This window comes from Salmo salar, chromosome ssa20 (assembly GCF_905237065.1).
Source record: "Salmo salar chromosome ssa20, Ssal_v3.1, whole genome shotgun sequence".
NCBI classification, from domain to species: Eukaryota; Metazoa; Chordata; class Actinopteri; order Salmoniformes; family Salmonidae; genus Salmo; species Salmo salar.
The window spans coordinates 51,209,089-51,270,036 of NC_059461.1; the positions used below are offsets into that span (position 1 = coordinate 51,209,089).

The following is a 60,948-nucleotide window of genomic DNA, read 5'->3' on the forward strand; positions in this document are numbered from 1 at the left end:
TCTATACTAAGATTAGAGAAATGTATCCTTTTGAGTATAGAAAACATTCCTCTCTGGGTTACTTTGAAGGGATGGTAAAGCTTTCCCCTGTTGGTGAAACGATTACATACAGAGAAATCCTCTGAAGATTCAGAAACATGTCACCCTTTCAAAACAGATTTAACTTTAGGGTATTCAGTGGTCTTATTCAACATTTCCATTTGGGAATGTAATTGTTTTAAAAGACAGAATTTCTTGAAGCCTTGAGTAACTTACGAAGCTAGGCGTGACATCTGTCCATTAACTTTCAGGAATTGAAATTGTCACTGCATGAACCAACGCCTAAATATAGTAATTTTTTTGTTTTGTTTTGTTTTCACCCTCTTGGCATTTGCCTCCACGTTAGATAATAATGATGGCCGTCTTCCCTGAAGCCCAGATGCCCAGTGTACAGCTTTCAGTGGCTATTCTTTAACCATTCACCCCCCTTAGTTTTTAATTTCAATATAGAATTGGTAATTAAAAGCCTCTCAGTTTTTTGACTAAAATGTTTATTGCATGAAACTGGTGACTGCTTCAGTAATTTTCTAAAACAGATCTGTCTATCTAACGCGCAATGACATATTAGCAGAGATTCTCTTCACGAAGAGCTTACGCCTCTAGCCATGTATGTCTCCCCTCAACAAGTTGTACCTTTTGATTGATGTTTGGATTTGGATAAACATTGACTGATTTTCGGTAATGAGAGGAGGATGCTGCAGAGGTGCCTGACTGAATCTATGAACAGAACATTATTCAACTGCCAGGACACTGTTTTGATTGGCAGATAGATTGCCTCTCTCGCTTCCAAATGTGATGCTTCTCCCACAAGAATATATGATAATCAAAAACAAACATTAAGCTGGTCACTGACGTGTGATGTGTAAATCCCTCCCTTTGGCATTGGTAAAAAGGTCTGGAAGGTAATGTAGCATGTTATCAGAACTACTGTAACTTCAATGACCTGACTCCCGGTAGGCATAATTTGGCTTGGTGACATGCCACTATCTATCTCCTCATTCCAGGTAAGGTTCATGATGTAGCTCGACAGAATCTCCACACTAGATCACTAGATTCACGATGATGACTGAATGGATTTGGCCTAGTTAGTATCGCAGGTTTAGAAGTCACCTCGTTTCTTTGTTCGTGTGGGCGATGCTCTGCTGAGCAAATACCAGGAACAACACACATTGAAGTTACACTCCCCTACACATTTATTAGGATGGTGAAGCTAAAACTTTTAATTTGTCTCTATACTCCAGCATTTCGAATTTGAGATCAAATGTTTCATATGAGGCGACAGTACAGAATGTCACTTTTTTTAGTTATTTGAGGGTGTTTTCATGCGTATCTGTTTTACGCTTTAGAAATGAAAGCACTTTATGTATCTAGTCCCCCCATTTGAAGACGTCATAAATATTTTGACAAATTCACTTAGATGTGTATTAAAGTAGTCTAAAGTTTAGTATGTGTTCCCATATTCCTACGTATGGGAGCATATGTCAAACTTTATTCTGGCGTCAACACATCCAAGTTCCCATTCTTTGTTGTTGCAGTTGCACCGAGTGTGGCTGTCTCAAATACTATGCCACAACTTTTTTGTTCAAGCAACTGACTTGTTTTGTTCATTTTGTGGATTATCTTAAAAGCCTTTTGAGTAGGATTTTTACTAGATTCTTCTGACAGGACCCCTATACCAAACCTCATTCTATTCACATGTAACACTGCTGCTGCTTCTAGTCTTGACATCCAACTGAAGTACAGTATTTTCTAATTGCTCTGCCAATGTGTAGATACTTGAGACAGAGTCTGTATGAGAGTGTTTCAGCCACAGCTTTAGACCTTTTCTCTTGCCATCTTCTGTATCTCCCTTTCTGTCTAAGATGAATGGGATTCGGGTCAAATTCATTAAAACCTGAATCGATATCTGTCCTAAAGCTCTGTGCCAAGGGCACTGTATCCCTAAAGTAGGAGTGAGCGTCACAAAGCAAATCAGGAGAGACTTCCCCTTTGGCAAACAGTAGTATTCCATATATACTATTTGTTCGTTTTCATTAGTACATATTCCTCATTGAGTCAAAGACATTGTTACAACCACCAATATGAATAAGCTACTACTATTAGTACTACTGTAGTACTATAGATAATGTGTACCAGTGCTACTCCTTATGTGCTATTACTGCACATATTATCATAACAATAGTATATGACAACAAATACCATCTCTCTTCTCTCTACTGTATGTTCTGAATTACTCGACTCCAAGGGGATTGACCTCACTGCCCTCTATCACAGTCACAGCATTCATAATGGTACTGTGTGGGGACGTGTGGTGGCTCAGCAGTCATACAATTAAAGACATACATTGGCAGGCGAACCGTAATAGTTATGAACATGCCTCAACCGCCCCACACTCCCTTAGCTGACAGATGATTAACCTTTAACTGCAGTGGGCTAAATCAGGGTCACACAGAGATTTTCTTGGAAGTCTTAAATCTACTTTAAAACAAAAGAATACACCTCACACAGATGGTAATGGTCTTTAAAAAAGAAGAAGACACCTGTACCATATGAGATGTTGATTTTGCATCCCAATATTACACTTTATATACATCACAGAAAACCGTTTGACATAGAGACACCAGATTTTTGGCTGCTTTTTGGAAAGAATGTATATCCATCGTGAAAAATATGAATATCGTTCCACCCATGAGGCCACTAGGTCATTTGACTGCAGGAAAGGGATACGCCTTCTCACGCATGTCTGGACTGGGACAAGTGCTTGAGGAGGTTCCCATGCTGACCGTGACCACCATCCTACTGTACCCAGCCCACTTGTGTCATCATAGCCAACATCACCATGAGCTCCCCAACCAGAGCAGGATCCAACGTGACTTGAGAAGGAGGAATATGAGGGGACACTTGGGAAGGCCTGATATCTTTATGTTGCATTGAACAGTGTTTAGCTCCAGCTAGTGCCATATTGTTGCATGGCTGGAGATCAAAGATGAAAAGAGTGTGTTGTACATTACATTGTCTTTAGTAGTTGCTCATGTGGAAACAACAGAGTTATTATGTACTGAAAAGGCATCAGTTGGAGCTTACAAACTCCTTTGGGTATGATTTTGATCAAGAAAATATACAAGGAGGGACGCATATAGTTAAATAGAGTCTTTGTAGTTGAATAGAAAATTAACTGAGATTCTGTATACAATTGTCGCTGTCTTGTAGGCAATTCTAACATTGCCAAGCTGATAATGTTATCAATTTCTCTGTCCAGAGATGCGCAGCTATTGACGATCTTCCTACGTCCTGCTGTATCCACCCACATCCCAATTTCCCATTCCTTGCTGCTGGGGGGGATCAGAGTGCAGCGCCTCTCGAGCAAGGGTTATTTTCATTTTGGCTCGCAGGCCAGCTGAAGTCACAAAACCACCCGTGGCGGTGTACTTTTGTGTACGTTTCTGAGAAAAGCATCATGCTCACTGTAATTCGCCAGTCAGCGTGCGTCCTAGTGACAATGTTTTGTGTTTTGTTCGTGTTGCATTAGCAGCTCACGACAATGCTTACAGTAATGTAGCTATAGAATGCGACCGGGAGAGTGCATGGAGTCTTGTTCAATGGAATGAGAACATAATGGGGGCTGATGCTGACTAATGTATTGTGGATGTGCTGAGTAGATTGTGACGTCCACTTGCACATCTGTAGGATTAGTTGCAAACATCACAACAAGTACACTCAGCAGAGCCAAACCCACTCATGTTGAATTAATAGCCTCTCCAAAAAAGCTGGAGACCGGTTAGTTTACGGGATATCCCAGTCATTGTACTGATGAACTTCACGTCACTCCTGACAACAACTCTGTGTGGATGGCTTTCTCTTCAAACCTCAATATGTCCCACCAAGTTATGGGACTCTTCTTACTTCCCAGTCATGCCTTCTCCTTCAGTCCTTGCAGTGAATGCACAATCTTTAACAATTTTAAACTGTGATTCTCAGTAGCCCTCTCTTTGATTCTGCACCTTAACCCTCTACTTCAGTAGTCTACTTCAAGGCATTCCTAGTCGATCACCAAACATTTCTGTAGAAAAGCCAATGATAAGGGCATAAAGGCTTGTGCAGTTGACTGTATGTGCAGTTGATTCAGAAGCCCTGCGCACCGGGTAAGCAAAGTGTTCCCATTTTGAACCATTTCATTCGTCCAAAAAAATAAAACATACTCTGCCTACACAGCAGACCTTAGAACCTACTGCTCTGACCAATCAGATAGCTCAAATCACGACCTTGGCCACACCAAAGTTTGATACTAGCCTATGTGAGGTTTCGTAACTTTTAAAACCATGACCAGACAGAGACTGATAAAGAATACAGCGAAAAAATGCTGTTTTTATGAGTGAGTTCATGTCTAACTAAGTTTTTATTCAATACTGTCACTGTTTTTATTCAACACTATTACAAAATGCACTTCTGCCTACATCCACTTGTGCTGCAGCTGCAATGAATGAGTAGCCAAGTGTATCGATAGCCTTTGCTTTTAAAAATTATTATTATCAGCTCGTAGTGTCTATTTTAATATCGAGGAATATTTCACTTTCTCTGGTCAAAGAAACATGACTTTTCTCTAGTGCCCCGTTGTCTTGAAAGCAGCATGACCATCAGATGCAGGTACCATCAGTCCAGTAACATAAAAAAGCACGTGCTAATTATTTCAATTTATGCTCAGCTGTGCCTCGCAAATGCTACACCAAATGATCCATTTAATTATCAAAGCTTGAGTTTTGAAATATAATATGGTCTGAGAAGAACAATATTGGTAGGCCAGGCATATAGCCAATATGCTGTGATAATGTATTAGACCTACTGCACAAACCTCATTCCTACAGAACTGTTTTCATTAGCTTAATGTTACATTTTTGAAGTCACTTTTAAAACAAATTCTGAGCGGTAGATCTCGGCTCGCTTTTTGACTGAGAAAGTGATCTTGACTCAGAAAAGGTTGATGACCACTGCTCTACTTTGTTCACTCAACATTAGGTATTCTCTCGTTCACTTTGCCAAGTTCATTTATCACATTGAGACCCATTAATGCTACAGTGCACATGTGCTGTGGCACGTTTGTCCCTTTCACATAGGTAAAGCCATTGTTGGAGAATTCTGTTGCTAGGTCAGTTAGGGCATGTTTCTCCTCTCCTGGCAGTATTATATGCAATAGTGTTGGTAAAGCCAGGCAAATTCCTGATTTTGCTCTATTAATGGCCAAAGAACTTCAAATAGAGCTTATTACGGATTCTGCTTATGGGAGGGATTTTCATATGGGGTAATGGAGCCAAATAGTCTTCTGAAACTTGCCCTAGGTCTTGAAAACGAAGATAATACATTGTAATTTTGCATTTCTCCTCAAAAAACAACAAACAAAATTAAAAAGTAGTGTACTATGAAACACATTACATATCTGGCATTCTCAATTTCATATTGTGTCATTAATCCATCAGGTTCGAATTCATAATGAAATGGGAAAATATTAATTTACTTTGCATGTTACTTCAAATTGACGTAAGACTTTTAAGGTCACCTTTTTTTTTGGGATACCTCTAAGCCATTTTAAAAATGAAAACATCTCAAAGTAGCGAACAAGGTGAAAGAGCTCAAATGTAATGCTTACAGCAGCATAGGACTAGCTGCTCTTCTTATTCCAAAATAAGACACTATTTGGTTGTTAACAGATGATGCCTCTGGATGACAAGAAAAAGTAACCTCCCCATTTCTCTCTACACTTCCAAGACGATAACCGGGCTATGCAGAGTGTGTGGTTTTGAAAGGCAGTTATGTCACAGCTCTAAATTAAAGTACACCCACTGGCAAAGTGGCATTTTTTGTCAAGAGAAATATAACAAAACACAATGTATGTTTCAGCTGGCATTATACACAGACATCAAACAGAACAAAACTTTTCAGTGCCCCTAACTTCTGGACAAGCACTTTTTGGAGCAGGGTTGAAGCAAGGTCAGGTTTCCAGTAGTACAGTGAGGGAAAAAAGTATTTGATCCCCTGCTGATTTTGTACGTTTGCCCACTGACAAAGAAATGATCTATAATTTTAATGGTAGGTTTATTTGAAGAGTGAGAGACAAAATTACAACAATAAAATCCAGAAAAACGCATGTCAACAATGTTATAAATTGATTTGTATTTTAATGAAGGAAATAAGTATTTGACCCCCTCTCAATCAGAAAGATTTCTGGCTCCCAGGTGTCTTTTATACAGATAATGAGCTGAGATTAGGAGCACATTCTTAAAGGGAGTGCTCCTAATCTCACCTTGTTACCTGTATAAAAGACACCTGTCCACAGAAGCAATCAATCAATCAGATTCCAAACTTTCCACCATGGCCAAGACCAAAGAGCTCTCCAAGGATGTCAGGGACATGATTGCAGACCTACACAAGGCTGGAATGGGCTACAAGACCATCGCCAAGCAGCTCGGTGAGAAGGTTACAACAGATTATTCGCAAATGGAAGAAACACAAAATAACTGTCAATCTCCCTCGGCCTGGGGCTCCATGCAAGATTTCACCTCGTGGAGTTGCAATGATCATGAGAATGGTGAAGAATCAGCCCAGAACTATACGGGAGGATCTTGTCAATGATCTCAAGGCAGCTGGGACCATAGTCACAAAGAAAACAATTGGTAACACACTACGCTGTGAAGGACTGAAATCCTGCAGCCCCTGCAAGGTCCCCCTGCTCATGAAAGCACATAAACATGCCCGTCTGAAGTTTGCCAATGAACATCTGAATGATTCAGAGGACAACTGGGTAAAAGTGTTGTGGTCAGATGAGACCAAAAAAGCTCTTTGGCATCAACTCAACTCGCCGTGTTTGGAGGAGGAGGAATGCTGCCTATGACCCCAAGAACACCATCCCCACCGTCAAACATGGAGGTGGAAACATTATGCTTTGGGGGTGTTTTTCTGCTAAGGGGACAGGACAACTTCACCGCATCAAAGGGACGATGGACGGGGCCATGTACCGTCAAATCTTGGGTGAGAACCTCCTTCCCTCAGCCAGGGCATTGAAAATGGGTCGTGGATGGGTATTCCAGCATGACAATGACCCAAAATACATGGCCAAGGCAACAAAAGAGTGGCTCAAGAAGAAGCACATTAAGGTCCTGGAGTGGCCTAGCCAGTATCCAGACCTTAATCCCATAGAAAATCTGTGGAGGGAGCTGAAGGTTCGAGTTGCCAAACGTCAGCCTCGAAACCTTAATGACTTGGAGAAGATCTGCAAAGAGGAGTGGGACAAAATCCCTCCTGAGATGTGTGCAAACCTGGTGGCCAACTACAAGAAACGTCTGACCTCTGATTGCCAACAAGGGTTTTGCCACCAAGTACTAAGTCATGTTTTGCAGAGGGGTCAAATACTTATTTCCCTCTTTAAAATGCAAATACATTTATAAACATTTTTGACATGCGTTTTTCTGGATTTTTTTGTTGTTATTCTGTCTCTCACTGTTCAAATAAACCTACCATTAAAATTATAGACTGATCATTTCTTTGTCAGTAGGCAAATGTACAAAATCAGCAGGGGATCAAATACATTTTTCCCTCACTGTACACATCCTTTTAACCTCAGATTGGTGATGTTTGTATAAAAGTTTACATTCATCATTGACATAAGATCAATCGTTTTTTAAACGGATCAATATCTTTGGTGTTGTACCGTTGGTTTTGTCACGCGCTGGGTTTCGCAAGACTTAGAACACTGGCACGGATAATTCCCTTCTATAAAAGTTGCTGGCCACACACCAACACATGGATTTGAAAGTCAAACTATTACTTAAATAGCAGCTAACCATTGTCACTGTTGATATCCTATGGCGAGTTGTGATTCGTTGAAGTGAATTAACAGATCTTTTTTTTTTTACCCTTTTCCTTGATGGCAGCCTCCAGAAATCAACATCCACCATTCCAAAATTCTCATCTAACCAACCATGTATAAGTTATTCCAAGTTTCCGTGATGGAGACACACAATGCGTGCTTGCCCTCTGCTGGTGAGAAAATCTGAATGTAAGGTTTGTTATAAGAACTGCACGGAAAAATGAATGTGTACATACGTGTGTGTGTGTGTGTGTGTGTGTGTGTGTGTGTGTGTGTGTGTGTGTGTGTGTGTGTGTGTGTGTGTGTGTGTGTGTGTGTGTGTGTGTGTGTGTGTGTGTGTGTGTGTGTGTGTGTGTGTGTGTGAAAGAGAGAATCTGGTAGACTTCGGGTTGGCAGGTAATAATTTTAGCTTATTGCTTATCAGTGGATGGTCCATGAGATGTGTTGACCTCATCCCACCAATTGGGCTCATCCTGATGGATTCTGAGTATGCTAAAAGTGAGAGAGGGAGTTCTATTGATTCTTAGAAAGGTCCTATTCTGTTTTCACCTGTTTCTGATAGCAGCGTTTGTGATGCGCTGCAAACCTCCACAGCTGTAGATTATGTCAACCCCTGCATCCATTAGTTATGTAATGCAATGAGATGATGGGGCATTTTGGGTAGGTCAAATGAGGTCACTTGTAAATGCATGCCTCATCTTTATTTATGTAGTAGGTTATTCTCACTGAGAGAGAATATGGTTTTCAAAACCGCTCGACCACTAGCAGTGGTTAAAACAAGTATTTTGGCTCTCTGTGGCCTTGCACAAATCAGATGTCCTGAATGCATCTCATTGCATGAGAGTCATCTTATTACTGGTTGGTGAAGTTTGACCTTTTGAGTGCCAGGGTCTTTGTCAATTCCTGTCCCTTCATGGCCTCAGTACTTGTCACACAGCCACTATCTTTGCAAAAGGTTGATGTCAGCGCGACCCAGGCCCCAGAAATTACTGCAGTCCCTACCGGCACCCATCCCCCCCCTCCATGGGTGCCTGCCAGTGGGCAAAGATCAGGGTGATGGAGGGTGCTGGATCTCCATTAGGAACAACGACGTGCGAGCACGGGCTGGGGCGGCCCCAGCAGTAACAGATGGAGCCAAGCGGCTGCTCAGGGGACTGGAGCTACATGATGATGCTCTGCTCCACTGAGACCCCCAGGCTCATGGCAGCCCGGCCTTCCGTCCGTCCGGGGTGGTCTGTACAGTAGCCCGACTGCCACGACTGGGGGCACAGCGCTGACCCTGGATGCTACTAGAGCTTGTCATCTTCTGCTCTCGCTTTCTGCTGCCCCATCCCCATCCTCTCCACCTCTCCCCCCGCTGGGAACAAAGTACATTAACTATACAGGAAGACTAGGACTCTGGCTCACAGACCAACCAACTAAATGACTACTGGCAGGAATAGAGGGAAGCCATTCCATTTTCTTTTCTGTGTAGATTTGTGAAGAGATATGTAATGGAATTTAGCTTGATTTATTGCATTTTAAAGTGAGCAGTGTTACTTCGCTTTGGTAAATGTTAAATGAAGGGATCTGGATGAATCAGTCTCATTCTCAGATTCATTTATTTTCATGCTCGTGTTCTGTGACTCTGGAGTGAGCGTTATGAACACTGACCCTAATTTCCCACCTGCATAGCCTCGTTTGACAATTCTCCATTCACAGTAACAGCACATGAAAGCACTGTTTCAGCATATACCGTAGCCTCTAACTCATCTAAGACAGACTATTAAAAATACAAAATGGCAGAAGAACAAACTCCTTCCTCAGGTATGAAACAGCACAATGTGACTTAATTTCCTCCTCTTTGTCCCCTCCATTCTCTCTGCCCTTCAATCTAACCAACAATGCATGTGAGGTTATAGTTTCACACTCTCCCTCAACCATCATAGACCCTGCTTGTCAAACATTTGACCCTAAACCACCCTGCTTCATCTTCATCAAACAATATCATGTACTGTAATAGGGTGTCTATTGTCTGACCACCCTGGACTGTTTCATTGTATAGGACCTGACCTGGGATCAGAGCTTTGTGCATGTTTTTATGACGTGAATGTTAGTGACAGAGTTTGTAGCTGTACCGTAGCCAGTGTAGACAGAGGAGGGAGGGGAGGGAGCATCAGCTCGTCTGTGAAAGATATTGCGTGCAGCTCAGCATTAGAGGCTCTTTTTATCTGTTTGTGTGGGTATACTGTATGAGTGCGTGACTCTGTTTGTGTATGTCTCACTGTGTGTGTGTGTGTGGCCTTTTGCACTACAGTGAAATCCCTGCACCTTGGGCATATTGTTCGGGATAAATAAAGCATATCCCAGGGCAGAGAGAGGGATATCCCCCCATCTTGGAGCCTCCTGGTGGGCATGTGGAGAGCATAACGTGATAGTTCCTCATCATCAGGAAGGCTAAATGAGTCTGAGTATGAACCAGTTTTAATGTGCAGATGGGTAGTATTCTAAATTGCGGTGTGTTTATTTGTGTGTGTGTGTGTGTGTGTGTGTTTGTTTGCAATAGGTTGTCCATGGAATGTCTGATTTCCTGTGTACTGGTGCCCACTGAGCGAGCACACAGATCCGTAGCATGGATGTTTAGGGATAGCATTCAGCCAGCCTTGCTTAATGATTCATGCTATTTTGGATGGTTCGATGTCCAACCAGAGATGCATTTTAACATGTTAGCCTGGCCAAGTGTCTTCTGGAGCTGTCATGTCTATCCTTACCCCCATTGCTGACATATTTGGGAGGTCAGCTTACTTGTGGGTGCATGAGCACGGTGGGAAATGAGTAAGTCTAAGGACACACTAAATTGGATGCACTATCAGGTATGAAGGTAAGACCCAGATGGAGACATGTCGAATTAACAAAGCTTTAGTAATCCAACAGGGGCAGGCAATAGACAGGTCAAGGCAGGCTGGGGTCAGTAAACCAGAGGTTGGTTAATGGTACCGGACAGCAGGCAGGCTCAGGGTAAGGGTAGGCAGAGGTCAATAATCCAGAGGTGGGGCAAAGGTACAGGTCGGCAGGCAGGCTCAGGGTCAGGCAGAGTGGTCAGGCAGGCGGGATCAGAATAGGCATGGGTCAAAACCAGGAGGGTGAGAAAGAGAGAGAATGGGAAAAGCAGGAGCTGAGAACAAAAACGCTGGTTGACTTGACAAACAAGACGAACTGGCAACAGACAAACAGAGAACACTGGTTTAAATACACAGGGGATATTGAGGAAGATGGGCGAAACATGGAGGAGGGTGGAGACAATCAGAAAGACAGGTGAAACAGATCAGGGTGTGACATGCACAAGAGGTTAAAAAACAATTCACCAGACTGTCATGGGTCTAGACACCCAGTGGTCAATGACTCAGGTCAGAAGTACCAATTTGGTCTCTCTGCTCCTGTCCTGCATTAACTTATAGTACACCCTTTACTTTCGACAGTCTCTATGGTGCACTAGGTGCATTTCTAAAGAATAAAAGCATAAATAAGGGACTACCTGCTGAGCACTTTAAAGGTAGTAACATCCCTGCAGTCAAACCTCTGGTCCATTGGACTCAGGCTCAAAAATGTTTTAAGATGACAAGATAGCTTTTCTTACTGTTGTCTAAAACAAGTTAAGTCAATGGAAAGTGCCAACTGTGCAGTGTTTTGAAATTATTACTGTGCAGTCAAAATTAGGTATTTCCAGTGTTTTGTATCATATTGCTGATGAGACTAACACTGTAAAAGTGTGGAAAAATATGATCACTTATTTTCTGGTTGAAAATACAATCAGCAGGTTTTGCATGGATGGAGTTTTGGCTTACCTGGTGACATCACCAGGCAGTATAAGTTCATAGACCAATAACAAAGGAGGAGGGTATATAATATGCTCACTTACATATTTACTTTATTGTATATTTCTTCTTATTTCTATTATTTTTTTTAGTAGCAATACGTTGTTATTGATTATTGGATTGTTGGGTTTTGAGTTTGCAACAAAGGCTTTACACTGTACTTGTGCACTTGACATTAAAACTTGAAACAATGCGTTCCAACCCTCTCTACCAATGCTAGTTTTCAGGTAACAGACAGAATCCCTACAATTAAGCCCTACAATTAGGCCACTGTCTTACACCACTCGCAGACAGTCCCAGCAAAATCATTGCTCGAGAAAGGATCTTTTGCTTAAAAGCGATTGTTTATTTATTTATTTATTTAATTTATGGAAACGCATCATAGTAAATGTCACGCCCTGACCTGAGAGAGACGTTTTTCTCTGTTTAGTTAGGTCAGGGTGTGATATGGGGTGGGCATTCTATGTATTGTATTTCTTTGTTTTGGCCGAGTATGGTTCCTAATCAGAGGCAGCTGTCTATCGTTGTCTCTGATTAGGAATCATACTTAGGCAGGCCTTTTCCCACCTGTGTTTGTGGGTAGTTGTTTTCTGTTTTGTTGTCTGTTACTTGACAGAACTGTTGGCCGTTTGTTTGTTATTTTTGCTTTAGTGTTCTGAGTTAAAATAAATATTCATTATGAGCACTCAACACGCCGCACCTTGGTCTACTCCCTACGACGGCCGTTACAGTAAAGTACTGAATTGTTACCTAGAAGTGATTTGATATTGAAATAAAAATGGCTGCATTGGGTCTTTAAGCATAGTGAATTTGTCTTAAAAAAAAATCCTAACAGGCCATCACTTTGAAAGGAGTTCACATTGATTTGCTGCAGGATATCTGGCGAGTTGTCACAGTCATGCTAGTTTAATGACATTTGAGTGCAGATTAACCCAGTGATGTGGAAGCATTACCTTAAAGCTAATACAAATTATTCCCAATTGTCTTAGAAGGTCCCTATGGTTCTGCTTTGAAGAATATACATTTCTCACAATGAGTTTAACTTGATCTGAGAGCACAACAGCAACATACAGGCAATATAGTCCCTCAAGAGGACTACAGTGCTTTCAGAAAGTATTCAGACCCCTTGACTTTTTCCACATTTTGTTACATTACAGCCTTGTTCTAAAATTGATTAAAAAAAACAATTCCTCATCAATCTGCACACAATACACCATAATGGAGGTGACCAAGAACCCACTGGTCACTCAGACAGAGCTCCAGAGTTCCTTTATGAAGATGGGAGAGTCTTCCAGAAGGACAACCATCTCTGCAGCACTCCACCAATCAGGCCTTTATAGCGTGGCCAGACGGAAGCCACTCCTCAGTAAAAGGCACATGACAGCTTGCTTGGAGTTTGCCAAAAGACACCTAAAGGACTCTCAGACCATGAGAAACAAGATTCTCTGGTCTGACGAAACCAAGATTGAACTCTTTGGCCTGAATGCCAAGCGTCACGGCTGGAGGAAACCTGGCACCATCTCTACGGTGAAGCATGGTAGTGGCAGCATCATGATGGGATGTTTTTCAGCAGCAGGGCCTGGGAGACTAATCAGAATCGAGGGAAAGATGAACGGAGCAAAGTACATAGAGATCCTTGATGAAAACCTGCTCCAGAGCACTCAGGACCTCAGACTGGGGTGAAGGTTCACCTTCCAACAGTACAATGACCCTAAGCACACAGCCAATGACAACGAAGTAGTGGCTTCGGGACAAGTCTCTGAATGTCCATGAGTGACCGGACTTGAACCCGATCGAACATCTCTGGAGAGACCTGAAAATAGCTGTGCAGCGACGCTCCCCATCCAACCTGAGTCAGCAACTCCACGAGGTGAGATCTTGCATGGAGCCCCAGGCCGAGGGAGATTGACAGTTCTTTTGTGTTTCTTCCATTTGCGAATAATCGCACCAACTGTTGTAACCTTCTCACCAAGCTGCTTGGCGATGGTCTTGTAGCCCATTCCAGCCTTGTGTAGGTCTACAATCTTGTCCCTGACATCCTTGGAGAGCTCTTTGGTCTTGGCCATGGTGGAGAGTTTGGAATCTGATTGATTGATTGCTTCTGTGGACAGGTGTCTTTTATACAGGTAACAAGGTGAGATTAGGAGCACTCCCTTTAAGAATGTGCTCCTAATCTCAGCTCGTTACCTGTATAAAAGACACCTGGGAGCCAGAAATCTTTCTGATTGAGAGGGGGTCAAATACTTGTTTCCCTCATTAAAATGCAAATCAATTTATAAAATTTTTGACATGCGTTTTTCTGGATTATTTTGTTGTTATTCTGTCTCTCACTCTCACTGATAATTTCTTTGACAGTGGGCAAACGTACAAAATCAGCAGGGGATCAAATACTTTTTTCCCTCACTGTAATTCCCCTCAATTTCATGTGTTCAAAACGTGAGCTTGTGTAATGTAGAAACAGTGTCCACATCAAGGAAAGTAGCCTATATACAAATTAAATATGGAAAAAATTATTACATATTTTAATTTAGTATGATAGTAAATTAAGCAAACTAGCAAACTTTTACAATAAATCACATATTTCACTAGTTTAACCATTTAGAAAGTTTAAAAATACTCTTATGCACAATTTAACCAGGTGCTCTAGAAAGAGTTGGTTAGCCTACATTACGGGAACATGTTCTGCTGTTCTCAATTGTTGCTCATATGTTAAGCAGGTATTTGTTACATGAGAGATAAAAGGAAGGCTATTATTGCCACCAGAACAGGCATTGTGAAAAACACAAAACTCGTCGTTAATGAATTGCGTGGTATCTGTTGGCAGTTTGATGTGTGTGAGTGATGTAGTGGTGTCCCATTCCCTAGGCCTTATGGATCTCTCCCTACCACTAGTTGTGCCGTTTTCAGTGCCACTCCCCCACCAAGGGACACACGTAAACACGGGGGAGGGTATTGGAATTGAGTCAAAGTGCTTAGCAGGTAGTCCCTTATGAATGCACCTAGTGCACCCATAGAGACTGTCGAAAGTAAAGGGTGTACTATAAGTTAATGCAGGACAGGAGCAGAGAGACCAAACTGGTACTTCTGACCTGAGTCATTGACCACTGGGTGTCTAGACCCATGACAATCTGGTGAATTTGTTTCCAGCCTGTCCTGCGCATCCAATTAAAAGTGTCCTTAGACTGACATGTTCATTCCCAATGATGCTCATACACCCTCAAGTAACCTGACTTCACAAAAATGTCAGCAATGGGGGTAAGGATGGACATGACCTGAACACACTTGGCCAGGCTAACATGTTAAAATGGATCTCTGGTTGGACATCGACAAATGGCGTGACTCATTGCCTGCAAGGCTGGTCGAATGCCATCTTTAAACATGCATGCCACGGATCTGTGTGCTTGCTCAGTGTGCACCAGTACACAGAAAATCAGACCTTCCGTGGACAACCTAACCCCCCCCCCCCGCCCGCCCCAAACACACAACGCCCTCCGTCCACACATTAAAACTGATTCATACTCAGTTCCTCGTCATCAGGCGAGTAATCACTTTGTGATTTCTACATGCCCACCAGGAAGCTCCTAGATGGGAGGATATCCCTCTCTCTGCCCTGGGATATGATTTATTTATCCATAACAACATACTGGAGGGAGGGACGCACATGCCCAAGGTGCAGCGATTCCTCAGTAGCGTACAAGAGGCCACACACACACACACACACACACACACACACACACACACACACACACACACACACACACACAAATACTGAGAATCACACACAGAAAAGGGCACTCTGCTAATGGTGAGCTGCACGCAACATCTCTCACAGATGAGCTGCTGCGCAGGTACAGCTGCCTCACCTAAAGCCTACTCTCGTAGGAAGACGCTGTAGACCGCCAAGTGCTAAAAGTCAGTATTCTATTTATGCTACAGTAGTTTATGTGTCGGGGGGCTAGGGTCAGTCTGTTATATCTGGAGTATTTCTCCTGTCTTGTCCGGTGTCCTGTGTGAATTTAAGTATGCTCTCTCTAATTCTCTCTTTCTTCCTTTCTCTCTCAGAGGACCTAAGCCCTAGGACCATGCCTCAGGACTACCTGGCATGATGACTATTGTTGTCCCCAGTCCACCTGGCCGTGCTGCTGCTCCAGTTTCAACTGTTTTGCCTGCGGATATGGAACCCTGTTCACTGTGATTACTATTATTTGACCATGCTGGTCATTTATGAACATTTGAACATCTTGGCCATGTTCTGTTATAATCTCCACCCGGCACAGCCAGAAGAGGACTGGCCACCCCTCATAGCCTGGTTCCTCTCTAACAACACAGAAATACCTTATTTACATAAGTATTCAGACCCTTTGCTATGAGACTCGAAATTGAGCTAAGGTGCATCCTGTTTCCATTGATCATCCTTGAGATGTTTCTACATGTCACGATCGTCGTAATGAGCGGACCAAGGCGCAGCGTGAGTTGAGTTCGACATACTTTTCTTCACAGTGAAACTACAAAAACAATAAACATAACCCGACCGTGAAAGCCGTAGTGCAACAAAACACTAACACAAACAATATCCCACAAACGCAGGTGGGAAAAAGGGCTACCTAAATATGATCCCCAATTAGAGGTAACAATTACCAGCTGCCTCTAATTGGGAACCATACAAACCACCAAACATAGAAATACAAACTCTAGAAACCCCCCTAGTCATGCTCTGACCTATACACCATAGAGAACCCAGAGGGCTCAGCCGTTTTATTTATATATATATATATATATATAGTATTGTAATTTGCACTGTATTATGTATTAGACCTAGATATTGTGTGCGTGTACTGATATGTAGGCTATGTGTGACTTTTAAATGTATGTACTTCAGTCCTTGACAAACGATGTTCTGTACTATGTATTATGTCATGTTTCATGTGGACCCCAGGAAAAGTAGCTGCTGCTTTTGCATCAGCTGATGGGGATCATAATAAATACCAATACCAAACTCTGTCACTACCATTCACATCATACCAACATGCACAAAGCACTGATCCCAGGTCAGGTCCTATACAATGAAACAGTCCAGGGTGGTACCAGGGTGGTCAGACAATAGACACCCTATTACATGACTGAGTGGTTGATGAAGATGAAGCAGGGTGGTTTAGGGTCAAACGTTTGACAAGCAGGGTCTATGATGGTTGAGGGAGAGTGTGAAACTATAACTTCACATGCATTGTTGGTTAGATTGAAGGGCAGAGAGAATGGAGGGGACAAAGAGGAGGAAATTAAGTCACATTGTGCTGTTTCATACCTGAGGAAGGAGTTTGTTCTTCTGCCATTTTGTCTTTTTAATAGTCTGTCTTAGATGAGTTAGAGGCTACAGTATATGCTGAAACAGTGCTTTCATGTGCTGTTACTATGAATGGAGAATTGTCAAACGAGGCTATGCAAAATCAAATCAAATCACATTGTATTTGTCACATGCGCCGAGTGCAACCTTACCGTGAAATGCTTACTTACAAACCCTTAACCAACAATGAAGTTTTAAGAAAAACATTTCCTAAATAAACTAAAGCAAAAAATAAAAGAGCAGCAGTAAAATAACAATAACGAGTCTATATACAGGGGGTACCGGTACCGAGTCAATGTGCAGGTGTACAGGTTAGTCGAGGTCATTGAGGTAATATGTACAGTAACAGTCAAACGTTTGGACACACCTACTCATTCAAGGGTTTTTCTTTATTTTTACTATTTTCTACATTGTACAATAATATTGAAGACATCAAAACTATGAAATAACACATATGGAATTATGTAGTAACCAAAAAAGTGTTAAACAAATCAACTTTTATTTTATATTTGAGATTCTTCAAAGTAGCCACCCTTTGCCTTGATGACAGCTTTGCACACTCATGGCATTCTCTCAACCAGCTTCATGAGGTAGTCACCTAGAATGCATTTCAATTAACAGGTGTGCCTTGTTTAAAATTAATTTGTGGAATTTCTTAATGCGTTTGAACCAATCAGTTGTGTTGTGACAAGGTAGGGTTGGTATACAGAAGATAGCCCTATTTGGCAAGAATAGCTCAAATAAGCAAAGAGAAATGACAGTCCATCATTACTTTAAGACATGAAGAGGTGTCAAGAACTTTGAAAGTTTCTTCAAGTGCAGTCGGAAAAACCATCAAGTGCTGTGATGAAACTGTCTCTCATTACGACCCCCACAGGAAAGGAAGACCCAGAATTACCTCTGTTGCAAGTTCATTAGAGTTAACTGCACCTCAGATTGCAGCCCAAATAAATGCTTCACAGAGTTCAAGTAACAGACACATCTCATTCTCAACATCAACTGTTCATGAGAGACTGCATGAATCAGGTCTTCATGGTCGAATTGCTGCAAAGAAACCACTACTAAAGGACCAATAAGAAGAAGAGACCTGCTTGGGCCAAGAAACACAAGCAATGGACATTAGACTGGTGGAAATCTGCAATTTGGTCTGATGAGTCCAAATTTGAGATTTCTGTTCCAACCGCTGTGTCTTTGTGAAATGCAGAGCAGGTGAATGCATAATCTCAGCATGTGTGGTTCCCACCGTGAAGCATGTAGGAGGAGGTGTGATGTTGTGGGGGTGCTGGTGACCTTTGCTGGTGACACTATCAGTGATTTCTTTATAATTCAAGGCACACTTAACCAGCATGGCTACTAAAGCATTCTGCAGCGATACGCCATCTCATCTGGTTTGCGCTTAGTGGGACTATCATTTGTTTTTCAACAGGACAATGACCAAAAACACACCTCCAGGCTGTGTAAGGTCTATTTGACCAAGGAGAGTGATGGAGTGCTGCAACAGATGACCTGGCCTCCACAATCACCCTATCTAAAGCCATGATGGTTTGGGATGAGTTGAACCGCAGAGTGAAGGAAAAGAAGCCAAGAAGTGCTCAGCATATGTGGGAACTCCTTCAAGACTGTTGGAAAAGCATTCCTCATGAAGCTGGTTGAGAGAATGCCAATCTGTCATCAAGGCAAAGGGTGGCTACTTTGAAGAATCTAAAATCTAAAATATACACTGCTCAAAAAAATAAAGGGAACACTTAAACAACACAATGTAACTCCAAGTCAATCACACTTCTGTGAAATCAAACTGTCCACTTAGGAAGCAACACTGATTGACAAAACATTTCACATGCTGTTGTGCAAATGGAATAGACAACAGGTGGAAATTATAGGCAATTAGCAAGACACCCCCAATAAAGGAGTGGTTCTGCAGGTGGGGACCACAGACCACTTCTCAGTTCCTATGCTTCCTGGCTGATGTTTTGGTCACTTTTGAATGCTGGCGGTGCTTTCACTCTAGTGGTAGCATGAGACGGAGTCTACAACCCACACAAGTGGCTCAGGTAGTGCAGCTCATCCAGGATGGCACATCAATGCGAGCTGTGGCAAGAAGGTTTGCTGTGTCTGTCAGCGTAGTATCCAGAGCATGGAGGCGCTACCAGGAGACAGGCCAGTACATCAGGAGACGTGGAGGAGGCCGTAGGAGGGCAACAACCCAGCAGCAGGACGGCTACCTCCGCCTTTGTGCAAGGAGGAGCAGGAGAAGCACTGCCAGAGCCATGCAAAATGACCTCCAGCAGGCCACAAATGTGCATGTGTCTGCTCAAATGGTCAGAAACAGATTCCATGAGGGTGGTAAGGGCCCGACGTCCACAGGTGGGGGTTGTGCTTACAGCCCAACACCGTGCAAGACGTTTGGCATTTGCCAGAGAACACCAAGATTGGCAAATTCGCCACTGGCGCCCTGTGCTCTTCACAGATGAAAGCAGGTTCACACTGAGCACGTGACAGACGTGACAGAGTCTGGAGACACCGTGGAGAACGTTCTGCTGCCTGCAACATCCTCCAGCATGACCGGTTTGGCAGTGGGTCAGTCATGGTGTGGGGTGGCATTTCTTTGGGGGGCCGCACAGCCCTCCATGTGCTCGCCAGAGGTAGCCTGACTGCCATTAGGTACCGAGATGAGATCCTCAGACCCCTTGTGAGACCATATGCTGGTGCGGTTGGCCCTGGGTTCCTCCTAATGCAAGACAATGCTAGACCTCATGTGGCTGGAGTGTGTCAGCAGTTCCTGCAAGAGGAAGGCATTGATGCTATGGACTGGCCCGCCCGTTCCCCAGACCTGAATCCAATTGAGCACATCTGGGACATCATGTCTCGCTCCATCCACCAACGCCACGTTGCACCACAGACTGTCCAGGAGTTGGCGGATGCTTTAGTCCAGGTCTGGGAGGAGATCCCTCAGGAGACCATCCGCCACCTCATCAGGAGCATGCCCAGGCGTTGTAGGGAGGTCATACAGGCACGTGGAGGCCACACACACTACTGAGCCTCATTTTGACTTGTTTTAAGGACATTACATCAAAGTTGGATCAGCCTGTAGTGTGGTTTTCCACTTTAATTTTGAGTGTGACTCCAAATCCAGACCTCCATGGGTTGATAAATTGGATTTCCATTGATTATTTTTGTGTGATTTTGTTCTCAGCACATTCAACTATGTAAAGAAAAAAGTATTTAATAAGATTATTTCTTTCATTCAGATCTAGGATGTGTTGTTTAAGTGTTCCCTTTATTTTTTTGAGCAGTATATTTTGATTTGTTTACTACATGATGGGTTACTAGATGATTCCATATGTGTTATTTCATAGTTTTGATGTCTTCACTATTATTCTACAATGTATAAAAAAGTAAAAATAAAGAAAAACCCTTGAATGAGTAGGTATGTCTGTCAGGTGTGTGCGTACTGGTAGCGAAGTCAGGAGCAGGAGAGCAGAGATTTGTGAACAGGCACACACTTTATTGAGGCAAAAGTGCAAAACGCGCAAAACAGTCACAAGAATTATGTTTAACAATAAACATCTTCGTGAAATACCACGGAAAAAACAAACCAGTCTGGCGCGTCAACAACAAACACATAACACAAACAATCCTACACAAAGCCATGATGGGGAACAGAGGAATAAATACATGTAGATTGATTGGGGAATGAAAACCAGGTGTGCAGGGAACAAGACAAAACAAATGGATACAGGAAAAATGGCTAGAAAGCCGGTGACGTCGACCGCTGAACGCCGCCCGAACAAGGAGAGGAGCCGACTTCGGCGGAAGTCGTGACAGTGTCCACATTTTTGACTGGTATTGTACGTGTGGGTAGGGGTAAAGTGACTATGCATAGATCATAAACAGCGAGTAGGAGCAGCATAAAAAAAGGGGGGGTCAATGCAAATTGTCCTAGTAGCCATTTGATTAGCTGTTCAGCAGTCTTATGGCTCGGGTGTAGAAGCTGTTAAGAAGCTTTTTGGACCGAGATTTGGCGCTCCCGTACCGCTTGCCATGTGGTAGCAGAGAGAACAGTCTTTGACTAGGATGGCTGGAGTCTTTGGCAATTTTTAGGCCTTCCTCTGACACCACCTGGTATAGAGGTCCTGGATGGCAGGAAGCTTGGCCACAGTGATGTACTGGGGCCGTACGCACTACCCTCTGAGGCCGAGCAGATGCCATATCCATTGCACTGTATTATGTATTACGTATTACAGGTGGGAAATTAGGGTCAGTGTTCATAACGCTCACTCCAGTGTCACAGAACATGAGCATGAAAATAAATGAATCTGAAAATGAGACTGATTCATCCAGATCCATTCATGTAACATTTACCAAAGCGAGGTAACACTGCTCACTTTAAAATGCAATAAATCAAGCTAAATTCCATAGCATATCTCTTCACAAATCTACACAGGAAATAAAACATGTTGTGGCTTCCCTCTATCCCTGCCAGTAGTCATTTAGTTGGTAGGTCTGTGAGGGGGATGGGTGCCGGTGGGTACTGCAGCAATTTCTGGGGCCTGGATCTCGCTGACATCCATCTTTTGCAGAGACAGTGGCTGTGTGACAGGACGACATGATGGAGTCAAAGAGGCATAAAGTACTGAGGCCGTGAAGGGTCAGCGATTGACAAAGACCCTGGCTCTCAAAAGGTAAGACTTCACCAACCGGTAATAAGATGACTCTCTCATGCAATTAGATGCAGTCAGGACATCTGATTGATTTGTGCAAGGCCGCAGAGCCAAAAACCCACGACAGCAACGTTTAAGACTTGTTTTAACCACATCTATTCTTGAACACTGTATTTTATCTCAGTTAGAATAACCTCCTACATACATAAAGATTAGGCATGCGTGACCTCAGTTGACCTCCCCAAAACGCCCATCATATCTCATTGCAGTACATAACTAATTGATGCGGGGGTGGATGTAATCTACCACTGTGGGAGTTTGCAGTGCATCACAAACACTCTTATCAGGCACAGAAGGTGATAACAGAACAGGACCTTTCTAAGAACCACTAGAACTCTCTCTCTACTCAGAATCCATTTTTCCATTGACCTCGTTCACTTCTTTGTCTGTGTTCTCCTGTGGCTGCCTACTGCATTCGCTATGATGTAATTACTTACATGTTAGTATACTCAAATCAGGATGAGCCCGATTGGTGGGATGAGGTGAACACATCTCAGGGACCAATCCACCTCCTCACTGATAATGTGAGGACAAGCCATCCAACTGACGTACCTGTCAGCTAAAATGATTAGTAGTCAACCCAAAGTCTAACAGATTCTTTCGCACACACTTTTCCATACAGTTCTCATCACAAACCTTCACCAGCAGAGGGCAAGCATGCATCGTGTGTCTTTATCAAAGCCAATTTCACTCATTTCATGTAATGCATTCTTCATTACTAACACTAGAGGGTGCAATGGCCAAATTTAAATCCCAAGTATGTGTATTGACTAAAGCATAACCATGCAGTACTGTAATAATACTCATACACACACACATGCTTCAACATACAAGGCACTTTACTCCTAAACTGATCCTGTTCTCCAACCTTTCTCTCTCTGTTTGTGGCTCTGACGCTCGTCGGATGTGGCAGGGCCTGAAAACCATTGCAGACTACAAAGGGAAGCACAGCCGAGAGCTTCCCAGTGACACAAGCCTACCGGATGAGCTAAACTACTTCTATGCTCGCTTCGAGGCAAATAACACTGAAACATGCATGAGGGTGATCACGCTCTCCGCAGCTGATGTGAGGAAGACCTTTAGACAGGTCAACATTCACAAGGCTGCAGGGCCAGACGGATAACCAGGACGTGTACTGCGAGCATGCGCTGAGTGTCTTCACTGACATTTTCAACCTCTCCCTGTCCGAGTCTGTAATACCAACATGTTTTAAGAAGACCACCATAGTGCCTGTGCCAAAGAACACTAAGGTAACCTGCCTAAATGACTACCGACCCGTAGCACTCACGTCTGTAACCATGAAGTGCTTTGAAAGGCTGGTCATGGCTCACATCAACGCCATCATCCCAGAAACGCTAGACCCACTCCAATTTGCATACGGCCCCAACAGATCCACAGATGATGCAGTCTCTATTGCACTCCACACTGCCCTTTCCCACCTGGACAAAAGGAACACCTATGTGAGGATGCTATTCATTGACTACAGCTCAGCTTTCAACACCATAGTTCCCTCAAAGCTCATCAATAAGCTAAGGACCCTGGGACTAAACACCTCCCTCTGCCCCCAGGTGGTAAGGGTAGGTAACAACACATCCGCCACGCTGATCCTCAACACAGGGGCCCCTCAGGGGTGTGTGCTCAGCCCCCTCCTGTACTCCCTGTTCACTCATTACTGCACGGCCAGGCACGACTCCAGCACCATCATTAAATTTGCCGATGACACAACAGTGGTAGGCCTGATCACCGACAACAACGGGACAGCCTATAGGGAGGAGGTCAGAGACCTGGCCGTGTGGTGACAGGACAACAACCTATCCCTCAACGTGATCAACACAAAGGAGATGATTGTGGACTACAGGAAAAAGAGGACCGAGCACGCCCCCATTCTCATCGACGGGGCTGCAGGGGTTGAGAGCTTCAAGTTCCTTGGTGTCCACATCACCAACAAACTAACATGGTCCAAGCACACCATGACAGTCATGAAGCGGGCACGACAAAACCTATTCCCCCTCAGGAGACTGAAAAGATTTGGCATGGGTCCTCAGATCCTCAAAAGGTTCTACAGCTGCACCATCGAGAACATCCTGACTGGTTGCATCACTGCCTGGTATGGCAACTGCTCGGCCTCCGACCGCAAGGCACTACAGAGGGTAGTGCGAACGGCCCAGTACATCACTGGGGCCAAGCTTCCTGCCATCCAGGACTTCTATACCAGGCGATGTCAGAGGAAGGCCTAAAAATTGTCAAAGACTAAAAATTGTCAACGACTCCAGCCACCCCCCTCTCCTCCCCTCTCCACACCACTGACACTCTCTGTTGTCATCTATGCACTATTCATAGTCACTGTAATTAACTCTACCTACATGTACATACTACCTCAACTAACCGGTGCCCCCACACATTGACTCTGTACCGGCACCCCCCTGTATATATTATTATGTTTTACTGCTGCTCTTTAATTACTTGTTACTTTTATCTTTTATTCTTATCCATATTTTTTTTAAACTGCACTGTTGGTTAGGGGCTCGGAAGTAAGCATTTCACTGTAAGGTCTACACCTGTTGTATTCGGAGCATTTGACTAATACAATTTGATTTGATTTGTGTGTCTCTGTGTGTGTGTGTGTGTCTCTCTCTCTCTCTCTCTGTGTCTCTTGGCAGGGTTGGAACAAAGGAAGACATTTCAAATAGACTTTTGTGAGGTGAATGATTCCATGTCTGCACACGTGCCTGCTTGAAAGCATGTGCGTACATGCATGCGTCACTCGGGTAGGGATGATTGGGTTGTTATGCCGGCATCTTACTAAAATGAAAACTTCCATCCCATCTGTTTTGGTCCTGAGCTATAATTCACCCAGACAACTTTATGCTAATCAGTGCCATTGTAAACAGTCTGTCACATTAACTGATCCTCTGGGTCAGACAATCTATCCTCTCACACTGAAAAAAGTATTCAAACTGATGATCCCCAGACATTCATCATATAATAGTGAAAACTATTGCGGTTCTTGAGGATCGATTACATCTTCAATGCTTATTTAGATGGAGAGATCAGTGAGCTGGCCAAAATGAAGGAAGGAATGAAAGGAACGATGTGATGACGCCATTGGGCAGCCCACTGAAGTGCTGCATACACAGTGACCTCATGTGACCAAAGATCATGACCTCCCCAACTATTCCCTCCCCTGAGGTGCTAACCCTCCGTCAGTGAAACGCCTCCACAGCTCTTCCATAATAGTACAATTACCCCTCTTCATTATATAAACTGGCACAAGTCATATAAGCTTTTCTATGTGTGTAGTTTTTGGCACGCAGTGAACTACATTTCTAAAGAGTTAATGATCTCAACATTATGTGTCAATACTGTTTCTGTAGCATCTTAAACATACTTTTTTGCCTCTAGTCAAATGAAATCTCTCCAAGATTTCGGGTTCTGTGAAATGACAGGGATTCAACACATGATAAATCCTGCCCACCTGCTCCTCTCATAGGGTATCTGAGACATCCATCATGATGGGAATAGAACCTGACCTCCCTGTGTCTAGGGTTTGCTCTCACCACCATAGCCAGTCACAACTAAGCTGACAAGTGTATTCAGATAGGCAATCAGGGTGGCTTTAGCCTCATGGTAAAGTGCACAAAGGACATTCTATAGGCCAGTAAGCTGTGACAGGTCCACATAGCAACTCTGGACCACTAACAATTGGAAGAGAGAAGAGGCTCTCCCATTTACTTTTCCCAAATTCTCTGATTGTCAACAGGCTCCTTGGGGATTTATGGATGTGACAGACAGACCGAGATCTGTAGCAGCTCTGTCATGCATTGACCAAAGGAGATAAAGTATTTGTATTGAAATCAATGACATGGAATTTTCTATGGTGACACAACGCACAAGACACAGGGCAAATGCCTAAAAGCACACAGACCTCCGTTTCAAGGCCCGGAATGGAACCTTAGCTATTTCACTGAACAGTTTTCAGTGGTACCAAATTTTTATGCAAAACATTTTTTTTGTGGACTCCAGGTATGAGAGAGAGATCATTTTCACGCACAAGAGTTAACTATAGATAACAGTTAGGGACAACAAATCAATAGAGGCACAACAAGGGGAACTCAAATAAACATTTGCTGAAGATGGATGACGGAAAAGAAAGGAAAAACAGATCACACAAGATAAATCGGTCAGCTCTTGAGTGGAAGTACGATAGCTCTAGGGGTGGGGGCACAGGGTGCCTTCAATCATTTTTCAACTCGAACTAGCTAGCTAACATTAGCTAACTAGCCAACTAATTTCAACTGGCACAATGATATTGACAGCTAACTAACCCAGATTTGCAAGTTAGGTAGCTAGCTAGCCGGTTAGGTTAATTCCATCCCAGAAAAGTGGTAGTATGTTTGCTTTTGATCAGATGTGACCATCCTGATTAAAGTGTACTCTAGAGTAATGGAGGACACATTGATCAGGTAGGTAACATCTGATCTGGTCAAAGGCAAAACATACTACCACTTTTCTGTCCTGGAATTCACCTAACCATCAGAGATGTAATCAGTGCTGTGTGTGTTTGTATGCATGTGTCTATGTTGTAAGGAGGTGCCCCCTTCCACAGTTCCTTGTAAATTAGGTGTGAATCATATGTACTGATGTGTGCGACTGGTGGATTCTGCTGGGTGAGAATGTGATATAGGGAAATGAAAATTGAAATGTAAGACAAGTTGCTGACAAGGAAACCATTAAGTTGAAACTGTAGGAGGCAACTCCACACGATTCCAGGCATGACTGTTGCGTCTTACCTAACGAACCCCATAGTGGGTGTGTAACAAAAAGGCCTGGAAGTTCAAGAGATTGCAGGTTACCCCAGGAAATCCATTGCGGGTAGGTAACTGTAGACAACAAGGTAGCTTTATTCACGTCAGGGGAATTTAACGAACAAGATTGCTGCGTTCACATCAGGGGAACATAGCAGGGGTGAAACTTAGGTGCATACGATATTATATATGGCTCTGTTCACGCCAGGGGAGCAGAGCAGGAGTTAACAACTTTGCTGAAACTCCACATGGTTTCATGTGTTGCGCTTGCATTTAGTAGAGTCTATGAATCACATAAAAAGGCATAGTAATGGCGTCAAACGGAAGAATCAACGACACGGATGGTTCCTGATGTTGTGAGATTCTCTTTGGTGTTTACAGAACTGGTGCTGTGAGATTGGGATATCAGGATTCAAGGTTGCTATGAGATTAGGATATTAGGACCTGCTTAGTCAAAGCAAGTGTAACAGTACTGCAAAGAATGCAATATATGAAGAAAAAAAATGAATGGCTGCAGTATTTCCATTATAATGAGTAAATGATGCTTGGAACTCTAAGGCATAAATATATGAAAGTGTGTATTCTTATTTTAAAATGTATATAGTTCTGTCCTTGTGCCGTACCTGTCTATTAATGTTATGTTTTGTGTGCTGCTTTAGCTAATGAGAATCCTAATGAAATACTAAATCATGACCAGTATCTGTGAAGTGAGGGGCCTGGAGCTGATCTACGCTGCCATGCCCATCAGGCACCTGACAAACACCTTTAGTAATATCAGAATCCAATTTATTCAACAAATACATTTGAGTGGAGTCCTCTGACTGAAAGACAGGTTGATGCTGTTGCCTGAATTGGGAGAGACATTGCACTCAGCTATAACATTATACAAGACATCTATTACTTTTTCATTGTCTTTTGTTCTTTTTTAATCAAATGGTACTATCAATAGGGGGCAGGACCCTGTGTATTCTTTCAACATGTCAGAGAACTCCTGTCTTAAATGGGAAACCATACAGGAAGGAATGTCAAGTGACATGTTTGGCAAGGTAGCCTCGGCATGCACCGGACAAAGTGCTGATAGTTCCAGTATCTGTATCGGCTGTGAATGACAATAGAAGATGAAAGACAAGTGTAATATTTGCACATTGTTATAGTAACAAGCATTTCGCTACACCCGCAATAACATCTGCTAAACACACGTATGTGACCAATAAAATTGGATTTGATTTGATAAGGATGGTTTATTCTACATGGAACTGTTACACTTAAAACGTATCCATTTTTTTTAGAATATCTACATACAGTAAGTTCAGCAATTGTACTCTTCTCATATTACTCTAGAGACTACTGACCTCCTGGAGAAAGCCTTGAATTGATCAGAGTGCCATCCTCCTGCATCTCAAATCTGCCTGTAGCTACTGAACTCTGCGAGCTGGACCCATGGGTTGAGGCAAACTCTACCCTTCCTGCCACCTGACTGCACCTGTCCATAACCTGTAATACACTAGAGGCTTGAAGACAGAACCCCACCCAGAGTGCTGTGCATGTCATTAGCTATGTTTCCATTAACTTGTCCAATGACTTTTTGTCGACATTTAGAAAGTTCTACACAACCGAATTAGCTGACCATCTTGAGATGGCGAGTCAGTCAGGAGGGGAGAAGTCCAACTACGAAATGTTGTGCTCTCCACGGCAAAGCTAGCTTAACTTACCTCGCTGTACTCACTACTGCCCTTTTTTTGTTGTGATTGAATGGCAAAAACACGCCCAAGAAATACACACATCAAACCACACCCCCAAGACAACCCTTGTTTGGCTTCAGTCATGGCCGCTAGCGTTAATGAGCAAGCTAAAAAAAAAATATGCCAAATCAGGAAGTTCAGGCCCCCCCCCCCCCTTTAAATGGGGTGCTTTAGCTACCTAGCATTTGAACGGAAAACCGAAGTAGGCATTAGAAAAGCCTTCCACACTTTGGTGAGGTTCTTGGAAGTCAAAAGTCACAGAAGGAAACTTCTGATAAACAATACAACATCCCTTACAAGTTTGAGAAAGTTCTCACTTGCATGGAGTGAGAAAATGTAGCTTTTAAAACTATAAACTATTTCCTAGTTACCAAACATTTCTGACATGCAACAGATAGGAAGATAGAGGTGAAGCAAGAGCGTTTACTCTGCTCAAAAAAACTGTTCACGAAAAATAAGTCCACAAAGTAAGGAATTTTTGTATTTGAGCAAATAGAAGTTCCGTAATGGTAAGGTTGTTAAGAATGCACTGATATAAGTAGACTTGTGGCATTTCCATTTTTCTTTAATTAATAACTGTAAACTGACAAAAAAATCTAAAAAATAAAACTCCCTCTTCTTCAGTCCTTCACAAATCCATATCTCCCTTCTCAGGCTCCGAGTTCGTGCTCCACGTAGCTACTCTGCCGAGAAGTCTTCCAATCCCGGAACCAGTCTTCCGCAACCACAATGATGTCCATCTTTCTGGACTTCCTCTCCACCTTGGCAATGCAATTAATCACAATAGCTATAAAGGCGACACCATGGACTCTTCAGGAGGACCATTCGAACCCTCAACCCTTTTAACAGCTGCTGCATATGAAATGCTCTCGACAGCCCTGACTTTGATCGCCTCTTTCTCTTTCACCCTCGTCGGGCATTAAAAAGATGTGACTTCATGGTTAAAAAAAACTAGTTCATATGGAGGTGTGCCAGTTGTTCACAGGCATATCTACCCTCTTATTGGCTAGAATGTTCCCACCTGATCTCGCCTCCCATCCATCTTTGAGGACGTGTATTTCCATTGTTAGACCGGTCACTCTAATATCTTGTCAATATCATTATAACTGTCACCTGTCCTTTCTGTACCAGTGTGCTATATCAAAACAAGGAGGGGGAACCGTGTCGCGATAACTTGACCCCTAGACCTTTTTTTCAATTTAGAGAAAGTATAAATATGCACTACCCCAGAAAAAAGCTAAAGCACTTTTAAAGGATAATATTAACCCTTGTGTGGTGTTCATGTTTTAGTTATTCACCTAATGTTCACGGGTCTGATGGACCCACAACATTATTGGTTTTTTAAAACAATACAGCCATAACAATTTACGTAAAAATACTTAATACTTAGATATTGACTTATATCAATTACAAGCAATATAGACAGCATACATGGTTAATATTTGCCATTTACCTCTGCTAGATCACATTTATCAATAAAAGCACAGGTTTTTTTATATAAAATGTGATTTTTGAAAACAAAAATCAATAATAATCAAGACATAGGTGGAATAAATCATTTTTTATCTTGAAAAAATATAAATGAAACAAGGTTCTCATCACTATTGATGTTTATTGCTTTGAACTTAAAAAATTGACAAATTTTACATACAGTATTTTATGGAAATGATAAATGAGCCCAATTGAACACAAATTACACACCGCATGAGGGACAGAGTTTTACTGTGTGTGTTGGGTCCACACATCGCAGCGCTTGTTCTTGTTGCTACCGGCTGCAATCTAGAATGATGAAAATACTTAGTTCAGGAATTTTACTAATGTCTCACTCACTCACTCACATATATAGTTACAGCAGGCCAAGGTGTCAGTCACGCAAACATGCAACAAAGTCAAAGTGATTCAGTTCAAACAAAAATGTCCTTTAAATCCAAGCTTCTCAAAAATAATTCAATTCAGATCTTAGAGTTCGTTCCCAAAAAAAGGTAAGTCCACAAAAAAATAACATTTTAATCCAATGGGAATACACGCATAACCTTTCATTCTGCTTAATTTCCTATCACATTTAATGTGGAGACATTACATAATAGAACATCTTCGGTGAGAGCAAATGGAGTTGGTGTTGAAATGTATAATGGGGAACATGGACACCTGCCTGCTGGGCTGTGTCAGCATCTTGTCAATATAATAGATCATCTTTGCATGCATTTAGAATGGCTTCCACCTACTGACCAACCCACTTCCTATTTCACTTCTTCTTCTGTGAGGTTTTATGGTGAACTACACACAAAAAGGTGTATTGCCGCCACCAACTGGACACTTTATAGTGTTTGTAATGCATGTGTATGGTATACTTGTCTTGTTGATTATGCTGGAAACACGGCCTTTGCTTTGGATATAATACAACTTTGGAAAGTGGTACCATTTTCCATTTGTATTTGAATACTCTATAATATAACAATACATGAAAAGCTGATTTCATGGCATTCGTTTTATTCTCAGGATATATACACATTTGGTAGCAACATTGTAATATAGCACAATTTTGCTATCATTTCCAAACACAAATATAAAGAGTTAGACAACTGCATAGAAATGCAGAAATATATCTCCGTTATAATGCCTCATTCTCCTCTTTTAAACTTTAACATCATTTATAACTCTGGCAAAAGATGAGTTTCGATTAGATAGAACTATCAAATATTTCAGTATTTCAATATTTCATGACTTTAAAATAAGAAAGAGGGGTGAAACATTTTCATCTTGTTCAGACACATCTGAATCATCCACCAAATATTCCCTTTAGTTCCAAAATACAGGTCACTCATACATCATGAATAAAGTTGGATTGTCAGAGTTAAAGTCTGGAAAATAAAATAAAACCCAATGCATAGACAGAAGATAAAATACAATGAAACATAACAGGGGCTGCATCACACCAATGTGAAATAAAACAAAAGCACATTTTGATTTTAATAAAAGGATGCACAAACTGAGTGATTTTTCTACCCTAATACTGTATGCAAACTGGTGAAATGAATGGTGCTGAGAAATTCTGAGCACACACAGGGCAGTGAGGACACGCTCCAGGGCAGTGAGGACACGCAGTAAAAACTCACATTCTGAGGTTCCATTTTACCCACGAGTCCCTGAATTGAAGTACTTCTGTCAGTTCAGTTTAAGTAGTGGAATAATGAGATGGAGAAGGAAGCCATTCTGGCTCTGGCTCTGTTCTGGGTTGAGGAGGTGCCACTGTCCACAGGGACAGCAGATGGTCTTGAGTCTGCTCCGGGCTCTTCCCTCCCATTGGTCCCTGGTTACTTCTCGTCTGGTCCAAAGCAAAAGCTCTATAATGTCAGAAAGCCCTGCACTGCAGCTAGCTAACTATATACCGGACTGTATCGTACACACCCATACACGCACACAAAGAAAGGATGGTCGACTCCATGACTTTTCTAGTGATGGGTTGCACTATAAAGACTTGTTTTAACAAGCTTTGTTATTCAGTGGTTAGCTGTGTGTAAACAGTGTTTTGGGAATTTGAAGCATGCTTACTTACAGTCAGTATCTTTGTGTTGTTATGATATAGGACACAGTACAGCTGCATGTTGTACTATAGAATTTAGTATATATCGCCATGCACTACAGCCTAGACCAGTGTCCGGTCTTCGAGTACCCCCCGACAGTACATATTTTTGTTGTGGCCCCGGACAAGTACACCTGATTTTACTTCTCAACTAATCATCAAGCCCCTGGCAAGTTGAATCAGGTGTTTTTGTACGGGGCTTCAACAAAAAAGTAAGCAGTTGGGGGTAGCAATCAGCCCAAACATGCCACGGTATTGGGTGGTTTAAGTAAGTTTATCTGGCAATAGAGAGTCCATTCTGTCCATCCCCATTACTATTCACTCCGATTCACTTCACTGTAGAAGCTCAATGGGACGGTATAGTGAACTGGAATCATGTCATTATACCAATATAAGTGATTGTGTTAAAAAAAGCATCAGGAAGCATTTCCATTTCAGCTACCAAAGTGTCTCTTCAATGACATCAGTAAGGCAAGTGTTTTTCAAGGTGAGGAGTGTGGGTCTGTGTTCTGTTCAAGTACTGAACTCTTCCGGAAGCACTGCATTGATTTGAGATGTATTTGTGCAGCAAGGTTGGCAATTGGGGCAAAACAAATGTGTTATACTAGTGTATGAGTGAAACTCACAGAGGTGACCATGTAATGCTAAGCTACACAGCACAGCAGGATCTCAAAGCTACATCTAACGCCCTACCGGTTCAATACTCTGACATCAATTGTAAATGGAAACCCAATATTTAGCTTTAATTGGTGCAGTGACAAACCATACTCAACTTTTCAATTGAAATTGACATGTTGGCTGCAATGGGAGTGGGGGGTAGTTTCTGTGAAAGCACATTACATTCCAAAGATAAAATGTTATTAATTACAGCGTCGTACATGAACGTGGGGAAATATAATGATCCTAAATGTATAGCAATGATATAAATTAGCTTTGACTCTTATCCGTCTCTTTTGTTATTGTAGCTAACATTTATAACCACAAGATGAAAGGTGTGTATCAAACAGGTGTCTGAAGCAAGAGTTCGACAGATATTATCATGATATCATGTCTTCTCAGGTTTGAGCTTGTTAGTAGAAAAGAGGATGTTGAGGATGAAGTGAATATTCAGGCCTGCGCCAAGTACAGTGCAGTGATATAATGGACTCAATAAACAGCCTCTCTTTTTCACTGTGTCGGGGTGAATGTCATATCCTTCAGCGTTGGAATGTGGTCCAGGTGACAATGCCATTTTGACCAGGATAAAATCCTCCACAATGAGGAGGGTCTTTGTGCTTGTTGACAAATGTTAACACCAGCGAACCATAAAGTGTGAATTCAGAACAAAATGGTCAACAATAGAGTATAGTTAGGAAAATGTGTGGCCAATTAATAATCAAACAGGGTGAACTCTACAAATAATACACGTGAGAGGGTCTGTACAAAACAACAGAATTGTCATCAAAGAAATGGTGGAGGTTTCCTATGTTTTTGATATCAAAATGTCCGCACATGAATACGTCTGCTCTTCCTCACCCTTCTGAGCCTAAAGATGGAAAGGACGGCGATATGATCAGGCACTGCTTAGATTTTTGGGGCAAAGCTCAATGACACTGGTGGTCTTGACAGGCTTGGTCCTACTCCTTCTTGGTCCACCTCCATTTTCTTCCTGTCGCTGCATGCGTTCCCCTCTCCCTTGGTGACGTGTGTGTCAGCCTGGACCGTGGTCCAGTACTGGTTGTACGGTTGCAGTGGTGGTGGTGGTCAGATGGTGGTGTATATGTAGACGAAGATGACCACCAGCAGGTTGAGCACGGTCCCGATGATCCCCAGCACGGCCAGGATGCGCTCCTCTTGGTCGTCCACAGGGTCTGCGGCGTGGGCGTGGCAGACATACCGGCCGTGGGGGACCATGTTTACCATCAGTGAGCCCCACCCCCACAGGTGCCTACAGAGGGGAGGAGAGAGATGAGTGGGATACTGTCGTTTACCATTGTAAGTGTTTATGCTGTACTTTATGTAGAGGTCTCCAATTCAGACATTAGAAGACAGACAGACAGACAGACAGACAGACAGACAGACAGACAGACAGACAGACAGACAGACAGACAGACAGACAGACAGACAGACAGACAGACAGACAGACAGACAGACAGACAGACAGACAGACAGACAGAGACACAGTTGTTGATTACGTTTCGTTTTAGACAAGCTGACATTTCACATGATTCAAGGAATGAAAAAGTTAATGAAGAACAAAATCAAGCTTGACTTTTTTCTTATGATTACCCATATTTGGTTAACCCTTGCTATGGTTCCAGCATGACAGTGAGATGTTGGGCTGGGCAGCTCAGGGTACCTGCTCCTGTCCCTTTCCATGCAACAGCCCCATGTTTTAATTCAAGATGATGCTCATGTCAAACTGAATGTTTTATCATCCAATTCCAGCCTCATCATGGGCACTTTGTCAATGAGGGGCCATTCAAGTGGACTGAAGTAGAGAGGACAGATTGTAGTAGGTGTCTGTGGAATGCTCTAACTGATACAGCTTACAAGAAGTGAGCCCAGGTCAGTTTGTGACAAAACAGAAACAAACTCTCTCCTGTACTGCGCTTGTTGGCTTCTCGCTGCACAACACAGGGCCGAACAGAATAAACAATATAGGAGCCAACCAAAGTTGTGGCAGCATAGGGGGCCCCGGTGAGGCCTGGGAGACAGTGATGTCTCCCTCCCTCTGCTCTGATGTGACTTAGCCATTCAGCGGTGAAACACGATTATTCCAACCCAATTAGGGGGAAATACATGTGGCACCTCCTTGCTCCAGGCCCCAGCCAGGGAGTCACTCACACATGGCCCCGGTGAGTCCTCTCCACGCTGGCCTCTCAGAGGGTGAGGAAAAAAAGACTGTTCCCCTGCCAAATGACTAGGGGGGAGGAGAGAGAGAGAGAGAGAGAGAGAGAGAGAGAGAGAGAGAGAGAGAGAGAAATAAAGAAAAAGTAGAGGGGGAAGAAGTATGAAGAAAATAGATATTAAAACAGAAATAGAAGGAGAGATGTGGCGGTCGTAAGCAGTGTTCTTAATAGATACCACACTACCTCTTGACGCAACGGAAACAAACAGGCTATAATGGTTTTAAAGTGTCTCCAGTGGAACATTAACATTGAAAGATGCTTTTCCTGTCTACATCCAGGTATTGATTCTCAGTTCTGCACCCCACTTTGACTTATACAGCTTTATTGGATCTCATCATAACTGAATTTACGTGCAACTGATAGCCTCCTGGCTCTCTGTTGTTCACTCCATAGCCATAAAAAGGGCTTCTCCCAAAGCCCCATGTGTAACAGTGAGTCGCTGGATGCTGACAGTGGACAGGGATCTGATGGGATGGGTGGGGATGAGTCACGGTATGTGCTCCCTAGCCCAGCTCCAGTGTCACTGAGAAAACCCATAACAATGTGATGCCTATTTTTCTATAATCAAGGCATTACCAACCCTTGTTATCTTTACAAGCATCAACCAGCATTGAAAATAATTTTGTGTAGATGGTATTAAAATGCTTTCTTTAGATATATCGCTCCTCATACAAGTTGCAGGCATATACTGTAGGTTCCTCATTTACCCACCACAGCATATGGATTACACTAACCTATTCTTTAAGATCCACATTGGACTGGGGTAGATGATAGGAAATTGATGCTCTATTGGCAAATCCCTCAATGGCCAGACACTGTGATTGACATGGCAGCCAGCCAATCGGAGGCATATTCACAACCATCATCAGTAAAAGAGAACATATAACCCGCTTATTTTGAGTCCTTAGCAATGTTCTATCTTAGCCAGTCTGCACACAATACAGGCCTGTTCAGAAAGCATGTATTAGTGATGGTTCATAGGCTCGCTGAGGTTACAAGACTTCACCCTGCAACATTAATATCATAAGGGATCTGAGCGAGACACCATCGATGATTAATGCACTTAAATTTGCTCTTTAAAGAGCACTAGCACGGCGGAGTTAGAGACAGAGAGAACACTACTGAAGCTACTTTCATAGCAGAGCCTGGATGGACCTCCATCTGCAGTCCTCATTAGAGTCAACTGAAAACTATTACAGTATAGTAACACAGCGTTCAAATGAGACCAAAATATCAGCTCAGTTCAGACATTTTCTCTGCAAGAGTCTAATGGAAGCTTCTTGATGTTTTATTGTTCTGAAACCTCTATAAAGACAACCCCCAAAATCTCCAAGCTCAGACGCTTCAATTTTTTAAAATGTTTTTCTGAAGACACAGAGGACATGGTCTACTAATGGACTGCACATCTGAGCACTTTACATCTCAAGTGAAATGGGAAAGGTTTTGATAAACAGTCAAATGTAATTGTGTATACATCTACAGTACTAAGTACCTTGCCCTGCTCCCTCTCCCATTTTAGCAGTGGCAGGTAGAGTTCTATTGGATTGCCCTCTGTACACTGAGCTCGATAAGGAGCTATCTTTAAGTTCATAAACAACTGCTGCTGGCTTCCAGTCAAACCTTTTAAGCACTAAAGAGAGATCAGAGCTAGTTATTGATGAAGTGTTGGCGACATCGGACCGTTCACCTTGAGGAATCATGCGAGCATGCACACCTACACGGCAGGTCCAGAGAACTCCGGGTCACCGCTGCTCAGAGAGGAGTTCGATAATGGAATGTTCCCAGTTTTACTCAACACTAATTGCCAGGTAAATCAATCATGCTAATTACTGTCAAAGAGTAGAGATCCATTCTTATATAGTTTGTTACGACTATTGTAGTGTTACTGGCAAACAGCAGGAGAGAAGTGGTACTGTACACATGATCTAGAAAATATAGTAAAACCTTCCATTACAAGGCTTTGTGCAGCTTCAAGTTTTTCCTGGCTGTGGGTTGGGCTGGGCCTGGCTGTCTCTCCTTGTGCCACAACATTATGTATTCAGCCAGAGGTGGAAATATGAAGAAATAATGAAGGTGAAACAGTAAAAGAAAGATATACACTACATGGTCAAAAGTAGGTGGACACCCCTTCAAATTAGTGGATTTGGCTATTTCAGCCACACCCGTTGCTGACGTGTGTATAAAATTGAGTACCCAGCCGCGCAATCTCTATAGACAAACATTGTCAGTAGAATGGCCCGTACTGAAGAGCCCAGTGACTTTCACTGTGGCACCATCATAGGATGCCTTTCCAACAAGTCAGTTTGTCAAATTTCTGCCCTACTAGAGCTGCCCAGTCAACTGTAAGTGCTGTTACTGTGAAGTGGAAATGTCTAGGAGCAACAACGGCTCAGCCACGAAGTGGTAGGCCACACAAGCTCACAGAACGGGACCACCGAGTGCTGAAGAGCATAGCAACAGTCACTACCAAGTTCCAAACTGTCCCTGAAAGCAACATCAGCACAAGAACTGTTCGTCTGGAGCTTCATGAAATTAGTTTCCATGGCCGAGCAGCTGTGTCTCAATTTAAGTGGTAAGTGCAATTCATAATACTAGTACACTGAATAAATAAAACAATTTCTCATTGGAACGTAACTGATGGACAGTACAGCAGGAGGTAACATACAATTAACCCATAAAAAATAAATACAGTACATATATCTTTGTATCTATAAAATACACATACAAGCCTAAGATCACCATGCACAATGCCAAGTGTCGGCAGGAGTGGTGTAAAGCTCGCCGCCATTGGACTCTGGAACAGTGGAAACGCATTTTCTACAGTGATGATTCACGCTTCACCATATGGCAGTCTGGCGGACAAATCTGGTTTGGGCGGATACCAGGGGAATGCTACCTGTCCGAATGCTGTAAAGTTTGGTGGAGGAGGACTAATGCTCCGGGGCTGTTTTTTATGGTTTGGGCTAGGGCTCTTAGTTCCAGTGAAGGGAAATATTAACGCTACAGCATACAATGACATTATAGATGATTCTGTGCTTCCAACTTTGTGGCAACAGTTTGGGGTAGGCACTTTCCTGTTTCAGCATGACAATGCCCCTGACAACAAAGCGAGGTCCATACAGAAATGGTTTGTCGAGATCGGTGTGGAATAATTTGACTGGCCTGTACAGAGCCCTGACCTCAACCCCATCGAACACCTTTGGGATGAATTGGAACGCCGACTGCAAGCCAGGTCTAATCACCCAACATCAATGCCTGACCTCACTAATGCTCTTGTGGCTGAATCGAAGCAAGTCCCCGCAGAAATGTTCCAACATCTAGTGGAAAGCCTTCGTAGAAGTGTGGAGGCTGTTACAGTAGCAAAGGAGGGACCAACTCCATATTAATGCCCATGATTTTGGAATGAGATGTTCGATGAGCATGTGTCCACATACTCTTGGTCATGTAGTGTATATATAGGAGATGTCTTCAAACTGTGGTGCATTTTGGTCCTGCATTAACGTGGTCTATGCCTTCTAACACCCATAGAGGCTGGAACTAGTTTAAAGTGTATGCCCCATAACAGGATTAAAATATCTCTCTCTCTCTCCAATGGAGGGATGCACACACAGCTCAACCACATGTGCGGTGCCAAATCTTCAGTCATCAGAATTGGGGAGAAACAAACCAGAAGCACAACGTACTGATCAGAGTTGTGTTGTGGCATGGAGGTTTGGTTGGTAAGCATGAGCGTGAGTAATGAGATGCCTTTCTGTTGTTCTTTCGATTGGTGTATCACTTATTGGCAGCTGTGTAAGGTGAGTCTCATTTGAAATGGATGAAACCGCCTCCTACCATCATATCTACCATTACAGCCTGGATACCTGACTAATTCTGTATTCAACGCTGTTGTTGCTTTGCCAAAAGGCAAGTTGTTTAGACAGCAACGTTGTCTTGCTACTATAGGTTGAAGTGATCGGTCAATGTTTCAGGCCAGAAGGATCTGTCTGAAATCCCCAGAGCCCATGATATGTTGACTGTAAACACTTCTCTTGTAGAACGAAACACAAACATTTGTCAAAGGATAGCATATTAGTGTTGGATATGTGCACCGAAGAAATTACAATGGCATGGTTACAGCCTTGAACATGGAGATAAAAATCGCGGAGATGTGCCTAACCTCAGATTTTCTCCCAGCTCTATCTTTCATAGGTCTGTCACACATTGTCTCTCATCTTAAAATAATCATGAGATTTGCATGTTGCATAATGCATATTTTACAGAAGTACGACATATCATGTGCTCTTGGGGCTTTCAGACAAATCCTTCTGGCCTGAAACTTTGACCAACCACTTACAGTAAGACAGCACTTAACTTAGAAACTCTCCATTTTAACTCAGAGCTGATACCTTTACTGAAGAATGCCGATGAAAATAGGTATTGTTTCAATAAATGCATATAAATAAGTACTACAGTGGAGGCTCATCAGAGGAGGAAGGGGAGGACCATACTCCTCAGTGAAATTTCATGAAAAATGTAAATAGTGAAACATTTAAAAAAAGTTATCCTTTTTTGAGAAAACTATATTATATACAGCTGAAGTCAGAAGTTTACATACACCTTAGCCAAAAACATTTAAACTCAGTTTTTCACAATTCCTGACAGTTAATCCTAGTAAAGATTCCCTGTCTTAGGTGAGTTAGGATCACCACTTTATTTTAAGAATGTGAAATGTCAGAATAATAGTAGAGAGAATGATTTATTTCGGCTTTAATTTCTTTCATCACATTTCCAGTGGGTCAGAAGTTTACATACACTCAATTAGTATTTGGAAGCATTGCCTTTAAATTGTTTAACCTCTACGGGCTAGTGGGCGGTATTGAGAATTTTGAAAAAAAATATGTCCCCATTTTTAACTGCCTCCTACACCAACTCAGAAGCTAGGATATGCATATTATTAACAGATTTGGATAGACAACACTCGGAATTTTCTAAAACTGTTTGAATGGTGTCTGTAAGTATAACAAAACTCATATGGCAGGCAAAAACCTGAGAAAAATACAACCAGGAAATGAGAATTTTGTGGCTGTACTATTTTCGAGTCATTGCTAATAGATCACACAGTGACAAAGGATTCATTTCGCACTTCCTATGGCTTCCACTAGATGTCAACGATCTTTATAAAGTTGTTTGAAGCGTCTATGATGAACAGATACCGGATGACAAGGAAGAGAAGTTGACGTCCCTGGGATGTCGTCACTTCATTATTGCGCGCACCTGCACGTTCATGTGAGTTCATGTGAGGCGAGACATTTTTCAAAACGGTTTTCAAGACACAGGAGAGGTCGGGTTGAAATATTACTGATTTTTCACGTTAAAAATGGCCCTAACGATTGATGCTAAACCACGTTTGACATGTTTGAACGAACGTAAATAGGTTGTTTTTTTTACTTTTCGTCGTGACTTTTCCCCCCTGCCCTACTTTTGAGGAGCCTACCGAAGCGCTAACAACATGGAACAACTTGGAGTTATTTGGACATAAATTATGAACTTTGTCGAAAGAAACCACATTTGTTGTGGACCTGGGATTCCTGGAAGTGCCTTCTGATGAAGATAATCAAAGGTAAGGGAATATTTACAATAGTATTATTGATATTAGATGGTTACAAGATGGTGCTAACCTGTATATCCTAGCCTATTGTTCTTAGCTTAGCACCCCGTTTATTGCAAAGTGTGATTTCCCAGTAAAGTTATTTTGAAATCTGGCAATGCGGTAGCATTTACGAGATGTTAATCTATAATTCTTTGAATGACAATATTATAATTTACCAATGTTTTCAAATAGTAATTTTGTAAATTGTAACGCTGATCCACCGGAAGCATTTGAGGGAGAAAAAAATTCTGAATTTCACCGCTTCTGTAAAATGCTGTTTTTGGATATAAATATGAACTTGATGGAACAAAAAATGCATGTATTGTATAACATCATGTCCTAGGAGTGTCATCTGATGAAGATTGTCAAAGGTTAGTGCATAATTTTAGCTGGTTATGTGCTTTTGGTGACGCCTGTCTTTGAATTGACAAAACATTACACACAGCTATTTTCAATGTACTCTCCTAACATAACCTAACTTTATGCTTTCGCCGTAAAGCCTCTTTGAAATCGGACAATGTGGTTGGATTTAGGAGATGTTTATCTTTCAAATGGTGAAAAATAGTTGATTGTTTGAGAAATTGAAATTATTAGATTCTTGCAGTTTTGAATTTCCCGCCATGGTCTCTTGACAATAAATCCCAATACCGGGATCAGGTCCTCAACAGGTTTTAACTTGGTTCAAACATTTCGGTTAGCCTTCCACAAGCTTCTCACAATAAATTGGGTGAATTTGGCCCATTCCTCCTGACAGAGCTCGTGTAACTGAGCCAGGTTTGTAGGCTTCTTTGCTCGCACACGCTTTTTCAGTTCTGCCCACAAATGTTCTCTAGGATTGAGGTCAGGGCTTTGTGATGGCCTCTCCAATGCCTTGACTTTGTTGTCCTTAATCCATTTTGCCACAACTTTGGAAGTATGCTTGGGGTTATTGTCCATTTGGAAGACCCATTTGCGACCAAGCTTTAACTTCCTGACTGACGGCTTGAGATGTTGCTTCAATATATCCACATAATTTTCCTACCTCATGATGCCATCTATTTTGTGAAGTGCACCTGTCCCTTCTGCAGCATGATGCTGCCACCCCCGTGCTTCACGGTTGGGATGGTGTTCTTCGGTTTGCAAGCCTCCCCCTTTTTCCTACAAACATAACGATGGTCATTATGGCCAAACAGTTCTATTTTTGTTTCATCAGATCAGAGGACATTTCTCCAAAAAGTACGATCTTTGTCCCCATGTGCAGTTGCCAACCGCAGTCTGGCTTTTTTATGGCGGTTTTGGAGCAGCGGCTTCTTCCTTGCTGAGCGGCCTTTCAGGTTATGTCGATATAGGACTCGTTTTACTGCGGATATAGATACTTTTGTACCTGTTTCTTCCAGCATCTTCACAAGGTCCTTTGCTGTTGTTCTGGGATTGATTTGTACTTTTCGTATGTTCATCTCTAGGAGACAGAACGTGTCTCCTTCCTGAGCGGTATGACGGCTGCGTGGTCCCATGGTGTTTATACTTGCATACTATTGTTTGTACAGATGAACGTGGTACCTTCAGGCGTTTGGAAATTGCTCCCAAGGATGAACCAGACTTGTGGAAGTCTCCTATTTATTTTCTGAGGTCTTGGCTGATTTCTTTTGATTTTCACATGATGTCAAGCAAAGAGGCACTGAGTTTGAAGGTAGGCCTTGAAATACATCCACGGGTACACCTCCAATTGACTCAAATGATGTCAATTAACCTATCAGAAGCTTCTAAAGCCATGACATCATTTTCTAGAATTTTTCAGGCTGTTTAAAGGCACAGTCAACTTAGTGTATGTAAACATCTGACCCACTGGAATTGTGATACAGTGAATTATAAGTGAAATAATCTGTCTGTAAACAATTGTTGGAAAAATTACTTGTGTCATGCACAAAGTAGATGTCCCAACCGACTTGCCAAAACTATAGTTTGTTAACAAGAAATGTGTGGAGTGGTTGAAAAATGAGTTTTACTGACTCCAACCTAAGTGTATGTAAACTTCCGACTTCAACTGTATATATTCATATGTCACCAAATAATTGGTTAAAATACACTCGTTTGCAATGAAGGTCTACAGTAACTTCAACAGCACTGTCTGGGGTAGCACAATGATATAGCCAGAGGACAGCTAGCTTGCGAAAGTATTCACCCCCTTGGCATTTTTCCTATTTTGTTGCCTTACAACCTGGAATTAAAATGGATTTTTGGGGGGGATTTGTATCATTTGATTTACACAACATGCCTTCCACTTTGAAAATGCAAAATATTTTTTGTCGTGAAAAACAAACAAGAAACAGAAAACTTAAGTGTGCTTAACTTGCATAACTATTCACCCCCCTAAGTCAATACTTTGTAGAGCCACCATGACAATGGTGGCAATCAGAGCTGCAAGTCTCTTGGGGTATGTCTCTATAAGCTTGGTACATCTAGCCACTGGGATTTTTGCCCATTCTTCAAGGCAAAACTGCTCCAGCTCCTTCAAGTTGGATGGGTTCGGCTGGTGTACAGCAATCTTTAAGTCATACCACAGATTCTCAATTGGATTGAGTTCTGGGCTTTGACTAGGCCATTCCAAGACATTTAAATATTTCCCCTTGAACCACTCGAGTGTTGCTTTAGCAGTATGCTTAGGGTCATTGTCCTGCTGGAAGGTGAACCTCCGTCCCAGTCTCAAATCTCTGGAAGACTGAAACAGGTTTCCCTCAAGAATATCCCTGTATTTAGCGCCATCCATCATTCCTTCAATTCTGACCAGTTTCTCAGTCCCTGTCAAGGATGGTGTTCTTGGGGTGATGAGAGGTGTTGGGTTTGTGCCAGACATAACATTTTCTTTGATGGCCAAATAGCTCAATTTTGGTCTCATCTGACCAGAGTACCTTCTTCCATATTTTTGGGGAGTCGCTCACATACCTTTTGGCGAACACCACAAACGTGTTTGCTTATTTTTTTCATTAAGCAATGGCTTTTTTTCTGGCCAATCTTCCATAAAGCCCAGCTCTGTGGAGTGTACGGCTCAAAGTGGTCCTATGGACAGATACTCCAATCTCTGCTGTGGAGCTTTGCAGCTCCTTCAGGGTTATCTTTGGTCTCTTTGTTGCCTCTCTGATTAATTCCCTCCTTGCTTGGTCCTTGAGTTTTGGTGGGTGGCCCTCTCTTGGCAGGTTTGTTGTAGTGCCATATTCTTTCCATTTTTAATAATGGATTTAATGGTGCTCCGTGGGATGTTCAAAGTTTCAAAATTGTTTTTTATAATGGTGCATTCACCTTATGATATCCAGTGGAACAACCACTTTACAATAGTGCATCTAAATCTTTTAAGGGGGGGGGGTTAGAAGGATTACTTTATCCTATCCTAGGTATTCCTTAAAGAGGTGGGATTTCAGGTGTCTCCGGAAGGTGGTGATTGACTCCGCTGTCCTGGCGTCGTGAGGGACCTTGTTCCACCATTGGGGTGCCAGAGCAGCGAACAGTTTTGACTGGGCTGAGCGGGAACTGTGCTTCCTCAGAGGTAGGGGGCCAGCAGGCCAGTGGTGGATGAACGCAGTGCCCTTGTTTGGGTGTAGGGCCTGATCAGAGCCTGAAGGTATGGAGGTGCCGTTCCCTTCACAGCTCCGTAGGCAATCACCATGGTCTTGTAGCGGATGCGAGCTTCAACTGGAAGCCAGTGGAGAGAGCGGAGGAGCGGGGTGACGTGAGAGAACTTGGGAAGGTTGAACACCAGACGGGCTGCGGCGTTCTGGATGAGTTGTAGGGGTTTAATGGCACAGGCAGGGAGCCCAGCCAACAGCGAGTTGCAGTAATCCAGACGGGAGATGACAAGTGCCTGGATTAGGACCTGCGCCACTTCCTGTGTGAGGCAGGGTCGTACTCTGCGAATGTTGTAGAGCATGAACCTACAGGATCGGGTCACCGCCTTGATGTTAGTGGAGAACGACAGGGTGTTGTCCAGGATCACGCCAAGGTTCTTAGCACTCTGGGAGGAGGACACAAGGGAGTTGTCAACCGTGATGGCGAGATCATGGAACGGGCAGTCCTTCCCCGGGAGGAAGAGCAGCTCCGTCTTGCCGAGGTTCAGCTTGAGCTGGTGATCCGTCATCCACACTGATATGTCTGACAGACATGCAGAGATGCGATTCGCCGCCTGGTTATCAGAAGGGGGAAAGGAGAAGATTAATTGTGTGTCGTCTGCATAGCAATGATAGGAGAGACCATGTGAGGATATGACAGAGCCAAGTGACTTGGTGTATAGCGAGAATAGGAGAGGGCCTAGAACAGAGCCCTGGGGGACACCAGTGGTGAGAGCGCATGGTGCGGAGACAGATTCTCGCCACGCCACCTGGTAGGAGCGACCTGTCAGGTAGGACGCAATCCAAGCGTGGGCCGCGCCGGAGATGCCCAACTCGGAGAGGGTGGAGAGGAGGATCTGATGGTTCACAGTATCAAAGGCAGCAGATAGGTCTAGAAGGATGAGAGCAGAGGAGAGAGAGTTAGCTTTAGCAGTGCGGAGAGCCTCCGTGACACAGAGAAGAGCAGTCTCAGTTGAATGCCCAGTCTTGAAACCTGACTGATTAGGATCAAGAAGGTCATTCTGAGAGAGATAGCAGGAGAGCTGGCCAAGGACGGCACGTTCAAGAGTTTTGGAGAGAAAAGAAAGAAGGGATACTGGTCTGTAGTTGTTGACATCGGAGGGATCGAGTGTAGGTTTTTTCAGAAGGGGTGCAACTCTCGCTCTCTTGAAGACGGAAGGGACGTAGACAGCGGTCAAGGATGAGTTGACGAGCGAGGTGAGGTAGGGGAGAAGGTCTCCGGAAATGGTCTGGAGAAGAGAGGAGGGGATAGGGTCAAGTGGGCAGGTTGTTGGGCGGCCGGCCGTCACAAGACGCGAGATTTCATCTGGAGAGAGAGGGGAGAAAGAGGTCAAAGCACAGGGTAGGGCAGTGTGAGCAGGACCAGCGGTGTCGTTTGACTTAGCAAACGAGGATCGGATGTCGTCAACCTTCTTTTCAAAATGGTTGACGAAGTCATCCGCAGAGAGGGAGGAGGGGGGGAGGAGGATTCAGGAGGGAGGAGAAGGTAGCAAAGAGCTTCCTAGGGTTAGAGGCAGATGCTTGGAGTTTAGAGTGGTAGAAAGTGGCTTTAGCAGCAGAGACAGAAGAGGAAAATGTAGAGAGGGAGTGAAAGGATGCCAGGTCCGCAGGGAGGCGAGTTTTCCTCCATTTCCGCTCGGCTGCCCGGAGCCTTGTTCTGTGAGCTCGTAGTGAGTCGTCGAGCCACGGAGCAGGAGGGGAGGACCGAGCCGGCCTGGAGGATAGGGGACAGAGAAAATCAAAGGATGCAGAAAGGGAGGAGAGGAGGGTTGAGGAGGCAGAATCAGGAGATAGGTTGGAGAAGGTTTGAGCAGAGGGAAGAGATGATAGGATGGAAGAGGAGAGAGTAGCGGGAGAGAGAGAGCGAAGGTTGGGACGGCGCAATACCATCCGAGTAGGGGCAGAGTGAGAAGTGTTGGATGAGAGCAAGAGGGAAAAGGATACAAGGTAGTGGTCGGAGATTTGGAGGGGAGTTGCAATGAGATTAGTGGAAGAACAGCATCTAGTAAAGATGAGGTCAAGCGTATTGCCTGCCTTGTGAGTAGGGGGGGAAGGTGAGAGGGTGAGGTCAAAAGAGGAGAGGAGTGGAAAGAAGGAGGCAGAGAGGAATGAGTCAAAGGTAGACGTGGGGAGGTTAAAGTCACCCAGAACTGTGAGAGGTGAGCCATCCTCAGGAAAGGAACTTATCAAGGCGTCAAGCTCATTGATGCTCTCCAAAGGAACCTGGAGGGCGATAAATGATAAGGATGTTAAGCTTGAAAGGGCTGGTAACTGTGACAGCATGGAATTCAAATGAGGAGATAGACAGATGGGTCAGGGGAGAAAGAGAGAATGTCCACTTGGGAGAGATGAGGATGATACTTACTTGAGGATACTTCTCCACAACTTAGTCCCTGACCTGTTTGGAGAGCTCCTTGGTCTTCATGGTGCCGCTTGCTTGGTGGTGCCCCTTTCTTAGTGGTGTTGCAGACTCAGGCCTTTCAGAACAGGTGTATATATACTGAGATCATTTGACAGATCATGTGACACTTAGATTGCACACAGGTGGACTTTATTTAACTAATTATGTGACTTCTGAAGATAATTGTTTGCACCAGATATTTTAGGGGCTTCATAGCAAAAGGGGTGAATGAATATATATATGCACGCACCACTTTTCAGTTTATTCTTTTATACTTTTTTAAATAAAGTTTTTTTTTCATTTCACTTCATTTTTGGGGAAAAATGGTATGTTCATTACAAGAAATCCAAATAAAAATCCATGTAAATTACAGGTTGTAATGCAACAAAATACAAAAAAATGCCAAGAGGGATGAATACTTTTGCAAGGCACTGTAGCTACCAGCATGAGTGTGCAGTTTTCTCCACCAGAATGGTAGACTGGCCGACGCTGCCGAAAATGTTGTGGACTTTTCGTTGAAAAACCCCTTTCATTCTCTGGGGCAAACGAAAAAGGTGTGAATTAAAAGCGAGGGTCGACCTCTGCCTGAGATCAGTTTCATGAGGAAGGATGAAAAGGTGAGGGTGTTCAATACCAACTGGTATCAAAAGTATAGCTGGTTAACAGGGAGCCTTTCATCAAGCCGCCTGTTTTGCTGGCATTGTCTGCTGTTTATAAAGTCTGAGCCTTGGTCGAAAGGTGGGTACAGTGACCCGAAGAACATTGATCGTTCAGCTAAACGGCAAAACAAAAGCAGGGATCATATAAGTGCCCACATCAGAATCAAGCTTCTGGGAAAAATCTGCATCGATAAGGACGAAGGTCTGCGTACTCAAACTGCGAAACACAACGAGAAAGTAAGAAGAAACAGGGATGTTCTCAAGCAGCTTATCAAAACCACTGCGTTTTTGGGCAAGCAAGAATTTGCTTTAAGAGGACCCGACGAGAGGGAAAGTTCTGCCTACAAGGGCAACTACAAGGAGCTTGCAGACTTAATTGCACGTTACAATGCTTTACTTGCTGAACATATTGAACTTTCGACTGTCAATTCTGAATGATTTGATAGCTTCCATCGCATCATCCATTCAAATATTAAAGAGAGGTTGATGCAGCGCATATTTTCAAAATCCTCCAGTCTTTATTTAGCAAAGATGATAATACATCACTCCGGCCAGACACAAGCAAAAACTCATGACATAAATGTTGCAGCAGCCTAGGCTACACCTAAACATTAGAAATCTGACATGCTGTATGGGATGAAAACTAGACTATTACTCAGTCTGATCAACTGTAGGCTACTATTAAGAGCAGCTGCATACAGCCTATGTGCCCTGTCCATCTGGTCAGGGTAAACTAATTAGTAACGTTATGTATTTATAGTACATTTGTGCGTCAGGAGAAAATGTGAATAATCAAATTTAATTTATATTCAAAATTGGGGTGTTACGTGGGTCGTCTAAAGGAGACCAAGGCGCAGCATGTAGAGTGCTCATAATTTAACTTTTAATGAAGACACTTGAACAAAACAACAAAACGACCGACAACAGTTCCGTAAGGTACACTTTGACAAAACGGAAAACAACTACCCACACCCACACATGAAAAACGATAGACAGCTGCCTCTGATTGGAAACCATACCTGGCCAAAACATAGAAATAGAAATCTAGAAAACCCCACATAGAAACAGAAAACCAAAACCACCCAAAACACCCACCTGTCATGCCCTGACCACTCTACTATGGAAAATGACCTCTAACAAGGGTCAGGACGTGACATGGGGTGGCTAGGCTGCCTATATGTTTTTGATCCAAAATGATTAACTGGAAATAATGAATCAACATAATAGTGATGGCAGATGTGAGTCATTTTTTTTATAAGGCCTACAGTTGCATAGGCCTGCATGATGCAAACATGCATAAAGCAAGCTCAGCCCTGTGAGGTCCATTGTCTATCAGTTGTTGTCTATGTGTCTGGGTAGAGGAAATGTAAGGTAGCTGCAGTTTGAAAGGGCTTTCATCCCCCCCAGGGCCAGGAGTTTTTTTAAAACCATGAGATCTGATTAAGAAAAACTCGTCCCATCATAGCCCATATGAAACCATTTTACAACTGATTAAGCACTGTCATACCTTATAGGGTCCAGAGTTTTCCTAATTAGGTTAACATATAAGGAAAAACTCCAGGCCCCAGGGGGTAAAAATTGTCCCCCCGCTCTGGAACCTATTGTGGCACTAATCTGCTTGCAGTTGTCAGTTATCATCAGTTACGTGGATGACCAGGGCTTTATTCAGGAACGTTTCTTGAGCTACTTTGATGTGTCAAGTGAGCGAGATGCGCGGTCTGTGTTTAACTTTATGAATTCTGAGATGTTTCAGTTTAAGTTCTTAAAGAAACTCGTTGTCCAAACCTTTCGATGGCGCCGCTCTAATGGAATGTATCTGCTATTTGTATTTACAGCTAAGTCCCCTCCTGTTCCCTGATTTAAGAGGTGATGACTACTCCACTACCATTGTCAACTTTCTCCTGGCATGAACTGAAGCCATGTCTCATGTGCCCGCTCATCCACTGGCACAATGAATGTTTCCCCTCCAAGTACAGAGTACCCCTATCAATTTTCTGTCATTACTGTACAGTCATGGCCAAAAGTTTTGAGAATGACACAGATATTAATTTTCACAAAGTCTGCTGCCTCAGTTTGTATGATGACAATTTGCATATATTCCAGAACGTTATGAAGAGTGATCAGATGAATTGCAATTAATTGCAAAGTCCCCTCTTCGCCATGCAAATGAACTGAATCCCCCAAAAACATTTCCACTGCATTTCAGCCCTGCCACAAAAGGACCAGCTGACATCATGTCAGTGATTCTCTCCTTAACACAGGTGTGAGTGTTGACGAGGACAAGGCTGGAGATCACTCTGTCATGCTGATTGAGTTCGGATAACAGACTGGAAGCTTCAAAAGGAGGGTGGTGCTTGGAATCATTGTTCTTCCTCTGTCAATCATGGTTACCTGCAAGGAAACACGTGCCGTCATCATTGCTTTGCACAAAAAGGGCTTCCCAGGCAAGGATATTGCTGCCAGTAAGATTGCACCTAAATCATCCATTTATCGGATCATCAAGAACTTCAAGGAGAGCGGTTCAATTGTTGTGAAGAAGGCTGCAGGGCACCAAAGAAAGTCCAGCAAGCGCCAGGACCGTCTCCTAAACTTGATTCAGCTGTGGGATCTGGGCATCACCAGTACAGAGCTTGCTCAGGAATGGCAGCATGCAGGTGTGAGTGCATCTGCACGCACAGTGAGGCGAAGACTTTTGGAGGATGGCCTGGTGTCAAGAAGGGCAGCAAAGAAGCCACTTCTCTCCAGGAAAAACATGAGGGACAGACTGATATTCTGCAAAAGGTACAGGGATTAGACTGCTGAGGACTGGGGTAAAGTCATTTTCTCTGATGAATCCCCTTTCCGATTGTTTGGGGCATCCGGAAAAAAGCTTGTTCGGAGAAGACAAGGTGAGCGCTACCGTCAGTCCTGTGTCATGCCAACAGTAAAGCATCCTGAGACCATTCATGTGTGGGGTTTCTTCTCAGCCAAGGGAGTGGGCTCACTCACAATTTTGCCTAAGAACACAGCCATGAATAAAGAATGGTACCAACACATCCTCTGAGAGCAACTTCTCCCAACCATCCAGGAACAGTTTGGTGACAAACAATGCCTTTTCCAGCATGATGGAGCACCTTGCCATAAGGCAAAAGTGATAACTAAGTGGCTCGGGGAACAAAACATCGATATTTTGTTGTCCATGGCCAGGAAACTCCTCAGACCTTAATCCCGTTGAGAACTTGTGGTCAATCCTCAAGAGGCGGGTGGACAAACAAAACCCCACAAATTCTGTCAAACTCCAAGCATTGATTATGCAAGAATGGGCTGCCATCAGTCAGGATGTGGCCCAGAAGTTAAATTGACAGCATGCCAGGGCAGATTGCAGAGGTCTTGAAAAAGAAGGGTCAACACTGAAAATATTGACTCTTTGCATCAACTTCATGTAATTGTCAATAAAAGCCTTTGACACTTACGAAATGCTTGTAATTATACATCAGTATTCCATAGTAACTTCTGCCAAAAATATCTAAAGACTCTGAAGCAGCAAACTTTGTGGAAATTAATATTTGTGTCATTCTCAAAACTTTTGGCCACGACTGTATGTAGAGTCAATCACATATACAATCACATTATTACAGATCAATGATTTTACTCATTGCCTGGACTAACTCATTCTTAGCTATTTTATCTAACTGTGTACTGTGTTGTGTTATTGTTTTTTGTCTTCCCTTTTTGTCAAATCCTGTCCTGCACTGGTCAAGCCTCTGAACACCTCAACTCATGCCTCATACCCTCATTTAATCACTGATCCCTTTCCAACACAGTGTAAGTAGCCCTCCCATTCACCATAATATTGTACTATAAATGTATTTTTAAATGCTTTAGGTTAAAATAATTAGTCTTTGACGATTTTTGAAACACACTTGTTCGTCTCCGTGCGTTCCGCCTATACCGTGGGTCTCCCATCCTCCTCCATTTTAAGTCACCAGCCTCCACTGACGTACTGTATATCTCTAATGCTCAGGGGAAACAGTTAGGACAATTCCAGTGGGGTGGAAAACAGGAAGCAAAATATTATTTATAAAATGCAAATACAATACGATGGATTGAAAGAGCTGCGAGTCAATATATTGCCTTACTGAACGCAAGAGTATTGGATTCTCAATTTAGATAATACTGTTATTCCACCCCATGTGGACGACAGATTATCTGCATCATCTCTTCATCACACAGAGACACTGGATGCCTTGTGAATGCCTTGTAGGCCTCTGTCATTGTGATCAATGGTTGTTGATCGATACCTAAATGATCATGGACTGTCTTGCCTATGATGTGAAAGCACTAACATAACACGTCCAAATAGACACCATGCTGCCGTCATATCCGTTGCCCCTCTCTCTCCCTCAATCCACCCACTACACGGGTTCCTCTGATGCAGAGGTTATTGCATAATGTGGCCATAATGTAATTATTCTGGGTCACTGCCTGAAGTGGGAAGTGTCTGGCTGTCTCATTTTAAAGATATGGTGTTGAGATTTCCCAAAAACGATCACACTATAACACGCTATATTAGAACCCTTACTAAAACAGCACAGACACACACACACACACACACACTCACATCCACACATGCACAAACGGTACACACGCGCGCACACACAGCGAGATGAGTCACAGAGAGTGATGGCAGAGGAACCAGAGCCTTATGACGGCCCAGACATCCACAGGCCTCATTATAAGCTCTGATGGACAGGCAGCGTGGGAGGGAAGAGTGGTGCCCAGGGCCAACGGATGACTGTCAGATCGCTTCCCATTCTTTCGTTCATCTTTCGCTTTTTCCCGCTCGGATTAGTGACTGTCCTTCCAACCAAAGCATCCGGGCTGACACTGGATTAAATTCCTCACTTCCCCCTTTTCCGGTGTTATTCCCATTAGCTTCACCAGTGACCTCTTTTTGGGATCTCTCCTTGATGTTCAAGAGGTGGCAGGTTACTTGTGCCCTTTCCAATTCCACTCCCTTTCTCTACAAATGAAATTAACATTTACTGGCAACACCATTTGTATGTGGTTGTCATGGTGGTGGTGGTGGTGGTGGTGGTGGTGGGGGGGGGGCAGCAGTCATTCTATTTAGATCTGCAGCTCCTCTATCTCCACCTCTCCTCCAACCAATGAAACTGAGAGACGGTGGCTTAACTGGCTCAATCTAATCAAATACAAGTTGATTGTTAGCGATTGAGTGGTGTTTCCGAGAGAGTTTGAAGGATAAAATGTAAGAAGCAAGGGGGATATGTAGAGGCTCTTGAAGGAGAAAACAGACCAGAGACTGCTTCCCTGTGGCTTTCAGCTACATTCTGATTGATCAATCCCTCATCCCCTGGCTGCTCTGTGAATGAATCTGACTTGTGGGAATGCCCTGTGTAGCCACACATGTCTGGGATGAAAGCCCCTGTGTTGATAGTGATAGATGGACGTGCTTCTGAAGAACACTCTCAGACATAGGGGCATACACCCAGGGGGCCAATTCACACTTGTCAGCCATGCAAAAACGTTCAAATCGATGAGGGAACGCAGTACTGACACCAAACGGTTACAAGGGAATTTTCAAAGAGGGAAAGTTGCACGCCCCCTATTTTCTACACGAATATGTCAAACAAATCTGCTACGTCACATTATGATCATAATTCTTAATTTTATATTTTTCAAACGTGTCAAAAGTAAGCATATGGTTTATCAGAACCATCAAAAAATGAAGTCAAAAGGAGTCCAAAGGTGCAGCACAAGTGTAAGCATATGAACATTATCCTACAGGATGAGCGCGCTTTCAAAACTATAGTCAATTCTCTGCCTTAAGCGGAGGGCTTTTCAGCAGGAAGCAGGAAGCTGTCCTATATGACCTATTGGAAACACTGACAGGACTCATTGTTGCAGATGCTGGAAATCACATAGTGGTCATTTAGTTTTTTTCCCTAGCACTACACAGCTGATTCAAATTATCAAAGCTTGATGATGAGTTGGTTATTTTAATCAGCTGTGTAGTGATCCGCCAAAAACCAAAATGTGCACCCAGGGGGGGGGGGGGCCTGATTGATGTCACACTTTTACCCCCAGCTAATATACCTGACTCCAATAATCAACTAATCATGATCTTCTGTTAAGAATGCCATTTTTTTTTAAAATCAGCTGTGTTTGCTAGGGATGTGGAAAAAGTTTGACACCCCTCCACCCCCGTAGACTGGAGTTGCCCATCCCTGCTTTAGAGTCAACAACAGCCTGACCTCTGACCCAGCTCACCTTCTAAACAAACCCCTGTGGGGAGCAACATAGTACCCTTCAACAACATGTTCAGTGACACTTTCTCTGTTTGGCTTTTTGTCTATTCGATAAACATTAAGAAGCTGTATCGGATAACATCTTTCCCTCTTTTTCCTCTCATACAGTACCGTGACACAATGACACTCATCATGCACAGACAGACAGGCAGACAGCACACGAATGCACACGCACACACAACCTCTCCCTATCTCTATGACTGTAATGTGCAGTGCGTCAACTAATGACTTGCATACTCACCACACATTGCACCAGGGGGGTAACCAATATGCTCCTTCTTTTTTGCTATTCCAGTATCCTCTCCATGTCTCCACCGTCTTGCCAAGCTCCTTCTCCACCCCCTCCCTTTCCCCCGGCACACTTCTTTCTTCCTGGTCCAGGTCTCTCGTTGTTGGAAAATAGTTCAAATGTCCTGCTGCAGCACAGATTCTTTGCAGTTAGTCTCTGTTTCCCTGAAGCAGTCCCTTTGAAACTCTGACACTTTTAAGTATGGCTTTGGCTTCTCAAGTAGAATAAATCCTTAACTTGACTTTGTATATGGTTCAACTGTTTTCAGTCCTCCAGAAGGAAGAATCCCACCTGATCTTTTCCTCAGGTGTCAAGAGCCTCTTTCGTTTGTTTTGTTTCCACTTTGCAGGTAATGGAACATTGATGTATGCTTTTCCAACATGCCTGTCGTTATCAATATTTAATAAGAACTCTTGCTGTTTGAGCTTGATTCCCAATGTCCTTGTCATGAGGCTGTGGACAATGCTTTTCCTCCGCTTCATATAGTCGAAGTCTCATCTTCTGTCCCAGAGGTCTGTCTGCTCAGTGTCAGTTCTGCATCAAAGTCTTAACATAACATAATCTGATCCTTTGCACTTGTTGTGGACCTGTAGACAGTCTTCCCGACCCCAAAATGACGTATTATTCAATTTTATCTTTCTATTTCTCCAAATAAGATCTGCTGCTGGTTGGAGCTGTGTTCAAGTAGGAGGCGTCTTCCATAGCGGCAAAAAGGGCTGGGAATGTAGCCATAACAGAAATCAAGCCAATGGGACTGGATGAGAGGATTGTGAGATAAAAAAAAAGAGATCCCCAAAGAAGCTGCTGAACTGACAGCAGAGGAGATAGGAGAGGGAGGAGGTTGCAGAGAAACGTATGTGGGGGTGGGATGGAGGGGAGGGGGACAGGTGGGTCAAGTTGCGTGTCTAGCGGTCCTCTGTCACACCTATGGATTTCCACTGAAGACAAATAAAGTCGTGAGTAACAGCCACAGAATCCCAGATAGGTCTTATATCGCTCGCTCTCTCTCTGAGGCTGTCAAACTTACTCCATATGCTCGTCCATCCATCATTCTCTCTTACACTCCCTCTCTTCTTCGGTCCTCCTCTTGACTTCTCTTTGTGTCACCTGGTTGGCTGTCAGATACCCAGCTTCTCCTCTCACAGGGACGAATGATGATTTAAAACCTGGTGGTTAACCTGTAGTGGAATCCCTTTTTGTTGCTTGTCCACATTTTCATGATCGTCCTCAAGTCTGAAGGAGGATCCATCACTCTCGGGTTTACAGGTTTGCACCTTTTCACAATTCCACTGTCTCTCTCTCTTTCTCTCTGTTTCGCTTACTCCACATGCGTCTCTGTGTATCGCTGAGCAGCTCTATCCCCCCTCCTTTTTCCCTCTTTCTCTCTCTTCCCCTCCACTTCGAAGCTCCTAGAACAGCTACTAACTGACAGCATCCAAAATCCATTCATGATCCTGCTTTATAAATTACCCATGTTCCTGGTTATGCACACACTAACACACAGAAAGATACCAGAACACACTCTGGGGAGACATAAATAATGGAGTGCTAGGTTACAGTAGTAGTATGGTTATATATAGAAGACAACAAATTTCACTAAATATATATGACCCAAAACAACAATTTGAGCACTTCTCACAAGTCTGTTACCACAGAACGAGTCTACGGCTAGTCTGGCATAGCACATGGAATAGCACCAGGCATAGCACCTGGCATAGCACCAGCATGAGCTGCTGTATTCTCTACAGTCCTCCAGTAGCACCGGTGCCAATGTGCCTGGGACTGTGGCCCACTGGCCTCCAGCTCCATACCCACTACCCAACGCCACCATCTGGGCACTGACAGCCAGCACACACCCTGACAGAGAGGGAAGCACACTCGCTGGAAAAAAGGAAGAGGCATTTACAGTCCTGCCTCTGTCTCTGTTTATGTTTGGCCGGGTTTGTGGTGTTGGTGCCATTAGGTTGTTGAAATACAATGAATGGAACAGACCTTACACTGCAAGGTTCTCACGTTCTTTGCTACATGTTCTGTAGAGGTACAGCTAGTACACATACAGACACAAACAGGTACACACACATGCACACCCATGCACACACCCATGCACACCCACGCACACACCCATGCACACACACACACACACCCATGCACACACACACATGCACACACACATGCACACCCATGCACACACAAACCATGCACACACACACACACGCAAGAAAAGTGCAAACATACATTATCGCATTATCAGGGATTTAAATTACATGAATGAATTCTTTGTCGCAAAGTGTGATGAATGAAAATCATTTCCTGTAGCTTAAGCTTTATTGCCAAAAAACTTTTCAATCAACACCGTAGGTTGTGAAACTTCCTTTATTTTATTTTTTAAATGTTCTCCGCCAACTGGAGCAAAGCCATCAAATAATTAACTGGAACCATGGTAATGGCTGAATGGTTACATTGGCTCTCGATTAGCAGAACAGGGGATAGAAGACACACTGTGAAATAGAAGGGCTACAGTAATTAGAAAGTGTGTGTGCACTGGAAAGAAAGTAAGGGAGTGGGAGGTGGGGGGGGGCAGTCAGAAGGAAGGCAGTCAGTCCCTTTCTAATTTATTACTCCTTTATTTTCAGGAAGGATTAAACTCCATCTCTTTTTACCCCAAGAAAATACTGATAAGAACACACACACACACACACACACACACACACACACAGACAGACAGACAGACAGACAGACAGACAGACAGACAGACAGACAGACAGACAGACAGACAGACAGACAGACAGACAGACAGACAGACAGACAGACAGACAGACAGACTCTCTACTCACCTCTTCCTCCCGTTGCCGGATATCCTTGGGTCTGACATACCATAATCAAACAGAATTTGGTTGCTAAGGAACTGCCTCTGTTGAGACACCTGCTGCATCACAGCCAGCCTGCTGATAACAAGTCAGATAAGCAAAAAGAAAGGGAGGACTGGGTAGGGATGGGCTGTTATAAAGCATTCAGCGTGTTATACTTTAGAAGATATTTAGGAGCGGACTCTGGAGAAGTTACATAATATACTGTATGTAGGCTGTCATGACAGTAATGTCAAGTTGTGTCATATTGACGCGGACCCTACGTATGCTATACCCTACGTATGCTATCATAATGGAACATTCAAATGAGATCGTCGTTTTGTCCCAGGTTCTCTTATCCCTCAAACAACGTGAGAGCATGTATCATTCTCCTTAAGCAACACGGTCTGAATCATGCACTCTGTGGTGCCTCTGAAGGCAGAGAGACAGAGAGGCGCTCACATGTCGTCGTCCCCCCCCCCATGAGAGACTCTGTGGGGATGTGACTGAAAAGGAAGTGCAGATGATAAAATATTGACTCAGTCAGTACTACAGGGACCTCTCTTCACCAGTGTTCTACAGGAGGCTTAGCGAAGCAGCTCAAAGTCCTTAATTCGCAGCCTGGTCAGGCAGGCTGATTGAAGACAGAGGGATGAAGAGATGATGCAGATATAGGGATCTAAATGTGACAGCAGGACTGATTATGTTCTGAATTATGTAATTACTGATAACCTAGCTAGCAAAAAAAATAAGAGTCTGTACCAATTTCTGGAAAGGCAAAGGAAAAATATCACACCCATTTAAAGGGGTTTTTAATGGTTGTGATATTTTCACACTGTAAAGTCGAACTAACGGTATGACATTGTGAAAATGATGATAATGCCCTTTTTGTATAAGAGCTGTTAAAAAAATAAAACGTGAAAGCCTGTTCAGGTGGGATGGAACTTTTGGCCCACACAATGATGTCACAATGGGATCTGATTATAATAGGCCAATGACTGTTCATCTGGATAAGCGGGTGGTCTCTAGACCAGCCAATCAGGGGTGTGCATGTAAATATCTTCAAATGTGTTTCATAACACCCACACGGTCAGACTGAGCATTTGAAGGGCCAAAGGAGGCTCAAGGAAAAAAATTACAATAAAATTACAAAGACTGCATGGGGCTTTAGGTTTGTGTAATTGAAATGGCTATCAGACGGACCTATGATTGTATGGCTCTGCTCCTTGAAGTGTCCCCCCTACAGTCATCCTTGGTAGAAGCCCCTGAAGCTTCTGATCTGGAAAGCGACAGAGAGGCCCGAGAACCTGCAGCGGGTGGAAATTGGGAGATAGATACCCCAAACAACAGAAATACCTTATTTACATAAGTATTCAGATCCTTTGCTTTGAGACTCGAAATTGAGCTCAGGTGCATCCTGTTTCCATTGATCATCCTTGAGATGTTTCTACAGCTTGATTGGAGTCCACATGTGGTAAATTCAATTGATTGGACATGATTTGGAAAGGCACACACCTGTCTATATAAGGTCCCATAGTTGACAGTGCATGTCGGAGCCAAAACCAAGCCAGGAGGTCGAAGGAATTGTCCGTAGAGCGCCGAGACAGGATTGTGTCAAGGTACAGATCTGGGGAAGGGTACCAAATAACTTCTGCAGCATTGAAGGTCCCCAAGGACACAGTGGCCTCCATTATTCTTAAATGGAAGAAGTTTGGAACCACCAAGACTCTTCTGTAACGTCCGTCTGAAGGAGTAGACCAAGGCGCAGCGTGGGTTGGGTTCATCATATTTTTATTAACGTGAACCAGCAAAACAATAAACAAAACACAACGAACAGTATTGCAGGCTACTCACAGCTATGCAAAATCAACTTCCCACAAATGACAGGTGGAAAAAGGGCTACCTAAGCATGGCTCCCAATCAGCGACAACGAAGTACAGCTGTCCCTGATTGAGAGCCATACCAGGCCAAAACACAGAAATACAAAAACTAGATAGGGAACCTGAAACAAAAACTCAAAAATAATAACCCCAAACTAAAGGGAGGGAAGGGAGGGTGGCCACCGTCAACGACGGTTCTTGTGCTACACCCCCCCCCCCTTCCCAATCCTCCCCCCTACGGAGGTGGCTCAGGAGCGGGACGCAGACCCCGCTCCACCACTGGCTCACCCTACTTTGGTGGTGCCTCTAGAGCGGGGTCCCTCGCCACCGACGCCGGACTGGCGGGCGACTCTGGCTGCGCCGGACAGGCGGGCGGCTCTGGCTGCGCCGGACAGGCGGGCGGCTCTGGCTGCGCTGGACTGGCGGGCGGCTCTGGCGGCTCCGGACTGGCGGGCGGCTCTGGCGGCTCCGGACTGGCGGGACTTGCAGTAGGCCTGGCTCTGGAAGCAGGCACAGGATTCACCAGGCTGGAGAGACATGCAGGAGGCCTGGCTCTGGGAGCAGGCACAGGATAGACCGGGTCTCGAAGACGTACTGGAGGTCTGGAGCGCACAGCCTGCACAACCCGTCCTGGCTGGGTTGTAACAGTAGCCCTGCATGGGCGGAGTGCTGGCACAGGGCGAACTGGGCTGTGCAGAGGACTGATGGCTGCCGTGCGTAGAGCAGGCGCTGAGTAGCCTGGGCTGGATGCCCACTCTAGCACGGCACTTGCGGGGGGCTGGGATGTAGCACACCGGGCTATGAGCGTGCACTGGAGACACCGTGCGTTCTACCGCATAACACGGTGCCTGACCAGTACCACGCCGCTTCCGGTAAGCACGGGGAGTTGGCTCAGGTCTAACGCCTGACTCCGCCAATCTCCCCGTGTGCCCCCCCAAAAAAGTTTTTGGGGGCTGCCTCTCAGCCTCCACTTGCCGTGCCAGCCGATCCTCCCAGAAACGCCCTTCTGCCCTTCGCTGCCTCAATCTCCTCCAGAGGGCGACGGTATTCTCTCACTTGTCTCCAGGGTCCCTGTCCGTCCAGAATCTCCTCCCAAGTCCATGACTCTAGATAGCTCCTCTCCTGGTTCTGCTCCCTTCCACGCTGCTTGGTCCGTTGGTGGTGGGAAGTTCTGTAACGTCCGTCTGAAGGAGTAGAGCAAGGCGCAGCGTGGGTTGGGTTCATCATATTTTTATTAACGTCAACCAGCAAAACAATAAACAAAACACAACGAACGAACAGTATTGCAGGCTACTCACAGCTATGCAAAATCAACTTCCCACAAAAGACAGGTGGAAAAAGGGCTACCTAAGTATGGCTCCCGATCAGCGACAACGAAGTACAGCTGTCCCTGATTGAGAGCCATACCAGGCCAAAACACAGAAATACAAAAACTAGATAGGGAACATAGAATGAACATAGAAATATAAAAAATAAAGAACATACATCAAAACCCCAAACACACAAAACAAACACCCCCCTGCCACGCCCTGACCAAACTACACTAACAAATAACCCCTTTTACTGGTCAGGACGTGACATCTTCCTAGAGTGAGCAATCGGGGGAGAAGGGCCTTGGTTAGGGAGGTGACCAAGAACCTGATGGTCACTCTAACAGAGCTCCAGAGTTCCTCTGTGGAGATGGGAGAACCTTCCAGAAAGACAAACATCTCTGCAGCACTCCACCAATCAGGCCTTTATTGTAGAGTGGCCAGACGGAAGCCACTCCTCAGTAAAAGGCACATGACAGCCCACTTGGAGTTTTCCAAAAGGCCATGTGAAACAAGATTCTATGGTCTGATGAAACCAAGATTTAACTATTTGGCCTGAATGCCAAGCTTCACGTCTGGATGAAACCTGGCACCATCCCTACAGTGAAGCATGGTGGTGGCAGCATTGTACAGAGAGCAAAGTACAGAGAGATCCTTGAAGAAAACCTGCTCCAGAGTGCTCAGGACCTCAGACAGGGGCGAAGGTACACTTTCCAACAGGACAACGACCCTAAGCACACAGCCAAGACAACGCAAGAGTGGCTTCGGGACAAGTCTCTGAATGTTCTTGAGTGGCCCAGCCAGAGCACCGACTTGAACCTGATCAAACATATCTGGAGAGACCTGAAAATAGCTGTGCAGCAACGCTCCCCATCCAACCTGACAGTGTTTGAGACGATCTGCAGAGAAGAATGGGACAAACTCCCCAAATACAGATGTACCAAGCTTGTAGCGTCATACCCAAGAAGACTCAAGGTTGTAATCGCTGCCAAAAGTGCTTCAACAAAGTACTGAGTAAAGGGTCTGAATACTTATGTTTTTACTTTGTTATCATGGGGTATTTTGTGTAGATTGATGAGGGAGAAAGGCAATTTAATCAATTTTAGAATAAGGCTGTAACGTAACAAAATGTGGAACAAGTCAAGGGGTCTGAATACTTTCCGAATGCAATGTATCATATTAATGTTAGA

At 43.6% G+C, this 60,948-nt stretch overlaps 1 long non-coding RNA gene across 1 annotated transcript; it reads right to left on the reverse strand.

Moving 5' to 3' along the window:
• Nucleotides 1-29,952: 29,952 nt before the first annotated feature.
• LOC123729268 (uncharacterized) lies at nt 29,953-55,108 on the reverse strand. The gene is made up of 2 exons (XR_006760963.1): nt 53,675-55,108; nt 29,953-33,870 (listed from the first exon to the last, which is right to left on the reverse strand). It is a non-coding gene; the product is annotated as an uncharacterized lncRNA (long non-coding RNA).
• Between the last annotated feature and the right edge of the window lie 5,840 nt (nt 55,109-60,948).